The 72,089-nt window shown below is 43.8% G+C and overlaps 1 protein-coding gene across 2 annotated transcripts; it reads left to right on the forward strand.

The window, feature by feature from the left end:
* The first annotated feature begins 7,171 nt into the window (after positions 1-7,171).
* On the forward strand, positions 7,172-35,547 carry NUS1 (NUS1 dehydrodolichyl diphosphate synthase subunit). Of its 2 annotated transcripts, XR_005778328.1 has the most exons (6): positions 7,172-7,677; positions 13,006-13,122; positions 28,472-28,624; positions 29,531-29,630; positions 32,497-33,095; positions 34,938-35,547. XR_005778328.1 is itself a non-coding variant. In XM_040428919.1 (5 exons), the coding sequence occupies exons 1-5, from the start codon at positions 7,302-7,304 to the stop codon at positions 32,585-32,587; spliced, it is 837 nt and encodes a 278-aa protein (XP_040284853.1). In that variant the 5' UTR covers positions 7,172-7,301; the 3' UTR covers positions 32,588-34,400. The 2 variants fall into 2 exon arrangements, 1 of the variants encoding a protein (XP_040284853.1); XM_040428919.1 differs by lacking the exon at positions 34,938-35,547 and having other exon boundaries at positions 32,497-34,400.
* The last annotated feature ends 36,542 nt before the right edge of the window (positions 35,548-72,089 follow it).

Genomic DNA, 72,089 nt, shown 5'->3' on the forward strand with positions numbered 1-72,089 from the left:
TTGAAGAGCAGCATACAAATCCAAAGCGGTGCAATTCCTTGAAACAGCACACGGACCTGGTCCTATTAGATATCTGTAAAAAAGGCCAAGGCAGAACTCAAGTATCCGTGAAAAAAGGGTATTTTATTCACCCATGTGGTAACAGCAACGTTTCAGCTCACTCCATGGAGCCTTTGTCAAGCCATAATACATAGTGCAAAATCTCTTACAAAGTCTCATATTCCACTAACTTGTGACAAAAAATTCAATTTTACATGAACTCGCCATGCCCCTCACGAAATACCTTGGGGTGTCTTCTTTCCGAAATGGGGTCACATGTGGGGTATTTATACTGCCCTGGCATTTTAGGGGCCCTAAAGCGTGAGAAGAAGTCTGGAATATAAATGTCTAAAAAATTTTACGCATTTGGATTCCGTGAGGGGTATGGTGAGTTCATGTGAGATTTTATTTTTTGTCACAAGTTAGTGGAATATGAGACTTTGTAAGAAAAAACAAAAAACAAAAAACAAAAAAAAAAAACAATTTCCGCTAACTTGTGCCAAAAATAAAAAATCTTCTATGAACTCGCCATGCCCCTCAAAAGTGATCTTTTTATAGCGCCGCAGCGATTTGACAGTATTTTTGAAGTGATCAGAAAAAAATAAAATTCTGTCACTGTGGTGGGGCGGACTGAACGCAAGTGTGCGCACAAGATCAGGTCTGATCGGGCGAACACTGCGTTTTTTGTAGAGCCTATAGAACATGTCCTATTCTTGTCCGCAATTGCGGACAAGAAAAGGCATTTTCTATATAGTTCTGGCAATGTGCGGATCCGCAAAATGCGGAAAGCACATTGCCGGTGTCCGTGTTTTGCGGATCCGCGGTGTCCGTGTTTTGCGGATCCGCAAAACACATATGAACGTCTGAATGGAGCCTTACAGGGGGGTGATCAATGACAGGGGGGTGATCAGGGAGTCTATATGGGGTGATCACCCCCCTGTAAGGCTCCATTCAGACGTCCGTATGTGTTTTGCGGATCCGTGGATCCGCAAAACACATACGGACGTCTGAATGGAGCCTTACAGGGGGGTGATCAATGACAGGGGGGTGATCAGGGGGTCTATATGGGGTGATCACCCCCCTGTCATTGATCACCCCCCTGTAAGGCTCCATTCAGACGTCCGTATGTGTTTTGCGGATCCGCGGATCCGCAAAACACATACGGACGTCTGAATGGAGCCTTACCCGGGGGTGATCAATGACAGGGGGTGATCAGGGAGTCTAATATGGGGTGATCAGGGGTTAATAAGTGACGGGGGGGTGTAGTGGAGTGGTGCTTGGTGCTACTTACAGAGCTGCCTGTGTCCTCTGGTGGTCGATCCAAGCAAAAGGGACCACCAGAGGACCAGGTAGCAGGTATATTACACGCTGTTAACAAAACAGCGTCTAATATACCTTTTTGGGGTTAAAAAAATCGCATCTACAGCCTGCCAGCGAATGATCGCCGCTGGCAGGCTGTAGATGTACTCGTTTACCTCCCGATCCTGTGAACGCGCGCTCCTGTTTGCGCGCGTTCACAGGAAATCTCGCGTCTTGCGAGATGACGCGCCGATGCGTCCAGGAGGAACAGATCGACCGCCCACAGGACGCAATCCTGCGTTAGGCGGTCCTGAGGCGGTTAATATTGTTTTTGTAAAAATTGATGTATAATCATGTAATCACTTTGTAAAGTATGTATCAACTTTATTCTTTCTTGTACACTGCTCAAAAAAATAAAGGGAACACTTAAACAACACAATGTAACTCCAAGTCAATCACACTTCTGTGAAATCAAACTGTCCACTTAGGAAGCAACACTGAGTGACAATCAATTTCACATGCTGTTGTGCAAATGGGATAGACAACAGGTGGAAATTATAGGCAATTAGCAAGACACCCCCAATAAAGGAGTGGTTCTGCAGGTAGTGACCACAGACCACTTCTCAGTTCCTATGCTTCCTGGCTGATGTTTTGGTCACTTTTGAATGCTGGCGGTGCTTTCACTCTCGTGGTAGCATGAGACGGAGTCTACAACCCACACAAGTGGCTCAGGTAGTGCAGCTTATCCAGAATGGCACATCAATGCGAGCTGTGGCAAGAAGGTTTGCTTTGTCTGTCAGCGTAGTGTCCAGAGCATGGAGGCGCTACCAGGAGACAGGCCAGTACATCAGGAGACGTGGAGAAGGCCGTAGGAGGGCAACAACCCAGCAGCAGGACCACTACCTCCGCCTTTGTGCAAGGAGGAACAGGAGGAGCACTGCCAGAGCCCTGCAAAATGACCTCCAGCAGGGCACAAATGTGCATGTGTCTGCTCAAACGGACTCCATGAGGGTGATATGAGGGCCCGACGTCCACAGGTGGGGGTTGTGCTTACAGCCCAACACCGTGCAGGACGTTTGGCATTTGCCAGAGAACACCAAGATTGTCAAATTCGCCAGTGGCGCCCTGTGCTCTTCACAGATGAAAGCAGTTTCACACTGAGCACATGTGACAGATGTGACAGAGTCTGGAGACGCCGTGGAGAACGTTCTGCTGCCTGCAACATCATCCAGCATGACCGGTTTGGCATTGGGTCAGTAATGGTGTGGGGTGGCATTTCTTTGGAGGGCCGCACAGCCCTCCATGTGCTCGCCAGAGGTAGCCTGACTGCCATTAGGTACCGAGATGAGATCCTCAGACCCCTTGTGAGACCATATGCTGGTGCGGTTGGCCCTGGGTTCCTCCTAATGCAAGACAATGCTAGACCTCATGTGGCTGGAGTGTGTCAGCAGTTACTGCAAGACGAAGGCATTGATGCTATGGACTTCCCCAGACCTGAATCCAATTGAGCACATCTGGGACATCATGTCTCGCTCTATCCACCAACGTCACGTTGCACCACAGGCACCCTAGGCACTTTTAGTACTTGTGGTCACTGAGGAAGGAGTCCTGCTAACTCCGAAATGCAGCTGGTGTATACAAGTCTCCAAGCTAAGAAGAAAACCGCAGCATACCTTCTGCGCACCGCTTTGGGATTCGCAAAAATATCCAAATACCTACAGCAAAAAGAAACGAAAGTCCTGCCTTGTCTTGCTCAAAAAGACACAAAGGTACGCTGGATTTTAAAGCGGGTCCAACTACCTATTGACCCCGGCGTTAAAGCGGACTGTTTCCTGGCTTACAAACTGTTTTTAAAGCTGATCGGAGGTAAGACCGCATGTGCTGACAACACGTGGGACGCCACGCTAAGCACAGAAAGACAAATACTCCATTGCTGCTAAACAGTGAGTAACTTGTTGCAATCAATCACAGCAAGGCTGTAACTGTTAAACCAAAGTCAAAACAGTGAGAAACGATATACCACAAACCAAGAGGCTGTTATATTCAGTAATCCCTAAAATAGTGGAATCGTTTATATTGAATAAACCGCAGGTATACCGCAGACTATTAAAAGAAACCGCACTCACTATAGATATTTTTTTTTTGGTTGAAATCCAAAACTTTGAACTAGACATTGCATCTAGGACTGAAGTTTGTGATCCAATTACAAACCAATTCATTAGTGTGGTTTTATGTGACATTATTTTAACCAGTGTATTTTATGTTATTTTAGTGTGATTAATTAGGTACCTTGTTATATTAAATAAATTACTTTAATATATTGGCTAGTGTTTTGTGTGAATCCAGATGTAGGTGTGCCCCCTTATTCCTTTGTATGTTCTATATTCTGCATTTTTCACGCAGTGAATGGGGCTTCAGCGAAAAACGCATTGCATCCTCAAGCAAGTGCGGATGCAATGCGTTTTTCACTGATGTTTTTTTTTATCACGCGCTTGAAAAACTCATCAAAACGCATTGCACCTGCACGGAAAAAACTGAACGCAATTGCAGACAAAACTGGCTGAACTTGCTTGCAAAATGGTGCGAGTTTCACTGAATGCACCCTGAACGCATCCGGAACTAATCCGTCACGCTCGTGTGAAAGAGGCCTAATAGAAACTTCCCTTATCCACTGCCCCCTGCACTCTGCATCCAGGGCTAAGGCTAGGTCTGCGCGACATTTTGTCGCACCAATGTCGTACAACAATTTTGATAATGGTAGTCTATGGTGTCGCTCTGCGAGATGGATTTTTCTGTGACTGTCGCAGTCGCAGCATGTCGCAGTGCAAGACCATAGACTACCATTATAAAAATTGTCGCACGACAAATGTTGCAGTGTAGTTGTGCCCTATATATCTGCATATACTAGATTTGTGCTATGTAGCCTACTGCACATGTACCAGTATATCCTCCTGTATGCACAATGGCCAGCGAGACAGCTGACTAGGTAAGGTATACAGTCATTGATTAGTTGGCAAGGTGCCCCACCCCCACCCCCGGAAACATACTGCTATGCGTGCCGAATGCACTATATTTATAGGCAAGTGGCCATCCCTCTTAGGCCTCCTGCACACGAACGTATTTGTTCCGTTCCGTGCATTGGGGACTGCCGGGACGGATCAACTTGAATGGGTCGGCATCCGTCTGTTCCGCAAAAAGATAGAGCAAGTTCTATCTTTTTGCGGAACGGAAGTACAGAACAGAACCCCATGGAAGCACTCTGTAGTGTTCCGTTCCGTGCTTCCGTTCCACATCTCCGGATTTGCGGACCCATTCAAGTCAATGGTTCTGCATCCGTGATGCGGAATGCACGCGGAACGGTGCCCGTGTATTGCGGGTCCGCAATACGGCAACGGGACACCTACGGTCGTGTGCAGGAGGCCTTAATGGTTACGATGGTCTCACAAGAGGCAACCAGCTTGCTGATTACAAGTCTCTTTAGAAGCAACAGGCTTACTCTCTCTCTGGTGATGAGCTCTACTCTGTGACCCAGAAGCATGTGCTTCCCTGGTAGGAACTCCTCCACCTGGCTGAGATCGGGGAACGCATTCATTGCTGTAATAAGCCACAGCCTGTACTAGGCTTCTAGGCTTATTACTTCAGTATTAAAATTCAGGCCAGCAGGTGGCAGCACTGAATTGTAATTATTATTATTTATTATTAAAGCGCCATTCATTCCATAGCGCTGTACATATGAGAAGAGGTATACATACATACATAATACAGACAATTGCACTAATCATAAACAAGACGAGTTACAAACTGGTACAGAAGGAGAGAGGGCGCTGCCCGTGAGGGCTTACAATCTACATGGTATGGGAGAAGGACACAGTAGGTGCGGGTGAAGTTGGTCATGGCGGTATTGAGGCAGCAGGGTCACTGGTTGTAGGCTTGTCTGAAGAGGTGGGTTTTCAGGTTTCTTTTGGAGGATTCCACTGTAGGTGAGAGTCTGATATGTTGGGGTAGCGAGTTCCAGAGTATGGGGGATGCACGGGAGAAATCTTGGAGGCGATTGTGGGAAGAGGTGATAAGAGGAGAGGAGAGAAGGTCTTGTGAGGATCGGAGAGTGCGTGTGGGGATGTATCGGGAAAGTAGCTCAGAGATGTAGGGAGGGGACAGGTTATGGACGGCCTTGTATGTATTTGTTAGTACTTTGAAGTGAATTCGCTGGGCAATGGGGAGCCAGTGAAGGGATTGGCAGAGGGGAGAGGCAGAGGAGTAATAGGGTGAGGGGTGGATTAGTCGGGCAGCAGAGTTGAGGATAGATTGGAGGGGTGCGAGAGTGCTAGATGGAAGGCCACAGAGGAGAGTGTTGCAGTAGTCTAGGCGGGAGATGATGAGGGCATGTACAAGCATTTTCGCAGATTCAAAGTTAAGGAAAGCACGGATGCGGGAGATGTTTTTGAGTTGGAGGCGGCAGGTGGTGGAAAGAGCTTGGATGTGCGGTCGGAAGAAAAGGGCAGAATCCAAGGTCACTCCAAGGCAGCGGACTTGGTTGACCGGGGAGAGTGTGCAGCCATTGATTGTGATAGATAGGTCTGTTGGGGGGGGGGGGGGGGGGGGACTGAACAAGATGGGGGAAAGAGGATGAATTCTGTTTTATCCATGTTAAGTTTTAGAAAGCGAGAGGAGAAGAAGGATGATATAGAAGATAGACATTGTAATATATATCGATCTTTGTCTAGTGTAATTTATTAAATTCCATTACTTTATATAAATTGCAATCTAATGATTGCATGTTGGGGTCCACTTGGGGGCCAAAAATAAAGTAAAAAAAATAAAGTTTTTAAATATATATTAATTCAAATTACACTTTCCTCAAAATTAAAAGAAAAAAGAAACATTTTAGGCATCGTCACATCCAAAAAAGTCTAATGGTGTAATGGTTTACTCATCCCTTCTTCTCCCCCCAAAAATGTAATAAAAAGTGATCAAAAAGTTATACACACTCCAAAATTGTATCAATAAAAACTACAGATTGTCCCGCAAAAAATAAATCCTCACACAGCTCCATAGACATGTATGGCTACTTTCACACTAGCGTTTTTAATTCCGCTATTGAGATCTGTCATAGGATCTCAATAGCGGAAGAAAACACTTCATTTTTGACCCCATTTATTGTCAATGCGGACAAAGCTGAACTGAACTCAACAAAACGGAATGCACTAAAATGCATTCCATTCCGTTTGGTTGCGCTCCCATCGCGGACAGAATAATGCTGCAAGCAGCGGTTTTCTATCCGCGATGTGGTGCGGAGCAAGACGGATCCGTCCTGACACACAATGTAAGTAAAAGGGGACGGATCCGTTTTCTCTGACACAATAGAAAATGGATCCGTCCCCCATTGACTTTCAATGGTGTTCATGACGGACGCATGCGGTTGTATTATTGTAACAGAATCGTTTTTTCAGATACATGACGGATCTGCAAAAAACGCTAGTGTGAAAGTAGCCTACAAAAGTTATGGAGGTCAGATTAAATAAAAAAATAAATTACTTTTTTCTTTTTATTTAAGTTTTTATTTTTATTTTTAATTAAAACAGAAGAAAAACGATATAACTGTAGTATTGTAAGAATGAAGGGAACTGGTCCGTTTTACCGCATAGTGAACGCCATAAAATCAAAACTGTGGTGGAATTACATTTGCTATGTGAACAGAAAAATAAAAAAGTTATGTACTCACTTCCCCGCCCCAGCACTAGGTGTCGCTGTCAGCCCTGAGTTCACATCTCGTTCGTTCCATAGCCTTTTCTCAGATTCCGGCTCCAACCTGCGCTGGCCACGTCACGCTGCCTCTTTCCCCGGAAGTGACGACACCAAGCGGCTAGTCCAATCGTGCCTGAGCGTGTGTGAAGCCTTGGAGTTCCCTGTATGGCACTGGCATGGTAGCGGGGCTGAGGTGCCGGTGTCAGTGAGCGGCGGACATGTCCGTGCTGTACGTGCTGACCTGGCGCCTCCTGCACCTGCTGCTCGGCGTCCAGCGGGCACTGCTGGCATGGCTCCGACTGTGGCACTGGAGAGTGTGGCGTGCAGCCGGTGCCCTCCTCTTGCCCCCTGATATCGCCTACCAAGAGCGGGGGCCTCTGGTTGACTGTAAGTTCCCCCGGCGCGAGGCCCAGTGCCAGTGTGTGCGCTGTGACTGTGCCAACCTGCAGCGGGACCGGGCACAGCTCAGCAAGGTGCCCCTACACATCGGACTGCTGATCAGCGAGGAGCACGAGAGCTACACGGACGTGGCCAGCCTGGTGCTGTGGTGCATGGCACTGGGCATCTCCTATGTCAGCGTCTATGACCCGCAAGGTAACCATGGTGACGGGTGACTTCTACGTCATAACAACCCTTATCTGTAGTCATTCATTGGTGTGTGACCTCAGCTGCTCACGTGATCTGTAGGAATCCATGGGTTGGGGGGCACTACACCTAAATCTACAGCTTCCTCTTCAAATCCATTTCAGGATAGGAGTACCCTTCTGGATGTATGATGCCTGCGCTTTGCCAGATATGAAGCATATTACACGTGGATCTGCCATGGTGCAGGAGACCCCACATTCTCAGCAGTCACTTGTTGATAGACGCAGTTGAGGCATTGTTTTCTCAGAGTGCGTCTTGCGCTGTAGGGTCTCTGTAGTTGACGCTGCATGTTTTGTGGTTTGAGGGTGACATTATCTGGTTGTTTGACTTGTGACTAGTGTTGAGCGAACTTGTGTTTTAAGTTCGGCGTCTAAAGTTCGAGTTCAGGTTATCGAAGTATCCTGTGGTCCGTGGTAGCGGAATCCATAACGGGATACTTCGATAACCCGAACTTTAGACGCCGAACTTAAAACACAAGTTCGCTTAACACTACTTGTTACCACCACCTCTGAGCTGGTTCAGACCTCCGTTCAGTGCGTTTAGATTCCAGCTTTTGTTTTTTACTTGCCACCCAGGCTGTGGTACTCTTCTGCTCCCGGGCTGTCAACTTCTGCATGGATGGGGTCACGTGTGCCGCTGCAGCCAATGACTGGCGTCAGTAGTGATGTGACTTTAGAAGTGAAGTACTGCTGAGGCCAGCCATTGGTCAGGTGTAGAGACCCAGGTAGCCACAATGCTTGTATGGATAACTCCACAGGTACAGCTGGTTGTGGCAAATGTAAAGGGGTTGTCCTGCCTGTAGCTGAAAACCCCCAATGGTCCTAAACCTGTGCCCCATGAAAAGAAGAAAACAGGCTCACCTGTCTGCAATCCTGCCGTGCCCACTGACCTTCCAGTTACAGCAGTGATGTGACCACTGAGGACTCTTATTGGCTCCAGTGGTCACGGGACCAAGCCTACATTTAGTTTGAAGTGGAGTGTGTGTATATGTATGATATATATATATATTGAAGGGACATGTATCACACATCTTGGGGCAAGTGCTCACCTGTCTGTGCTCATCATTCACATGCAGTCACTGCTGAGGTCATTGACTAGCCGGCAGCTGTGACGGCAGGGACTGGAAGCAGTCAGTATGGCAGCTCAGATGTGGACCAGCAGGTGAGGTTCTTTTGCCTCGTTTGAACCCCTCCTTTCCCCCTGCCCATGGATTCTCTGTCCTGAAGAACACCACTAACTAAACACATGCCTAATAGGGGGTCCTAGCACCTTACCACAGTGCTCCTGCTGAGGTACATAGCCACAGGTTCCATTCATGGTCCTAGTTCCAGAGGCTGCAGGGAACAGCTGCTCAGTGGGGGTGCCTGCTGTCAGATATGAATGACCTGTCCTGAGGAGAAGTCATCAATATCAGGAGCCTGGAAAACCCCTTTAGGATGTAGCAGCACGTTGCTGTGATTGCAGCCCTGGCCTTATGGAGATTTCTTGTTATGCCTGGGACCTCCACAGATTATGGGTTACCCATGATAACGTTGGTAAAGTCTAGGAGCTGCTGAGCAGGAGATAACCTTTGACTAGTTCTTGGTAGACCCGCTCTCCAGTGTGATGACCAGGCAGTTCCATGGATTTTCAGCTGATGTGAACTCTGCCTTGTGCTGGGGTTGGTGGTGTTACACAATAGCAGACACCGTGATGAAGGGTTTGGCCATGTGCCAGGGTCACATCCTGTATTCTGAGCGCTGTGCCAACTGAGATTTTTCGGCCAAGAGCTGCTTCTGACTTCCTTGGAGCTTCCTTCAGGAAAGTACAGCTGCTGAGGTTCTCCACCTCTACATAGCTCTAAAGGGTTATTCCACGAAAAACATTTCCCCCCTATTCTAGTGACCAGTGGGGCCCTCAGCGATTATCTACAGGTGATAAATGTTTTTCTTAGCATAGCCCCTTTAAAGGGAACCTGTCACGTGGATTTTGGGTATAGAGCTGAGGACATGGGTTGCTAGATGGCCGCTAGCACATCCGCAGTACCCAGTCCCCATAGCTCTGTGTGCTTTTATTGTGTACAAAAACCGATTTGATACATATGCAAATTAACCTGAGATGAGTCAGAGCTTGAAAATATGACTCTTCTCTGGTCACATAAGTAAGATATGACTCTTTTATGCTAATTTGCATATGTATCAATCAGGTTTTTTTACGCAATAAAAGCACACAGAGCTATGGGGACTGGGTATTACAGATGTGCTAGCGGTGATCTAGCAACCCATGTCCTCAGTTCTATACACAAAATCCCGGTGACAGGTTCCCTTTAAAGAGGACCTTTCAACATCTGTGTAAGTAACTTCTGTCACTCCCCATGTGATAACGTTGCTGAAGCATCTTTACATATAACTCAAGTTGATCTGTTCCTCTGTTACTGCTACTAGAAGTTTATTTTTTTTATCTGCCACTGGCTATTACCAGCTGGGGCTGTGTCCCTGCACAGTCTGACACTATCCAATCAGTGCTGCCAGGGTGTGATTCTGCAGGGACACCACCCCAACTGGTAACTCCCAATTGCAGATGTCTCAAAGTTCTAGTAGCAATACCTGAGGAACAGAACAACATATGAAGAGATGCTCCAGAATTGTTATGGCGTGGGGAATAAAGTTATTTAGTAAAAAGAACATGTCAGGAGTGGTGATGGGTCAGCCTTAAAGGGTTTCTACCACCAGAAATACTGTTATGTAGCTGACTGACATTAGCGATGCGCTAATGTCAGCACTACATAACAGTGTGTTTCTAACATTAGTCCCTGCAGCAGTTTTTGTTAAAAAAGCACTTTTATAGATATGCTAATGAGCCTCTAGGTGCTATGTGGGCGTAAAATCAGCACCTGGAGGCTCCGTCTACTCACGCTTTATCCCGCCCAGGTCCAGTGTTGTGCCCGCCCAGCTCCTCTTGATTGATGCCACTGTTCCCTGCATCGTTGGCGAAATCCCGCGCCTGCGCTGTTCACTTCTGTCTTCGGCGCAGGCGCAGTGAGTGAATGCCGCTCTCCTGATGCCGGCTTCCTCACTGTGACGTAGTCGGCGCAGGCGCAGTGAGGAATCCGGCACCAGGAGCGCATCATTCACTCACTGCGCCCAAGACAGAAGTGAACGGCGCAGGTGCGGGATTTCGCCAACGATGCAGGGAACAGTGGCATCAATCAAGAGGAGCTGGGCGGGCAGAACACTGGACCTGGGCGGGATAAAGCGTGAGTGGACAGAGCCTCCAGGTGCTAATTTTACGCCCACATAGCACCTAGAGGATCATTAGCACATAATAAGTGTTTTTTTTTTAACAAAAACGGCTGCAGGGACTGTTAGAAACATACTGTTATGTAGTGCTGACATTAGCGCATCACTAATGTCAGTCAGCTACATAACAGTATTTCTGGTGGTAGAAGCCCTTTAAGCTGCTGATTACAAATTGACAATCCTTATCATATTGAGGCATGTTCTATCTTTTTGCAATGCGGAGGCTTGGATGGAAAGCCCACAGAAGCGCTTCGTAGTGCTTCCATCCGTGCCTTCGGTCCGGAAATGATAGGCGAAGTCCTATCTTTGGACGTATGTTGCGCATGACGGGCCCATTCAAGTCAAGTCATCTGCACCACAGAGTGCACACAGCACTTGGGGCTTTTTAAAGGGAACCTGTCATCAACTTTATGGTGACCTCACTGAGGGCAGCATAAAATAGTGACAGAAATGCTGATGTCAGCGGTGTGTCACTCATCAGCTAAAGTAAGTGGTTGGCGAGAACCAGCATCATAACCATTGCAGCCCAGGCCTGGAGAAGAGTCACATCTACCTGAGAAGAGTCATGGGTATTCCTAATCTCCTGCTCTCTCACCCACCTACTGATGATTGGCTGTTCTCTCCTAGAGAGAAAGGGAGAAAACTAGGTAGAAGACTGTCAGTCATCAGCAGGAATATATGAATAACCAGGACTCTTCTCAGGTGGCCGGGACTCTTTTCCAGGCCCAGTCTGCAATGATTGTGATGTTGGTTCTCGGCAACCACTTACTTTTAACTAATAAATGACAGACCACTGAAATCAACTCGCCTGTCTCTACTTTATGCTGCCGTTAGTATGGGTAGCATAACGTTGATGACTGGTTCCCTTTAATTTTCAAGCTGCCCCCTCTTCCCTGTGAGCTCTCAGAGCTGCACATTTATTCCGACTGACTGTTTAGACGCTGGTCTTACTAAAGCTCTATACCAGGCGGTGGATCCGCCGGAGTAATAGAGGCGCCAGCTTCCTAGCTGTCTTACATTTAGACCATTTTCTAGCAGCCCATCCCCTCCCCCCCTACACCACGCCCACAATTTTAGATATGGCGTAAGCGAGGAGAAGTCACAGATTGCAGCGCAATTGCGCAACTAACCTTTGCATCCTAATATGCACCTAAATTACGCCTAGTATTTCATCTTATTAAATGACCCCCATAGTTCTGGACTGCTAAGGTTATACTCGTGAGTCTTCTCCATTCTGTGTGTGAGCTCAGCAGTCCAGAATGTGCATTTCAGGGGAATGTCGAGGGGGCTTGGTGGGCAATTGAAAATGAAAAATGCAGATCTGCAGTGCTACTCATGTACTACTCCAAAATCATGGTGACAGATTCCTTTTAAACGTCATGGACAAGCCTCCTAATTGGCTGAAATAAAAAACTGTTATACTTGCCCCTTTTCTCCAGCGCTGGTCCCGTTCTCCTGCCCTGGCAGCAGTGATATTTGGGTATGTGGGACTTGACCACTGCAGCCAATCGCTGTCCTCAGTGGTCGGCTGCAGTGGTCACATGACATTGGAAGGAGGACTACACCAGCGCTGGAGAAAGGTGCGAGTATAACATTTTTATTTTAGCCCTTTATGAGGTTTGTCCAAGACTGGTGACCCCATTAATGTAGTTGTGGGTGTGATCATTCATGCTGGATGACACTTCAGACAGGATTTCAAGAATCTGCGTGGAGAAAAAAGTGACTGCTCTTAGTCCCAGAATCGGCACCACTTTTCTCTAGGTGTTGTCTGGTATGAGGTTGATAAAGATGAACCTCTAGCTGGTTTCTGCACTACCTCTGTACTGGTTTGTCCTTCACAAGTTACTTTCCTATGCCACCCCTTGTCATGTTAGGAGCTGACATTCTTCGCATTGACTTCAGCTTGTTCTGACTGAATTTCTCTCTGTTTAATAGCAAACAGTGATGTGAACATGTACACAGAGCGGCAGAATAATGACTTATTTATCTTCCTTCTAAGGGATCTTCAAGCAAAACAGCTCCCGACTTCTGGATGAAGTACTGAAGCAGCAGAAGGAGGAGCGCTCCCCGTATCCACTCAAATATGCGAATGGCAGCACCGACAGGACGGATAAAGGTGATCTACCTGGCCTTGCACAGTCTGAGATCTGATATACACAGTAGCTTTTGTACTCGGATTAGAGGTGTACATTTCTATGCGCTGATAGTCTAATATATAAAGCGGAGTGTATTTGCGTCCGCTAAAGGAATCTGCACCGTCGCACAGGTACATCAGGTGTCTGGGAAGGTTTTACACCAGGTCTGAGCTCTCTAGGACGTACCGTTCCTGAGATATTCACAAAAAATGCATTAGCCAATAGAAGCTTGCAGGTCTTTCTTTTCATATCCCAACTGCCATACGCACAGTCACATGACCCTTATGAGCCAATAGAAGCTTGCAGGCCCATTTTTCTTCACTGCTGTAGGTCGGCTTTAAAGGGGCAGGGCGCTGTGGATGACATTGTTAAGGGAGCGGAGTGCTGTGGAGGTCACAGTTAAGGGGATGGTCCACTATGGAGGTCACTGTTAAAGGGGCGGCCCGCTGTGGAGGTCACTGTTAAGGGGGCGTTGAAAGGTGGAGGTCACTGTTAAGGGGGGGCGTTGAAAGGTGGAGGTCACTGTTAAGGGGGGGCGTTGAAAGGTGGAGGTCACTGTTAAGGGGGGGCGTTGAAAGGTGGAGGTCACTGTTAAGGGGGGGCGTTGAAAGGTGGAGGTCACTGTTAAGGGGGGGCGTTGAAAGGTGGAGGTCACTGTTAAGGGGGGGCGTTGAAAGGTGGAGGTCACTGTTAAGGGGGGGCGTTGAAAGGTGGAGGTCACTGTTAAGGGGGGGCGTTGAAAGGTGGAGGTCACTGTTAAGGGGGGGCGTTGAAAGGTGGAGGTCACTGTTAAGGGGGGGCGTTGAAAGGTGGAGGTCACTGTTAAGGGGGGGCGTTGAAAGGTGGAGGTCACTGTTAAGGGGGGGCGTTGAAAGGTGGAGGTCACTGTTAAGGGGGGGCGTTGAAAGGTGGAGGTCACTGTTAAGGGGGGGCGTTGAAAGGTGGAGGTCACTGTTAAGGGGGGGCGTTGAAAGGTGGAGGTCACTGTTAAGGGGGGGCGTTGAAAGGTGGAGGTCACTGTTAAGGGGGGGCGTTGAAAGGTGGAGGTCACTGTTAAGGGGGGGCGTTGAAAGGTGGAGGTCACTGTTAAGGGGGGGCGTTGAAAGGTGGAGGTCACTGTTAAGGGGGGGCGTTGAAAGGTGGAGGTCACTGTTAAGGGGGGGCGTTGAAAGGTGGAGGTCACTGTTAAGGGGGGGCGTTGAAAGGTGGAGGTCACTGTTAAGGGGGGGCGTTGAAAGGTGGAGGTCACTGTTAAGGGGGGGCGTTGAAAGGTGGAGGTCACTGTTAAGGGGGGGCGTTGAAAGGTGGAGGTCACTGTTAAGGGGGGGCGTTGAAAGGTGGAGGTCACTGTTAAGGGGGGGCGTTGAAAGGTGGAGGTCACTGTTAAGGGGGGGCGTTGAAAGGTGGAGGTCACTGTTAAGGGGGGGCGTTGAAAGGTGGAGGTCACTGTTAAGGGGGGGCGTTGAAAGGTGGAGGTCACTGTTAAGGGGGGGCGTTGAAAGGTGGAGGTCACTGTTAAGGGGGGGCGTTGAAAGGTGGAGGTCACTGTTAAGGGGGGGCGTTGAAAGGTGGAGGTCACTGTTAAGGGGGGGCGTTGAAAGGTGGAGGTCACTGTTAAGGGGGGGCGTTGAAAGGTGGAGGTCACTGTTAAGGGGGGGCGTTGAAAGGTGGAGGTCACTGTTAAGGGGGGGCGTTGAAAGGTGGAGGTCACTGTTAAGGGGGGGCGTTGAAAGGTGGAGGTCACTGTTAAGGGGGAAATAGATGAAATATACCCATGCAAAGCCGTGTCCTTCTGCTAGTACTTTATAAGGGTCAGTCTGGGTCATGTGCAGATGTTAAACCTATAGAAAGTACTCAGCATATAGTAAATATTATATACCAAATGAAAGTGGTTGTCCAGCCTTGGAGCCAACAACACCTGGATTCTAAACCTGTGTCCATGGACATAACAAACCCCACTCACCAGTCCGTAGACCCGTCTAGGGTTGCACCAGGTATCAAACTATCGATACCCAATCGATACTTTTGTACTCGGATTGATACGATACCGGGATTTGCTATTTTCTAATACTCAGCGCCCACTATGTTCTCCTGAGCCGGCACACTGGAGAAGGAGGAAGGGGCTGTGAAGCTGGCGCTGCCACCAATGAAGATAATTAACATGATTAAAATACTGAGGTGCGGGGAGGCCACTGCGCCACCAATGCATACGATTAACCCTTAAATACAAATTTTAGGCTGTGGGTGTTAGCCGTGTCACAAATTTCACGGGGATCGCAGTGTCCTGTCATAGAGGGCCAGGTATAATGCGGCCGGCACCCGCAGCCTACTTTTGTATTTAAGGGTTAATCATATGCATTGGTGGCGCAGTGGCCTCCCCCTCAGTATTATAATCATGTTGATTATCTTCATTGGTGGCGCGGTGACCACAGGCGCAGCCCCCCCCTCCTCATTGTTATATTCATTGGTGGTGCAGTGGCAGTTCTGATTGGAGCCCCAGCAGTAAAATGGCGGGGCTCTCATTAGTTACCATGGCAGCCCAGACGCTACTGAAGCCTTCCATGGCTGCCATGGTAAGCTCCTTGGTGCTGTGTGCACAAGGCAGCAGGGAGAGTGTAAAGTCCTATTTACCCTACTAGAGCTCTAGTAGGGTGAATAGGACACTGGATTAAAATATACCAGGTTCTACACCCTTAAGGGGGCTAATAGTTATAAAAAATAAAATAAAAGTTTTAAAAAAAACACCAAAATATTAATATTTTTAATCATCCCTTTCCAAATTATAAATTTTTAAAAAAAATAGGATAGGACTGTTCTATTATGGGCTGGACGTTCCATAAAATATGGATTGCACACAGCTTTTTTGGTGTTTTTTTTTTTTTTGGCATGGTATCTAGTATCTCAATACTTTTTTATGGTATTAAAATTGAATTTTGGTATTGTGACAACCCTAGTCCCATCCCACCTCTGCTTCCAGTCCACGCAGGACCAGCGATCCTCTCAGCTGGGCATGCTCAGCAGCTGTGACTTGCCCATACACCACACGTGAACACTGCAGTCAGTAAGTGATCTTGTGCTGTATACCATTGAGGCCAGTGATTTGGCTGGAGTGGTCACATGCTGTATACCGAATCCGCTTTTCTTAGACCCCTTGCAGACGAGCTTGTCCGGATGCGTTGCGAATGCGTTCAGTGAAAAATGTGCGATTTTCGCAGGCAAAGTCATTCAGTTTTGCCTGCGATCGCGTTCAGTTTTTATCGCGTGGGTGCAATGCGATTTGATGCGTTTTGCACGCACGTGATAAAAAAACTGAATGTATACAAACAGCATATCTTAGCAACTATCCATCTAAAACTCATCGCATCCACACTTGCTGGCGAATGTGATGCAATTTTCACGCAGCTCCATTCACTTCTATGGGGCCAGCATTGCGTGAAAATCGCAGAATATAGAACATGCTGCGATTTTTCACGCAACGCACAAGTGATGTGTGAAAACCAACGCACATGTACACAGCCCCATTGAAATGAACGGGTCCGGGTGCAATCCACCCTCGCAGAAAACTCTCTCGTGTGAAAGGGGCTTTACAGCTCTTCTTTGTTCTGTTCCTCTTTTATTGCTACTAGAAGTTTATTAATAAAGGTACGACTGGGTATTATCAGTAGCAGACCATGCAAACACACGATTCTAGCTGGTAACACTCAGAGACATGTCTGGACAAATCATGTTTTATGTCAAACATATAAACTTTTTTTATTTTTATTTCTAACATTCCATGTCACTATATTTTAAAAAAATAATAATCATAAAATCTAGCCAGTGTGAAATGTTGATACTTCCTGTTATGTACAAATCACTTTTAATCAGTCATCTCATTATCATTACAGTGACATGTAACACATATAGATAACAGAGGATCCGCCCGTCACGCTAAGTAATGGTCACAACTTAAAAAAGGCCTCCTAACCTCTGCCTTAGACGTAATTGAACATCTCCTGTTTGTGTCTATGGTCCACGTGCCTGCTGTAAAATATCTAAATGCTGTTTATTACACTCCAGAAATACATCCAGGCCCCTCTTGAACTCTCTTAGTGAACTCACCATCACCTCCTCAGGCAGAGAGCTCCATAGTCTCACTGCTCTTACAGTAAAGAATCCTCTTCTATGTTTGTGTACAAACATTCTTTCCTCCAGACACAGAGGGTGTCCCCTTGTCACAGTCCTGGGGATAAATAGATGATGGGATAGATCTCTATACTGACCCCTGATACATTTATACATAGTAATTAGATCTCCCCTCAGTCGTCTTTTTTTCTAAAGTGAATAACCCTAATGTTGATGATCTTTCAGGGTACTGTAGTCCCGTCCCCCCTGTCCCCCATTTCAGTTATTACTTTAGTTGCCCTCCTCTGAACCCTCTCCAGCTCTGCTATGTCTGCCTTGTTCACAGGAGCCCAGAACTGTACACAGTACTCCATGTGTGGTCTGACTAGCGATTTGTGAAGTGGTATGACTACGTTCTCATTACACGCATCTATGCCCCTTTTGATGTAACCCATTATCTTATTGGCTTTGTCACCAGCTGCCTGACACTGGTTTCTACAGCTTAGTTTGCTGTTCACTAAAATTCCTAGGTCCTTTCCCATGTCAGTGTTACCGAATTTTTTGCCATTTAGTATGTACGGGTGACTTGCATTATTCCTTCCCATGTGCATAACTTTACATTTGTCAGTGTTAAACCTCATCTGCCACTTCTCTGCCCAAGCCTCCAATCTATCCAGATCCCTCTGTAGCAGTATACTGTCAATTACTTTACACAGTTTAGCGTCATCTGCAAACATTAATATTTTATTGTGCAAGCCTTCTACAAGATCATTAATAAATATATTAAGGAGAATAGGGCCCAATACTGACCCCTGAAGTACCCCACTAGTGACAGTGACCCAATCTGAGTGTGTACCGTTAGAAAACAGAGGGTGGTTATTATCACTGAGCCAGTTACTTACCCACATACAGACATTTTCTCCCAGTCCGAGCATTCTTATTTTATATACTAACCTTTTATGTGGTACAGTGTCAAATGCTTTGGAGAAGTCCAGATACACGACATCTATTGATTCGCCGCTGTCAAGTCTAGAACTTACCTCCTCATAGAAACTGATTAAATTAGTTTGACATGACCGATCCCTCATGAAGCCATGCTGATATGGTGTTGTTTGCTTATTTTCCTTGAGATACTCCACGATAGCATCTCCTAGAAAACCTTCTAACAGTTTACCCATGACAGATGTTAAACTTACCGGCCTATAGTTTCCAGGCTCTGTTTTTGGACCCTTTTTGAATATTGGAACCACATTTGCTATGCGCCAATCCTGTGGAACATTCCCTGTCAGTATGGAGTCCGCAAATATCAGAAATAAGGGTCTGGCTATGACATTACTTAATTCCCTTAGGATACGGGGGTGTATGCCATCCGGTCCTGGCGATTTGTCTATTTTTAACTTTTTAAGAGGCCGCTGTACTTCTTCCTGGGTCAGACAGGGCACTTTTAATGGGGAATTTACTAGGGGTGCACCGAAATTCCGGCAGCCGAAAATATCGGCCGAAAATGCACCTAATCCATTTCGGCCGATATTGTTACATATCGGCCGAAAATATGGGGTGTGGGATTTGTCACCCACCAAGTAGCTCACCATCTGCGGGCGGGCGCCGGGCGGGCGGTTTACTTTAAGCCACTGCATCTTTATTTTACCTTACAATCGTGACGCTCCAGTAACAACTCTGCAGGCAGAGCGGAGGGCGGCGTAACGTCACTTACTCACGTGATGCGCCTGCTCCGCCTCCTTCATTCATAAAGTGGGCGGAGCAGGTGCGTCACGTGAGTAAGTGACGTTACGCCGCCCTCCGCTCTGCCTGCAGAGTTGTTACTGGAGCCTCACGATTGTAAGGTAAAATAAAGATGCAGTGAGTGATGCTGTGAGCAGCAGGGCCGGGGCTGTTATGGGTAGGGGGATCGGTCTATGGCACTGCTATGGGGAGGGGGGATCTGTGCACTGTTATGCCCATAACAGTGCACATATCCCCCCCTCCATAACAGCGCCACCCACAGATCCCCCTCTCCATAACAGCGCCACCCACAGATCCCCCTCTCCATAACAGCGCCACCCACAGATCCCCCTCTCCATAACAGCGCCACCCACAGATCCCCCTCTCCATAACAGCGCCACCCACAGATTCCTCTCTCCATAACAGCGCCACCCACAGATCCCCCTCTCCATAACAGCGCCACCCACAGATCCCCCTCTCCATAACAGCGCCACCCACAGATCCCCCTCTCCATAACAGCGCCACCCACAGATCCCCCTCTCCATAACAGAGCCACCCACAGATCCCCCTCTCCATAACAGCGCCACCCACAGATCCCCCTCTCCATAACAGAGCCACCCACAGATCCCCCTCTCCATAACAGAGCCACCCACAGATCCCCCTCTCCATAACAGAGCCACCCACAGATCCCCCTCTCCATAACAGAGCCACCCACAGATCCCCCTCTCCATAACAGAGCCACCAACAGATCCCCCTCTCCATAACAGAGCCACCCACAGATCCCCCTCTCCATACCAGAGCCACCCACAGATCCCCCTCTCCATAACAGAGCCACCCACAGATCCCCCTCTCCATAACAGAGCCACCCACAGATCCCCCTCTCCATAACAGAGCCACCCACAGATCCCCCTCTCCATAACAGAGCCACCCACAGATCCCCCTCTCCATAACAGAGCCACCCACAGATCCCCCTCTCCATAACAGAGCCACCCACAGATCCCCCTCTCCATAACAGAGCCACCCACAGATCCCCCTCTCCATAACAGAGCCACCCACAGATCCCCCTCTCCATAACAGAGCCACCCACAGATCCCCCTCTCCATAACAGAGCCACCCACAGATCCCCAGAATTTTCATTTCGGTGCACCCCTAGAATTTACTTTTACATTCTGCATTTCATCTGACAGTTTATTTTCCTCAGTGAATACAGTGGAGAAATAAATATTTAATAGCTTTGCTTTCTCCTCGTCGCTCTCTGCGACTCCCCCCTCATTACTCTTTAAAGGGCCGACACCTTCAGATTTATACTTTTTACAATTTATATAATTGAAAAACATTTTAGGGTTAGTTTTGCTCTTTGGCAATTAATCTCTCGGTCTCTAGTTTGGCTGCTTTTATTTGTTTTTTACATATTCTATTTTTTCCCTTATAGTTTTTTCAGTCCCTTAAATCACTCTCCTGTTTTAGTGATTTAAATGCTTTCTTTTTGTCATTTATGCTTTCTTTACAGTTCTATTTATCCATTGTTTTTTTTCTTGTTCCTTAACCTTTTATTCCCATAAGGTATGTACCTCTCACAATTAAATTTTAGGATGCTTTTAAATTTAAAAATATCCCATTTTGTGGCTATTTTTTTTATTTTTGAGGACTTTGTCCCAGTTAGGCCTATGGCCTCTCTTAGTTGGCTAAATTTAGCTTTTTTGAAGTATGGTATTTTTGTTCCTCCCTGTAGAAACACTCTTTTGAATGATAATTGGAAGGTTATTACTTTATGGACACTTTCCCAACCTGCACATCTGTTGTTCTGTCAGGTCTATTGGTTAATACTAAGTCCAGTATGGCCGTCCTTCTAGTCAGGTCCTGAACCAGTTGGGAAAGGTAATTGTATTTGGTTATTGCCAAGAACCTGTTTCCTTTATGAGATATACAAGTTTCAGTTTCCCAGTCTATATCTGGGTAGTTGAAGTCCCCCATAATAACCACCTCATTATGATTTTCCGCCTTGTCTATCTCGTTTAGTAGTAGATTTTCTGTGGACTCTGGTATATTAGGTGGTTTATAATAAACTCCTATTAGTAATTTATTATTGTTTTTACCTCCATGTATTTCTACCCACAAAGACTCTACATGTTTATGTCCCTCACTTATATCTTCTCGGAGTGTGGGCTTTAGACAGGACTTTACATAAAGGCAGACCCCTCCCCCTCTCCGGTTTTGACGATCCTTTCTAAACAGACTGTAACCCTGTACATTAACCACCCAGTCATAGCTATCATCCAGCCATGTCTCAGTTATTCCCACTATGTCATAGTCCTCCTCACACATCACCAATTCCAGTTCCCCAGTTTTATTAGTCAGGCTTCTGGCATTAGTGTACATACAATTAAGAGGTTTATGTATATTTTTTTTACCCTACACCTTTCCTTCTGAACTGTTCTAGTCCCTCCATCCATTACTCCCCCAGTCCCTAGTTTAAACACTCCTCCAACCTTCTAGCCATCTTCTCCCCCCACAGCTGCCCCTTTCCCATTGAGGTGCAGCCCGTCCCTACGATAGAGCCTGTAGCCGATAGAGAAGTCGGCCCAGTTCTCCAGGAACCCAAACCCCTCTTTCCTACACCAGTTCTTGAGCCACTTGTTAACCTCCCTAATCTCCCGCTGCCTTTCTTGTGTGGCTCATGGTACAGGTAGTATTTCGGAAAACACTACCTTTTTGAGGTCCTTGCCCTACGCTTGTGATCTAAATCCCTAAAATCATTTTTAAGGACGCTCCACCTACCTCTATTATTGGTTCTGATATGGACCATGACCGCTGGATCTTCTCCAGCCCCTCCCAGTAATCTGTCAACCCGATCCACAATGTGTCGAACTCTAGCGCCAGGAAGACAACACACCGTTCGACAATCCCAGTCTTTGTGACAGATTGCCCTATCTGTACCCCTAATAATTGAGTCTCCGACTACCAACATCTGTCTGGCCTGCCCTGCTCTCCTGGTCCCCTGCTTACTGGAGCTGACATTCCCCTGACTGGCAGAAGAAGTGTCTGGCTGCAGCAGTGCTCTCCCTGAACTGACATCCCCTCATCTGCCAATCGTGCAAACTTGTTGGGGTGTGTCAGATCAGGGCTAGCCTCCCTGGCACTCTTCCCTCTACCCAGCTAGCTACCTCACTTTCCTGAGCCTCCTCACTACTACCCTCCCCCACATCTACCCCATAGAGTGCTTGCTCAGTGAGCAGCAAACTCTTTTCCAAATTGCAAACGCTTCTCAGTGTTGAAACTCGCCTGGTTAGATACTCTATGTGCGATTCCAAACAGGCAATTTGCTCACATTTTGAACAAAGATGAGCACCCTCAAACGGCTAATCCAGGACTGCATACATTAGACAAGATGTGCACTGGACTGCGCTGTCAATCATGGAACACCTACTAAATGGGGGTTACACAAGAAAAGAGAAAAATTACAATACAGTGCAGTGATAAGAAACTGATTTACTGTAGTCCCTGAATCTCAAGTCACGTAATCTAAAGTCACACACTGGAAAACAAACACGCGAATACTCGCAAACTCTCATTATTTGCCTGCTTGTATAAATGCGGATCTCAAACCAGACTGCTTTTTTTTTTTTTTTTTTCTCTCTTCCTCTGGATTGATAAGCATTTAGCTATAATGAGTGTTTATGAGCTGTCAGGATAAGGTCAACAAATCCAGCAAGCAGAGCAGCGGCTCTAAAACAAAAAGAATTGGTCTGCAGATACGATAAAAATGAAGTCTGTCACTTCAAGTCTGTCAGCTACTGTTGACATTTTTTAAATAAAGATCAGTTGGAAGAATTATTTATTTTTTTGGGTCCAAAATGTTTTTTGCAGCATTATCGATTGCTTTTCTATAGAACATAAAAACAACAAGAAAAAAAATGCATGTTTTAAAGGAGTTTTCCAATATTTTTCCTATAACCTATTCTCAGGATAGGTCATTGGTATGTGATTGGTGGGGATCAGCTGTTTGAGAACGCACTGGTAGTCTCAGTAGTGCCACGGCCTTCTCACAGCCTAGGTGCGGCTCAGCCCTATAGAAGTGATTAGGGCTGAGCTGCAAGACTAAGAACTGCCACTATACAATGTATGGCGCTGTGCTTAGTAAACACGGAGAAGGCCTCTAAGGGTCCATTCACACGTCCGTTGTTTCTTTCCTGATCTGTTCCGTTTTTTGCGGAACAGATCTGGACCCATTCATTTTCAATGGGTCCTGAAAAAAAAATCAGACATTGAGCTGTCCGATTTTTTTTTTCAGGACCCATTGAAAATGTATGGGTCCAGATCTGTTCCGCAAAAACGGAACAGATCAGGAAAGAAACAACGGACGTGTGAATGGACCCTAAGTGTATTACACTGTGTAATACTTACAGCCAATGCATCACAATACAGAAGTACTGTGATGCATTGTAAAGGGGCTCAGACCCCCAAAAGTTGAAGTCCCAGAGTGGGACCAAAAATGAAGTGGTAAAAAAAATAGTTTTACAAAAAAAATTATTTATAGTTTTAAGTTAAAAAAAAGAAAGCCTTTTCTCAAAAGAAAGTAAAAAAATAGGGAAAAAAAAAAAAAGTAGACATATTAGGTATCGCCACGTCCGTATCGACTGGCTCTATAAAAAAAAATATCACATGACCTAACCCCTCAGGTGAACACCGTCAAAATAAAAAACAACCTAAAAACTGCTAAAAAAAAATAATTTTTTGGTCACCTTAATCACTAAAAGTGCAACACCATGCGATCAAAAAGTCATGCGCACCCCAAAATCATACCAATCTAACCGTCACCTCATCCCGCAAAAAATGAGCCCCAACCTAAGACAATCTCCCCAACAAAAAAAAACTATGGCTCATTTTTTTTTTTTGCTTCAAAATGCTTTTATTGTGTAAAACTTAAATTTAAAAAAAAAGGAAACATATTAGTTATCGTCAGATCCGTAAGAACCTGCTGTATAAAAAATATCACATAACCTAACCCCTCAGATGAACACCGTAAAAAAGTGTCAAAACCATTTTTTTTGGTCACCTTGCATCACAAAAAGTGTAATACCAAGCGATCAAAAAGTCATATGCACCCTAAAATGGTACCAATCGAACCGTCATCTCATACCGAAAAAAATGAGCCCTTACATAAGACAGTCTCCCAAAATTTAGGAAAACTATGGCTTTCAGAACATGGAGACACCAAAAAATCTTTTTTTTTTTCCCCCAACAATGCTTTATTATGTAAAACTGAAACAAACAACCAAAAAAGTAGTCATATTTGGTATTGTCGCATCCGTAACAACCTGCTCTATAAAAATCTTGCCTCACAAAAAGTGTAATATAGAGCAACCAAAAATCATATGTACCCTAAATTAGTACCAACAAAACTGCTACCTTATCCCGAAGTTTCCAAAATGGGGATATATATATATATATAACACCGCGGCACATCCGTTTAGTGAAAAAAGTGGGACCCTTTATTCACCCATGCGACGTTTCGGTCCGCTTGCTGGGACCATTTTGCTTGAAAATGGTCCCAGCAAGCGGACCGAAACGTCGCATGGGTGAATAAAGGGTCCCACTTTTTTCACTAAACGGATGTGCCGCGGTGTCTTTCTTCATCTACATTACACACCTTGGTAAGGTGTTTTCACTGCTGGCACCCTAATATCTTATACTGAGGAGTGCTGCCTTGAACTTCTATATATATATATTGCGCCCTGTCGTGTGCCCGTACAGCAGTTTACGACCACATATGGGGTGTTTCTGTAAACTACAGAATCAGGGTAATGAATATTGTTTTGTTTGGCTATTAACCCTTTGTTACAGGAAAAAAATTGCTTAAAATGGAAAATCTGCCAAAAAAGTGAGATTCTGAAATTTCACCTCCATTTTTCCATTAAAGGGAACCTGTCACCTCCAAAAGTGATATAAAACTGCCAGCATTACCTTATAGCAGCCCTCAGTCTGTTATTGATCATGTGTGTGAGCCAGAAATTCGATAATCCATACTTGAGAAAAACGCTTTTTTAATCTCCATGAGTGCTCTGTTTCTGGTGAGCAAAGCCTGCCTCTTACCCGTCCCCTCTTGACTGATTTACATATTTTCGATTCCTTGGGATCGTGCAAGTCTAGCGCCTGCGCGGTGCGCCCCTTGTGACGGCACAAATCCAGTCTCGGTCAGCAGGGCATAATTATCTCACTGCGCATGTGCCTGCAAGAATCAGCGTGCGCGTGATCGCTGGCTTGAGTTCTCCTGCTCCTGCAGCCAGTGATAACGTTTGCGCTGTGAATATACCTCGCCGACGCGAGCGCACGCAGATTCTTGCCGGCGCATGCGCAGTGAGAAAATTATGCCCGGCTGACTGCGGGAGCCTGAGATGGGACGTGTAGTCACAAGGGGCGCACTGCACAGGCGCCAGACTTGCATGATCCCAAGGAATCGAAAATATGTAAATCAGTCAAGAGGGGATGGGTAAGAGGTGGGCTTTGCTTGATATGAAGCAAAGAGGCCGCTGCCCCCTTGACTTCAGTCTCACAGGAAACAGAGCGCTCATGGAGATTAAAAAAGCTTTTTTTCCTCAAGTATGGATTATGAAAATTTCTGGCTCACACACATGATCAATAACAGACTGGGGGCTGCTATAAGGTAATGCTGGCAGTTTTATATCACTTTTGGAGTTGACAGGTTCTTTTAATTCTTGTGGAACACCTAAAGTGGTAACAAAGTTTGTAAAATATGTTTTGAATACCTTGAGGGGTGTAGTTTCTAAAATGGGGTCATTTTTGGGTGGTTTCTATTATGTAAGCATCACAAAGTGACTTCAGACCTGAACTGGTCCTTAAAAATTGAATTTTAAAAAAAATTCAAGATTTGCTTCTAAACTTCTAAACCTTCTAACGTCCCAAAAAATAAAATGGCATTCACAAAATGATCCAAACATGAAGTAGACATATGGGGAATGTAAAGTAATAACTATTTTTGGAGTTATTACTATATATTATAAAAGTTAAGAAATTGAAATTTGCTAATTTTTCCATATTTTTGGTAAATTTGGTATTTTATTTAATTTTTTATAAATAAATAAAAATTTTGACTCAATTTTACCACTGTCATGAAGTACAATATGTGATGAGAAAACAGTCTCAGAATGGCTTGGATAAGTAAAAGCGTTTCAAAGTTATTACCACATAAATTGACACTGGTCAGATTTTCTAAAAATGTCCTGGGCAGGAAAGTGAAAACTGGACCGAGGTAGAAAGGGTCAAATACTATGAAGTAATTAAATTAAAATGCCTTTTTTTTTTTAAAACAGATGTTTAGTGTGTGTAAAGGAGGCCTGTGTTTTTAGTAGGCTACAACCCAAATGTGTAGGCTGCTGCGTGGTAACGTTGGCCTTGGTCAGAGGGTGACACTCATTGAGTACTAGGGCTGATGGCACTCATACCTGGTTCTTGAGATCCACATCTAACTGAAAAGTAGGAATGAACTTTGGCAGAAGCACAGGAGGAAATCGCTCCTAATTTCCCTTGAAGATGTTCCCTTCTGTAGGGATGAGCGAACTTAAGTTTGGTTTTCCGCTGAATTGCGTTATGGATTCTGTTACTATGGAACCTAACGCTATTCCATAACGGAATGCCTTTACAATCCATGTATGCCATATAGCGCCTGTAGCTGATGTCTGAGGAATGATGGATTGGCTGTAACACAGCTGTAGGGCGCCGATAGAGTATTGTATAAGGGCAATATTCTTTATTCTTGTCACATGCTGGCGTATGCTAGTGGATTGTGTGTTTTTACTTTTTGTAGAAATGACAGGAGAAAATATTTCCCTGTGGTGATTGTAGTCAGTTGCTGAGTAAGCAGACATCAGAGCTGTTGTGCATAACGCCTCAATCCCATGATCAACACTTTTTTTTTTTTTTTTTTTTTCTAGAACTCTACAGGCGCCGTTAGTAATTGTCAAAGCTCTTCAGTGTGAACTGGAAGAACTACAGATTTGCCATTTTGGGTGGAGGTTATCTGTCACGGACGTTCCTGTGGCAGGTACCAGGAGATCGGAGAGACTGGCAACTCGTGGGTTAAATTGACAGGTTCACTGTGAATCTTATGGTGTCTGTGTTTTGGTGAATGCCACACTCCTTGCTTCAGGTGTTGCTTGTTGGTAATTTACTTTTCCCATAAGTAGCAGCTTCTCACTCTTGGAGGTGCGGTTTATAGATTTTCTTCCTGCCCTCTAACTAGCTGGTTGGTTGTACTCTGTGGTGCTTCTGGAGTTGCCACTTTTCTACTTTTAGATAAGTCTTGTCTGTTCCTATTGTTTTGTGTTTGTTATATTCCCTGTTGTTGTATCTGGGCTTGAGACAGAGACTTCCCTTCGTCCATCTGGGGAGGAATGGGTTGTCTCTGGTCCTAACCTCATTCCAGGGCCTTATAGGGATATAAGGGCCTAGGTATACAGCATATGAATATTCCTACCTTCAAGGTCTATTCATATTGATAGGTAGTTAGGGCCTGTATTACGGTTGTTTAGGAGGTGACCTGTTTCTTCCCTAGTTTCCAGGCCCAGTTACTGTTCCCCTTCCCTCCTGTGTTTAGTGTGGAGTTTTTTCCCCACACACTGATCGTGACACAAGCCCTGCACCCCAGAATTCTGGGTTCTAAAAGTTGGGAAATAGGGAGTTTGTTGCTTTTTGAGTGTAAAGTTTGCAACAATTTTACACCACTCTAGTTTTGCTAAGTCAGCGTAAGTAGCCTGTTGAGCCAGATTACACCAGATTCTGAAAAAGTGTAGACTTCTCCAAAACTAACGAAAAATACCCTTGTGATTAATCTGCTCCTTTGTCTCTCACTGTTCGGTGTAGGCCCATGTAGGTGTCATCGCTGTAGGTTAGGCACTACTCGCCTCTTCCTGTAGCAGCTTAGGTGTGTGATTTACAGAATAGTGGACTCCTACATTAAGTATAAAGAAGATTAGTCACCTCAGAGTTCTTACGAACATCGATTTAGACGCCGGACTTGATAACCCTGTGCTGGCGCATGATGTGCCTAAGTTAGGTGGTGGGGCTTGCCTCTATGTAACTTCAGCGTATCCACCACCTAAATCCACTCCAGCTCCCCTGCTGGCGACTACGCCTAAAACAAGTGTAGAAAATGTTAAATAATATGTGCCGGCCAGTCTGACCCTTTGCCACACCCCCTTTATTTATAGACTTGGCATGAGCGGGGAAACATCCCCTTTGCGATCGAATCTGGGACAGATATACGCCACAATTACATATATCTAATAATAAATGACCCCCTTGCTTTTTAATCAGTTGGCCCCACTGAAAATGGCAATTTTCTATGGCCATCGCTGACAGAGCTATAAAAGTAAGCAGAACAGAATACCCATGCTTCTGGGAGAAAACGCCATGATTTTGTAACCCTATACAAAATGTGATAAGGCTCTTGACTAATGATATTACATATGTCTTATATATCTACAGCTTTTCTCCATTTGCCTGTGCTAAAGGTGCTGTCTCCAGAGGACGGGAAGCCAAACATGGTGAAAGCTGCACAGAATTTTTGTCAACTAGTAGCAGACGGACAGAAGACACCGGCAGACTTGGATGTAGATGCCTTCGACCACCTTTTAAGAAGTAATCCGTTCACCATAATCTTTTACTGTTTTCAGGTTATGGCTGTTTTGGCAATGTCACCAATCAACGAAAGCTGGACCGTTTTTGTAATTCTATTACCTGTAATTTTATATAGTGCCATCCTGTTGTTAAGTGCTTTGATGTGTTTTTTTTACATTGTTGGATTAGTTTGTAATCTACATAAGACATGTGGTAGAGCACCAATTTAGCTAACCAGCCACTGAATTGTAGAGTTATAGGCTCGTTCTCCATGTGAACCCCCTCCCCCTAATAAGATTAGCCGATTCACGCAGCACCTTTAGTGTGGATCGGTAGTCGGACATTCTAGTCAGTCATTCCTGTATCAGCCTCAATGTCCGACTCGTAGGGATGAATAGAAGCCTGACGTCTGGTGCACACTAAAGATACATGGGGCAATGGCAGCCATAACCAGAGATTATAATTCTAGGATACAGAAGCCGGTGAGGCCAGCCGTGGCTCTTCTATATTTCGTATATGCTTATATTTAATCAGGTTTCTTTAAAGAGAATATATTGAGGGGTTTTCCGAGTTATTTGAAAATTTGCCCATCTCAAGAATTGATAAAATAACAAAAGAGAATATACTCGCCAGTTTAATCTCACGCCGCCCCTGGTCTTTGTTCACGTGACTTCATCCATGTATACGATACATCAAGCTTGAAGTTTGGACTGGTGTGTGTATAACCTTTTACTATTTTATTACAAATTTTGAAATGGCTCCTTTAAGGACACATAGCCGAGTACGTAGACCCTGTGTGTTAGTACATGGAGCCCTCAGTAACAGATCTGCCACATGTGAATGTACCCTAAACATGGTGTAAGAATTAGGCTCAATTGTTAGGAACTCCTTAACCTTCTTATTTTTTCTTTATTTTTCTTCTTCCAGGTACACACAACTTTCCAGACCCTGATCTAATATTAAAATTTGGCTCTACCAGTAGCACATTAGGTTTTCTGCCATGGCATATAAGACTTTCAGAAATTATGTAAGTAAATAAATTCTCTCCTTTCAGCATATTTTACTATTGTTTTAAATTTAAAGGGGTTGTCCAAGATATTTAAAAACTCTAGTAATAATAATAAAAAAAAAAATTACATACTCCTTTCGGCCTCTTTTACACGAGCATTACGGATTATCTCAGGGTGCATTCAGTGAAACGCTGCAGCTGGTGTGGGGGTGACTTTACCAAAAATGGTGTAAAGGAAAACTGGCTTATTTGCCCGTAGCAACCAGTCGGATTCCACTTGTCATTTTTCTGAGGATCTGAAGTAAAGGTGGAATCAGATTGAGAGCTGTGCATAAATAAATGCAAATCAGAAAAATGATATTAATAAATGATCACTCGCATGAATCATAAGAAGTAGTGAATAGTGATCTGGATTAATTAAGACTTAACTTTTACTTTTGACACAATATAAAATAAAATGAGATATATCCCTCAAAATATACTAGAGGCTGAGTACACAATATAATTTTCCACAGTCCCACACTAAGGGGGGCTCTTTTGGAAACGAAGACAGCTGTGTCTACACTTGTACAATCAGTGTCGGCCACTAAGAGGTAACGAGAGCTGATATGCACTAGCACCTTAGGTGCACAAAAAAAAGGTAGCAGCAATCAATGTATACTGGCACCCTGTGTGCACAATTCAAGCAATAATGCAGAAAAGAGCATATAGCAGTGTATACATAATGCACAGCGACATGTAAAAAACCAGAAAACATAGTGATTAGGTGTAAAAGAAAAAAAGTGCAACAAACATGCACGGCGGCACCGTTGAAACCCAGTGTCCTACCCTACAGATGGTGGGTTCTCCAGACACCTCCGTTCCAATGTTTCTAGTCCTGTTTGTCTAACCACGGGGTATCCCACTAATTGGGCCCCCGTCCGGAACCTAACCCTGGAATTGCATTCCCTATTTAGCCCTGATAAGATCCCAACATGCACGTTTCTGAGGCAGAAACAATCCTCATCAGGGGAATATGTAGAATGGGCCAAAATATGATTCTCTTGCCGGAGACTATGTTCACCGCCAAGCAATTGCTGGGAGTAGTACTCACCAGCAAGTACAAGAACCACTAGGAGCAATGGCTCCCAGATGACGTAGAGTGCACAAATAGGTGCACAACATACAGGGAAAGAAAGAAGGGGACAGATAGAGCACCCCCTCCCTTCATTGCAGTACACAGTTTGCGGCCGCAGGCATTGATGTTACATCTTCCTGTGATTCCCCCCACATCGTACTGACTCTCTTCTGTCAAACCGGACCACCCTAACAAAAAACATCGGAACGGAGGTGTCTGGAGAACACCATCTCTAGGGTAGGACACTGGGTTTCAACGGTGCCGCCGTGCACCTTATGATATAGGTGTAGCTGTGCATGTCTGTTGCACGTTTTTTTCTTTTACACCTAATCACTGTATGTTTTCTGTTGGTTTTTCTACATGTCGCTGTGCATTATGTATACACTGCTATATGCTCTTTTCTGCATTATTGCTTGAATTGTGCACATAGGGTGCCAGTATACATTGATTGCTGCTACCTTTTTTTTTGTGCACCTAAGGTGCTAGTGCATATCAGCTTTTGTTACCTCTTAGTGGCCGACACTGTACAAGTGTAGACATAGCTGTCTTGGTTTCCAAAAGAGCCCCCCTTAGTGTGGGACTGTGGAAAATTGTATTGTGTACTCAGCCTCTAGTATATTTTGAGGGATATATCTCATTTTATTTTATATTGTATCAAAAGTAAAAGTTAAGTCTTAATTAATCCAGATCACTATTCACTACTTCGCATAAATAAATGCCCATAAGCCTCACCGAGAACTGGCCACAATGAGAGTGATGGTCATACTGAAAATGAGTACTTCATATTGCTGCTTAAGGTGGTTCTACAAGCTACTGATTCATGGAGTTTACTTAGTTTCTCACACACATGATTTTTCCATTTTGTCTTTTTTCTTGTGGATTAAATAATGAATCTTATTTTAAGATCTAAGGACCAGATGCCTTTTTTTTACGGACAGTGTCCACGTCTGTTTATGGTAAATCCAGTAGTCTGTGCCTGTCAGAGGAGCAGACTACAGGAATTGCTGTATCCAGCATATCCATACACCGCTGTTGCCCGCTGGATCCCTGTAATGGGATCTTTCAGGTTTCCAACATGAATTCTAGCTCTCTGCCGGAACAAAACGCTGCATGCAGAGGTACTTTTCTGGCACAGAGCTGACATTTATGCCGGAAAGCCAACAGATCCCATTATGGAGAAAGGGGATCCGGTGGTGTCTGGCTATGGTGGATACGATAATTCCAGTAGTCTGTTCTTCTACCAGATTTACCTAAGGCCTCTTTCACACAAGCATTACATATTATCTTAGGGTGCGTTCAGTGAAACTCGCCCCATTTCCCAAGCAAGTTCAGTCAGTTTTTTTTGTTTGCAATTGCGTTCTGTGCTTTTCACGCACGTGATAAAAAAACAAAAAAAACTTACAAACATCTCCTGGCAACCATCAGTGAAAAACGCACTGCATCCGGATTGCATCTAGGTGCAAAGCGTTTTTCACTGTGAAGCCCCTTTCACTTCGGTGGGGCCAGAACTGTGTGAAAAACGCAGAATATAGAACATGCTGCGATTCTCACGCAACGCAGAACTGATGCATGAAAAACGCTTATGCACACAGACCCACTGAAGTAAAGGGGTCAGGATTCAGTGTGGGTGCAATGCGTTCACCTCACGCATTGCACCCACGCAGAAAACTTGCCAAATGACTGTATGCCGTTGGTCCTGAAGGGTAGAATTATGGAATTACATGGCTACTGTCTAGCATTTATGCAATGTGCCTTCCTTTTTTTCAGTTGTCTACCATCCCATGTTAATATCCAATATGAAGACTTTTTCCATGCTCTCCGTTGCTACGCGGGCTGTGAGCAGCGGCTTGGGAAGTGACCTCTCTTTCTCTTGGGCCGGTTCAAGCTTCCTCTAAAAGGGACTCAATGCATCTGTTTACAAGCAATCTGTGATTCAGTCAGTCCATTTGCCATAGACCTGGTTATAATGGTGTCTCTATAGCGCAAAGTGTTCACAGCTCTTCTGGAAGAGGATCTGTAAAGATGACCGAGTCATGGACAGTGGTGCTGCTGCTGCGATGCTGTTTAGGAGTCTACTGTTCACCCTGCTCATCAACCTGACGTGCCAGTAGAATATCCAGTATGGGGTGCATTATTGGTGACCACCTGGGTCATCATCCGTCCAGCTGCTGTCGTGGTATGGACAGAATTGCGGATGCGCATTGTACAGGGGCTGCGTTTAGTTCACCTCCGTAATAACAGGATATTCTGTGTTCTGCAGCACCAAGTCTATCTCGTGTGAGAGATTTTCCTAACCTTCTCATCAAGTATATTCAAATAGAAAATTATACAAGCAAATCCCAGGTCAAATATATTAACTACTACAGGTACTGAGAACTTGAATAGGTCTTCTAAGAATTTGCACTGAAATTACATGTCAGCACACATTGTATTATTTAGTTGTTAATATATTCCAGATTTCTTTTTTTTTTTTAAGTAAGGGTTTTTAAAAAGAACTTACCGGCTTGATATATATGGATCATCTTACCCATGTATTCTAGAGCAAAACTCTTTATATTTATTTTGAGAATTAAAGGGAGTCCTTAAAAACCTTTTTTCAGGGTAAGCATACCACCATGTAGGGTGGGGCGCCCCCGAATCATGACCATACCATTCTTGTGAAAATCCAGTCCTGTAATCCTGGGAAATGCATGGTATTTCTATGCAAATTAGCTATCCAGTGCATCATGAACAGGGCTGACGCTGCCCAATCCTTAGGCAGGTGCACATTATGGAGCAGCCCTGCCCACGGTGCACTTTTAAACCGTATTTGCATAATAATCAAAATAAACATTTCCCAGGATTAGAGGACCAGAAGGTGAGGTGTGGTTATATTTTGTGGCACCTACCCTACATTGCGGTATGCTTATTTTGAATCTGAGTTTGGAGGTGACAAGCTCCTTTGTAATAATTAGTCCGATGCTGTTGTTCTGATACACGATCCTTAAAAAACCAAAACGGGAAAGGAGACAGAATATATCCTGCCATGGTGTCCAGTCTCCAGCCGTGGAGCATTACCAACCTGGGTAAGACTGAGACTTCCTTATGCCAATTGCAGGGCATGAGGGCTGGTTGCATGACTCTGTGGCGTTCTTTAAGTCCTGGTGTCATGCACTTCCCTTTCAGGCCCTGCACTTGGTATAACACAATTGTGACTAAGTGATAAAAAAAATCATCCTGCTGCGCCTCTTCTGCTGGCGCTTCATCTAAAAATATGCACTGCCAACACATGAACTGAATCTGGGAGACACATCCAGATCTGCATATGTTGCCTCCAGCCAGTGACTCTTTGCTGTACAATAGCCTGAACATATTCAAGCACTGCCTTGAACAGAGTAGGACCAAAGTATTTATTACCACACTAAGGTTATATTGGCAAACTATAGTTTTCACCAGTGACTTGGCTCTATCTTGTAATTCAGACATACTGCTGGTATTTATTAGGTTTCATTTATTTGGTGTTGGCTGCCATGTAATATGTTCCTCAAGCGCTATATTTAAGAGAGAACTCTTCCTGTAGTAGACCCCACTTGTTTCCGCAATCATTACGTTGTATCTTCCAGAGTTGGTTGTTCTGTTGCTATGGAGTATGCCAAGATGCAGTACCCTTTTTGAAAAATATCGTATGGTGACTAAGTGACGAAAAACTAAAGCTGTGCCACGTGAAGAATCTGTTTATATAAAAAAAAATACATTAAAATCTCTAAAATATCAGAAATGTTTTTTTCTTACATGCATGCTGTTGCTTGTACATCTTGATACCATTGTTATACATTCTCCTGAAGCCGATTTTAAGGGTTCTTCTCAATCTAAAAAACCTTGCTGGATCTTTTACTCTTGATAGTCCTTAACCCCAGCACTTGAGGGTTTACAAACTGAGTCCATTTTAAATGTACCTTGTCTTCTGAGGGAATTTAATAATATTCCTTACTCTATTGGATTTTACAACCGTCTTTTCTGTGTGTGCGCACATCTGGAGCAGGAGTAACCTTCAGGTAGAACAGGAGACCTCTTGAGGGCCAGACTGCTTTACTGTAGCCCCTCAAGCTTCAGACTTTCTTTTTCTGGCAGTATTCAGACATCAACCAACATATATGCTGCATTCTGTAGTATGTTCATGAGCTCTATTGTCAATGACGGGAAATGTAACTTAAAATTCCCTTCTGCAGGTTGAGGCCAGTTATGTTTGCAGCAGAATGCTTGAATGACTATGTAGAACACCTTCCAGCTGGTTAGAAGATGTATATATTCATGAAGGTCAACTTCAAAAACTTTGGATTCATCATGACTTTACACAGACTATTCACAACATGTGCGATCCACCATCATAAATCCTTATAAATAGTTCTGTGCATTAAAGAGTATTCCAGTTACTACACAGTCCCGACTGCTGGGACTCTGACCGCTCCTGAGAATGTGCCTTTCCAGTGTCCTGATGGAGCGGCAGGTCGAGTGAACACTGTAGCTCTATTCATTCTGTATGAGACTGCTGTAGATAATCAAGCACTATACTCTGTTGTAATCTCTGGCAGTTCCATACAGAAAGAATGGAGCGCCAGTGCACATGCTAGACTGACGCTTCATTAGGAAGGGGGAATGGGTCCTCCAGTCTTGGGATCTGTCAGAGTCCCATTAGGTGGACCACCACTGATCAGTTAGTTATCCCCTAGTCAGTGTGTGGGGGTAACTTGTAGCAACCAGAATGTACTGTGATTAAACCAAATGTTCATTTAATCAGGCAGAAAAAGCTTTTTTGACCCAACCAAGGTGTTGTTTTTTTTTTTTTTTTTTTTTTTTTTTTATATATAATTACTCTTACGACAAGAAGTTCAACATGTACCCACTTGTGCAAAGCACTGTCCATCTCTGGGGTTTAATCTGAATGTATGTGAAAGCTTTATCATCGGTTCCACAATTTTTCCATAAAGTCTGTACAAAACGAGTATTTTTGTGCTCTGTGTCGCTGTAATGTCTGGCTACATGTAAATATGTAAAGTTTTTTTTTTGTTTCAAAAACTCAACATTGAATTTTAATATTGAGAAATGAATCCATTGTATAAGAAGAGATTGGAAATAAAGTCTGAATTCTTCATAAGTTTATCAGCTGGTCAGACAGTCTTATGATTGCTCACATATAACATGACCTGCTTTAACCTAGCGCTAGTAAAGACACAATCATGCCTGTACCAGGTCATGGGTGGAAGGAGAGTGGAATCTTACACGACTTGTGAGGGTGTCATCATGGAGATGTTGGAGAAATCTATTCTCCCACCTGTCATTATCAGATCTCCAAAGAAAGGAGTAAAACGCCCCAAAAATGGGATTGGATCCCGCAATGATATTGGAAGGATGTTTATCCCTGTCATTTTAGCAAACATTACTAACCCCTGTGTGAATATTCTACTTATATAGATATGTATTTTTTTTTTTTTTAAATAAAAATTGCTGTATGATATTCTCGATATAATTTTTGAAGGCCCTCCACTTATAGTAGTCTGTCCATAGAGTTTAAAGAGTACCTGTACTTCAGCAAAACTTTTTATATGTCAGTGACATAGCCGAGGGATCTAAGTGCTGAAGCCCCTGCCAATTGCTAAAAAAAGGGGGGGGGGTTTTCTATGGATAGAAGTGTCCCTTTTAAAGGGAGTCTTTCACCAAATATGACTATTACAGACCACTCAGATCAGGTTCTCCATTACTTTCTCCATATTACTATGGTACCTTTCATATTGCAGTCCATTGCCGATTTGCTCCAAAAAATACTTTTATACCATATGGTAATTAGGTTCTGAAGGAGCCCAGGGGTGGCGTGCATGCGGCCGGTGCCCAGGCCCCTGGGCGCTTTTCTTACCAAACCCCCTCCTCTTTCACCCCCTCTCGCCTGCCCTTGTTTAATCTGATTACCTCCTCCTCTCTGTCTGAAATCCCGCGTCCTAGCCGCTCCACACTTTCCCGGCGTGTGTGCACTCTGCATTGGCCATTATGGGTAGAGCGACAGGGACTTTCAATGTCATGCGCCAGCCTGCGCAACCCGATCCAGCCGGCGGAGGCACGGGATTTCAGACTGAGAGGAAGAGGTAATCAGATTAAACAAAGGCAGGCCAGAGGGGTGAAAGAGGAGGAGTTTGATAAGCGAAGCTCCGAGGGGCCTGGCCACCAGCCGCATAAACGCCGCCCCTGGGCACCTTCAGAACCTAATTACCATATGGTATAAAAGTGTTTTTTGGAGCAAATCGGCGATGGACTGCAATATGAGAGGTACTATAGTACCAGGCTGATCCAACTTTGATGTAATGTCCTTAAAACAAGTCAAAATGAGGCTCAGTAGTGTGTGTGGCCTCCACGTGCCTCTATGACCTCCCTACAACGCCTGTGCATGCTCCTGATGAGGTGGCGGATGGTCTCCTGAGGGATCTCCTCCCAGACCTGGACTAAAGCATCTGCCAACTAATGGACAGTCTGTGGTGCAATGTGATGGTGGATAGAGCGAGACATGATGTCCCAGATGTGCTCAATTGGATTCAGGTCTGGGTAACTGGTGGGCCAGTCCATAGCATCAATGCCTTCGTCTTGCAGGAACTGCTGACACACTACAGCCACATGAGGTCTAGCATTGTCTTGCATTAGGAGGAACCCAGGGCCAACCGCACCAGCATATGGTCTCACAAGGGGTCTGAGGATCTCATCTCGGTACGTAATGGCAGTTAGGCTACCTCTAGCGGGCACATGGAGGGCTGTGCGGCCCTCCTAAGAAATGCCACCCCACACCATTACTGACCCAATGCCAAACCGGTCATGCTGGAGGATGTTGCAGGCAGCAGAACGTTCTCCACGGAGTCTCCAGACTGTCACGTCTGTCACATATGCTCAGTGTGAACCTGCTTTCATCTGTGAAGAGCACAGGCGCCAGTGGTGAATTTGCCAATCTTGGTGTTCTCTGGCAAATGCCAAACGTCCTGCACGGTGTTGGGCTGTAAGCACAACCCCCACCTGTGGACGTTGGGCCCTCATATCACCCTCATGGAGTCTGTTTCTGACCGTTTGAGCAGACACATGCACATTTGTGGCCTGCTGGAGGTCATTTTGCAGGGCTCTGGCAGTGCTCCTCCTGTTCCTCCTTGCACAAAGGCGGAGGTAGCGGTCCTGCTTCTGGGTTGTTGCCCTCCTACGGCCTCCTCCACATCTCCTGATGTACTGGCCTGTCTCCTGGTAGCGCCTCCATGCCCTGGACACTACGCTGACAGACACAGCAAACCTTGCCACAGCTCGCATTGATGTGCCATCCTGGATAAGCTGCACTACCTGAGCCACTTGTGTGGGTTGTAGACTCCGTCTCATGCTACCACTAGAGTGAAAGCATCGCCAGCATTCAAAAGTGACCAAAACATCAGCCAGGAAGCATAGGAACTGAGAAGGGGTCACCACCTGCAGAACCACTCCTTTATTGGGGGTGTCTTGCTAATTGCCTATAATTTCCACCTGTTGTCTATCCCATTTGCACAACAGCATTTGAAATTGATTGTCACTCAGTGTTGCTTCCTAAGTGGACAGTTTGATTTCACAGAAGTGTGATTGACTTGGAGTTACATTGTGTTGTTTAAGTGTTCCCTTTATTTTTTTGAGCAGTGTATATTCATAGTTTTCCCTGGGATCGTTCTCATACATATGGCACATCACTGATGATCACAGCACCGGACAGAAAAGCACTGTATGCTACGTTTTTCTGTTCCGGGCTACCACTGGACCTGTGCACATATATAAGTTGTATCCGATTCCTGGCCTAAAACATCTGGCTGGGCACAACTGTTATACAGTCGGGGCCAAAGGTTTTGAGAATTACATAAATATTGGAAATTGGAAAAGTTGCTGCTTAAGTTTTTATAATAGCAATTTGCATATACTCCAGAATGTTATGAAGAGTGATCAGATGAATTGCATAGTCCTTCTTTGCCATGAAAATTAACTTAATCCCAAAAAAAACCTTTCTACTGCATTTCATTGCTGTCATTAAAGGACCTGCTGAGATAATTTCAGTAATCGTCTTGTTAACTCAGGTGAGAATGTTGACGAGCACAAGGCTGGAGATCATTATGTCAGGCTGATTGGGTTAAAATAGCAGACTTGACATGTTAAAAGGAGGGTGATGCTTGAAATCATTGTTCTTCCATTGTTAACCATGGTGACCTGCAAAGAAACGCGTGCAGCCATCATTGCGTTGCATAAAAATGGCTTCACAGGCAAGTATATTGTGGCTACTAAGATTGCACCTCAATCAACAATTTATAGGATCATCAAGAACTTCAAGGAAAGAGGTTCAATTCTTGTTAAGAAGGCTTCAGGGCGTCCAAGAAAGTCCAGCAAGCGCCAGGATCATCTGCTAAAGAGGATTCAGCTGCGGGATCGGAGTGCCACCAGTGCAGAGCTTGCTCAGGAATGGCAGCAGGCAGGTGTGAGCGCATCTGCACGCACAGTGAGGCGAAGACTTTTGGAAGATGGCCTGGTGTCAAGAAGGGCAGCAAAGAAGCCACTTCTCTCCAAATAAAACATCAGGGACAGATTGCTCTTCTGCAGAAAGTATGGTGAATGGACTGCTGAGGACTGGGGCAAAGTCATATTCTCCAATGAAGCCACTTTCCGATTGTTTGGGGCATCTGGAAAAAGGCTTGTCCAGAGAAGAAAAGGTGAGCGCTACCATCAGTCCTGTGTCATGCCAACAGTAAAGCAACCTGAGACCATTCATGTGTGGGGTTGCTTCTCATCCAAGGGAGTGGGCTCACTCACAATTTTGCCCCAAAACACAGCCATGAATAAAGAATGGTACCAAAACACCCTCCAACAGCAACTTCTTCCAACAATCCAACAACAGTTTGGTGAAGAACAATGCATTTTCCAGCACGATGGAGCACCGTGCCATAAGGCAAAAGTGATAACTAAGTGGCTCGGGGACCAAAACGTTGACATTTTGGGTCCATGGCCTGGAAACTCCCCAGATCTTAATCCCATTGAGAACTTGTGGTCAATCCTCAAGAGGCGGGTGGACAAACAAAAACCCATTAATTCTGACAAACTCCAAGAAGTGATCATGAAAGAATGGGTTGCTATCAGTCAGGAATTGGCCCAGAAGTTGATTGAGAGCATGCCCAGTCGAATTGCAGAGGTCCTGAAAAAGAAGGACCAACACTGCAAATACTTTGCATAAATGTCATGTAATTGTCGATAAAAGCCTTTGAAACGTATGAAGTGCGTGTAATTATATTTCACTACATCACAGAAACAACTGAAACAAAGATCTAAAAGCAGTTTAGCAGCAAACTTTGTGAAAACTAATATTTTTGTCATTCTCAAAACTTTTGGCCACGACTGTATGTGCAGCGGGCCTAACTCCTTTTGGACATTAGCAGCAGACAGAGTCTTTCACTAGCCAAATATCAGTGACGAAGTATAAGTGTTCAAAGCTGGTCAGGCTTAAAAGGAACCACATAGAAACTTAAGTCTGGCCTGGCTGCTTCTTTCAAGGCAGGACCACTGCCACATACCATACACTATAAAATTAAAATTTAATAAATTTAATTCTAAATAAATATTATATATTGAAAATGACCTAAATACACATAAGAACGAGAAGAAATAGTGATTTGATTATTACATATGTGCTTCATGAGGCAAAACATACAAATATATATCATACAAATATACAAATCTAGCTTACAAATATAAAACAATGACAATTGTGTCTTGCAGTGCTGGGTTCCTAGGTTCAAATCCAGCCAAGGACAACATCTGCATGGAGTTTGTATGTTCTCCCTGTGTTTGGGTAGGTTTCCTCCCACACTCCAAAGACATACTGACAGGGAACTTAGATTGTGAGCTCCGCTGGGGACAGTGTGATGCTAATGTCTGTAAAGTGCTGCAGAATATGTAGGCGCTATATAGGTGAGCAAAAAATAATAATATATATATATATATATATTCCATTTATCACATATCCCATCATTTTGATGGGATATGCTATAGTTTTGAATATTTGCGGTAAGATTTCCAGTAGATGGCAGTATAAGCCAATTGCTACACATATGGATTCTATCAAACAAGATCAAGCTTTACAATTAAAAGGGTTATCCAGTTCTAAAAATGCCCCCACACCCGTATCACTCCGGCTCCCTGCACACCCGCCGCTGATCAGCACGACAGGGAGATGCAGCGGCGGCTGTGCAGGGATCTGGAGTGATACGGGTGCTGGGGAGCGGAGTAAGTATGATCTATAGGAGAGGCCCGGGCATTGTGTGTGTGTGGGGAGGGGGGGTCATTTTTAGAATTGGACTACCCCTTTAAGCATGACCCACATAGGCATTTCTTAAACGTTTATTGGATTCGGTTTATATATGTAACTAGAGAAAAATGTAATAGGAATAGCTCACTCCTATGCAAATAGGGACCAGGTGCTCTAGGCCAGAAAGACTGTATCACCCATACAGACAGGTATTAAAAATAAATAGATAAATTGGGCTGGCACTCTGTATGTGTGGTAAGATATGGAAAAATTGACTAAAATGCAATATAAAGTGATCACACAATTTAATTCACAAACTCAAAATATTATAAAATACACACAATTGGATAAAATGTGTAATAAAACACTAAAAATTTATACCAGCACTAACATGTGTTAATTCATTTAGTATTTAATGATATAAGGTTCATTCCATATATAGGAAACCAAAAATAGGATATTGTCCTTTCTCTCACAAATAACTGTATGGAGGGGGCAAAAACGCTTGATTCTGTGATTGTGCATCCTGTGCACAGTTTAAACACAGACGAAATGTATCTTAGGTAGCAGTTTACTTCAATGAATAAATGAAGTGCTATGTGCTCCGAGGTAAGAAAAAATGGGTCTTACCTTAACCCGGATAATAGTTTAAAGTCAGAGTAACTCACGCTTGCTTGACTTCTATGGTGAGCGTAGTCCCGCGTTTAGTGAAAATGAACGCCGGAGTGGCGCGGTCTATGGCGTGCTTCTGATTTGGTTTGTACCAGGTTGCCTGTATCGCAGAGTGCGCCGCGTCTCACGTGGTCTATGACGTACCTCTGGTCCGAGACTGTAGCGAGGTATCGTGAGAGCTGGCGTGCTTCTGATCTGTGGTTGATGACGAAATATCTCGAGAGCTGTGCTCGGCGGATCCCATATGAAGAAAATTTTCACTGGAGCGCTCCAGATTTTAAAGCAGATTATTCGCAGACTTTATGTCATCTGTATCATCTGAAAAGGCCTTGGTCACAGTGGGAGTATATCAGCTGGTTATGCCAGACGCGTTTCGGGGACCTCTTACCCCTTCCTCAGTGGCAGCTGATCTCCCAAAATTTAGACTGACTTTCTATAGACCACACAGAGAGACCCAAAAGGCGGTTTGGATTTCAAATTCAGTTTTTTTGTTCTATTTTCTATAGATACTGCTATATGCGGTTTTGATGCGTCATTTTGAATATTTTTGCGTTTTTGTTAAATCAAATATGATATTTGGTTAAAACTTACTGGTGAGGGATAGTAAATACTGCAACTATTTTAAAATAGTGACAATAAACATATTAACAACATAAGGTGTACATATGGACAAACAAAATACATCGGCAACTAAAGTTATCAAGTGTTGCATTCAATAAATAAATAGAACATTAAAACAATCAAATATATATAAAATGTATATATAAAATTATAAATAATTAAAACATGATGCTGATACATATAATATTACTCAATATACAGGTTAGTTTCAATATTCGGCTGTTCTGAAGAGTATTGCTCGGGTATATTTAATCTATTTCATTGAATGTTTGTGTGTGTCGTTAAAAGATATCAACACTATCCACAATAACAGTGACATCTACAGCACCCCGCCCCCTTAACAGTGACCTCCACAGCCCCCCACCCCTTAACACTGCCCCGTCCCTTAAAATTGGACCCCCACAGCAGCCCACCCCCTAACTTTGACCTTTATAGCAGCCTTCCCCTTTAACAGTGAGTTTCACAGCACACCACCCCCTTGACAGTGACCTCCACAGGGGCCCGCCCCCTTAACAGTGGCCTTTACAGAAATCTGCCCCTTAACACTGACCTCCATAGCGGACCATCCCCTTAATGGTGATCTCCACAGCAGCCTGCCCCTAGGGTGGCCAGAGGTCCAGTTTTTGGCCGGACATTCCGGCTTTCAGACTCCCTGTCCCCCGTCTGGTGCAGGGCCTGGACGGACACAAGGATGTCCTTTTGAACTGCTCACAGTCCCTCCCACCCCTGCAGCTGACAGAAGTTGATTTTTACCTTAATTTTTTCAATCCACGTCAGCTGAGTAGTGGGAGGGGCGTGACCTAACTGGATCAGGGGCGTGGCTTAGCGGTACCTGGGGGTGGAGTTTTAAATTTGTCTTTTGAGGGTGGACACATTGTGGCAGGGGACGTGTCTGGGCATCTTCCTGTAAGAGTGATGCCCCTCTGGACACCTTACTGGCTCATTTGCATACCAAATAAACTGGATTTTCAGAGGATAAAAACATCTATTGCTGGAACAAAGGCACATCTGGAAATAAGGTACTAAGTGCTATTAGGCCATGGCTTTACTTCAATAGCGATTATCCTGGTGACAGATTTCCTTTAAAGCTCACCTACAGCAGTGAAGAAAAATGGGTTGTTATGGAAACCTAGTGTAAAGCTGTGTGTATGTAGAGACTGGCCTGCGAGCTTCAATTGGCTGATAAGGGTCATGTGACCAAGTTTCTATTGGCTAATGCATTTTTTGGGAATATCTCAGGAACGGTACGTCCTAGAGAGCTGAGACCTAAAACCTTCCTGGACACCTGATGTACCGGTGCGGATTGCTTTAGTGGACATACATACATACACACACACCCGGACAGCACCCAGGAATTTAGGGGGAATCCGAAAGGCAAAAAATGGGGCATGTGTAGCGTGCTGTGCCAATTATTTTGCCCGCCCATTTTTCAAAGCCCCCTTTTGCCTGGCCATTTCTAAAAGCCCTGTAGGAGTGAAAGAAGCAGCGCGCGCTGCACATTTTTTAGCCCCGCCCATTATTAAAAGCCCATCCTACATATAATAAGCCACTCCCAACAAACACTGTACAGCTGAAATGCTATTGTTGAGCCCTGTCTCTACACATCATACGGAGAGGGGAGGCCTGTCCTGGCTGCTCTGCCTGCTTCACATTATACAATAAACAGCAGGCTACAGCCAGGAAGCTCCTCCGCTCTCCTCCCTCCCCAGACCCTGCTCAAGGCCTGTGGTTCCCCCAACCATCTGCCACCCGCCCGTGGCCTGCTGCCCACCTTGGCCGTCCTCACCCAGTTCTGAATCCTCCTTCTGCAAATGGCAGTGGGAGGAGCCGGAGCATCTCCTCTCCTATATAGCACCACATACCTCTTACATCCAGTGATGTCACCTTTGTTGTAGACATTCTTTTTCCTCATCTTCTCCATTTAGACCAGACCACCATGATGATTTTTCAGCCATCTCCTGTCTCTGCAGAGATTGACAAACAGACATTAGTTTCCCACATTTCCATCATCTTCACATCTTCTGAACACCCTTTCCACACAGATAGTGCCCCCTTCAAAAATTATTGGCACACAGTGCTCTAAAACATAACTGCGCCCAAACACTAATAGTATAAAGATAATGTCCCCCAAAAATGATTGTGCTAAGCTGATACTGTGCCAGGGTGCCCCTACCAAAGTAACAGTCCTCTACAAAATCCCACCAATAGAAATAATTCTCTGCCAGAGCACACTTAGTAGTAATAATGCCCCTATAGTGCTCCTCTCCCGCATAATGTGCCAGTAAAAAAATGCCCCTTCTTAGTGCCACCAGATGCCCCAATAGTGCTCCACTCCCCCATAGACCCGCTGGACCCCCCCTGTCGGTGCGCCACTGATGCACACATACATTATATATTAGATTCAGTTGGATATTTTAATAAAATAACTAGTTAACATGTCATATGGATGTTTTTTTGCTCTTGGTTCAGTGGTCAGTGCACATCAGATTGCATGGCAGATGTCTGGCATTTATTTTTATTTTTGCAGTTACCTTTTTACTGGGGGAAGGGGTGGTATCAATTGTTCATTCTGTTTGAAATCTGGTTAAAGGAGAATTTGATACTAATGGCCAATCCTGAGGATAGGTCATCGATATCAGATCAGCAAGCAGCTTTTTGAAGAGGGCCCTGCGCTCCATGAGCACTTAGGCCTCTTCCTAGCCCAGTGACATCAGCGCACATCGGGCTTGTGGCTTAGGAGCAGGTCAGTCCCATTCAAGTGAAAGGGGCTGAGATGCAATACCAGGCACAACCACTATACAACATACGACACTGTGCTTGGAAAGCTGTGAGGAAGCCACAGCCTCTTCAAACAGCTTACGGGGGTGGGGAGTTGCATATGTGGGATGGACATAGACAGCAGAGGGCCTTTGTGAACAAACAGCATACAGGCCATTGGCTCTCTAAAACCTCATCATAGAGACTAGTGTTGAGCGCGAATATTCGAATTTCGAATTTTTATCTCGAATATCGCAACTTCGAGATTTCGCGAATATTTTGAATATAGTTCGATATATTCGCGAAATCGAATATTCGTTTTTTTTTGTTTTTTTTTCATCTGAAAATATATGATTCCTCCCTGCTTCTTGCTTGTGGGTCAATGAGCCATTGGCCCACAAGCAACTGAATTGAAGCTGGAAGGAATCACGTTTTCAGATGGACCGGAATATTCGAAATAAAGAATATATTGCTGTATATTCAATTTTAGAATATTCGTTCTATTCTAATCTAAACCAATAATCTTGATTATAATATTCGAGTTCACGAATATTACAACAGAAAAATCGTAATGGTTAATACGTGTGCCCGAGCGCATGACAAAATCGTTATTTAATCAACTTCAGCATACAACACCCCGACAAGCGTCCCCGTCACCATGGGAACGCCTGTGGGTTCGAAAATACCATCGGATCTGAGTTTTCCCTGAGATCGTAAAACCTCAGATCCGATGGTATATTCTAACCCACAGGCGTTCCCATGGTGACGGGGACGCTTGTCGGGGAGCAGTATGCCAAAGTGGAATATTATTGCTCTAACTTCGTCTTTTAGAAAATTCTTAATATTGCTCTAACTTCGTCTTTCAGAATATTCGTAATATTGCTCTAACTTCGTATTTTAGAATATTACGAATATTCTAAAAGACGAAGTTAGAGCAATATTAAGAATAATCGTAAAATACACATAGATTGTAATTTAGCTAATATAGTGCTATAATCCTTTTTTTTTTTTGTCTAATTTTTTTTGCCTCTTCTGAACTTCAGTTTTGGAAAATATGTACACTATTAAAAAAAAGAATATAGCACTATATTAGCTAAATTGCAGTCTATATGTGTATTTTACGAATATTCTTAATATTGCTCTAACTTTGTCTTTTAGAATATTCGTAATATTCTAAAAGACGAAGTTAGAGCAATATTAAGAATATTCGTAAAATACACATATAGACTGCAATTTAGCTAATATAGTGCTATATTCTTTTTTTTTAATAGTGTACATATTTTCCAAAACTGAAGTGCAGAAGAGGCAAAAAAAATTAGGCAAAGAAAAAAAAATTATAGCACTATATTAGCTAAATTACAATGTATATGTGTATTTTACGAATATTCTTAATATTGCTCTAACTTAGTCTTTTAGAATATTACGAATATTCTAAAAGACGAAGTTAGAGCAATATTAAGAATATTCGTAAAATACACATATTAGCCTAGCCATAGTCATAGGAACGTTGCCTTATACAGAAATTATTATTATTTTTTTAAAATCGTACGATTAATTTAATTGCATATTATTCGCGATAAATAAAATAATTACAAATATTCGCGAAATATCGCAAAATCGAATATGGCACCTCCTGCTCATCACTAATAGAGGCCACCAGCTATTGTAAATCACTGTCACTACCTCAGCCCCTTACATACAATATAATAGACAGTAGGAAGAGGCTTTTAAGATGGCATGAATCAGGCAAAACATTAAAACCACTTACAGGTGAAGTGATTAAGACAGATTGTCTCGTTACAACGGCTCACAAGGTAGTTCAGTTCTTGAATTTAATGTGTTGGAAACGACTCTGAAAAAGGCCAAATTGTGATAAATTTCTAAATAACTAGGTCAGAGCATCTCCAAAATACGAGTATGTCATCGATGTCAGATAGGTCTCAGGCAGGGGCGGATTGGGAACTTAAAGTGGCCCTGGAAAAAACCTAAAAGTGGCCCCATGTTATGTTATTATTGACAGAAGACGGGCCAAAACAAGTAGGCAGGGCCAAGAGAAGTAGGCGGGGCCGGCAATACTATAGTGCAGTGCAGGATACTGCAGAACTAAATACCACAGGGCAGCACAAAATACTGCCACCCTCATCAGAGTATTCAACTGTATCACCATCATGAGGACAGTAATACACAGGGCCGGCGTCATAACCCGGCATCCCCGGGCAAGTGCCGGGGCCCAATGCTCCTGGGGGGGCCCACTGAGCTGCTATGAGCACTTCCATCAATACAGATGGGAGCTCTCACTGCTGTCCTTTCACATACGCAGTACCCCTCTGGTGGGCCCTCTGAGCTGCAGAGACTCAGGACACGCCCCCTCTACACAGGACACACGCTGCCTGAGGAGACTGGAGAGAGACCGCAGGGCTGGAGCTGGAGCAGAGAAGTGTGAACACAGTCTGTGAGTGAGTCTGCACTGTGACTGTCTCTTCTCTGTGGGACAGAAGGAAAGGGGGGGAATCTTCAATCTGCTGCTGCTTCATTCTATTTAGTTGTGTTACTGTTTTATTAAGCTGATTGTCTCCATGACACCTGCCCCCCCCATATCCTGTCCTATATCACCCTTATGGAGCCCCTGCTGTCTCCTTTCCTCCCTCATGTATCCAGAGCTCCTGTTTCACCCTCCTATCTCCTATTGCTGCCCTGCACAGACCTCCTGCCACTACTTGTATGAATCCCCCTCAGAGCCCCTTCAACCTACTTGCTGTGTCCACCCCTCCTGTCCATCCAGGGCCCCGGGCCCCTGTCTCACTCCTCTGCCTCTCATTATGGTGGCATCTGAACCGCATTCACCATAAGGACCTTCTAACATCACAGGGTCAAGTGACTGTGCCCCCCACCCCGTACTGTGCCCCTTTATACCCTGCATTGTGCCCTCCTACCACACCCTGTGCAGTGCCCCTAGTCATTCCCTGTACTGTGCCCTCTTATACCCTTTTATCCGGTCACTGTATGGCGGTGTTATCACTATATGGCGGTGTTATCACTATATGGCGGTGTTATCACTATATGGCGGTGTTATCACTATATGGCGGTGTTATTACTATATGGCGGTGTTATCACTATATGGCGGTGTTATCACTATATGGCGGTGTTATTACTATATGGCGGTGTTATCACTATATGGCGGTGGTATCCAATAACTGGATGGCCATAACTGTATCCCTTTCTGCCCACACCACTTTTTTTAGACCTGGCATGAGCGGGAAAAGATACAGATTGCGGTGTTAAGGACCTTTGCGCCACATCTGTGTCAGAAATACGCCTAATATAGACGTATTTCTATATAATAAATGACCCCCTAATCGTATGATTATTCGGGAGGTGGGGCTAATATCTTTATATTATATAGATTCTAGTGTATTATACTGTGCCCTGTATTTTCCAGTAGAAAATGATCCTTGGGAAGCACAGTCCTCATGCCTGACCGCCAGGACCAGGTAGCGCTCTGTCAGTACATGGCGTCCTCCCCTCTCCTCCACGCTGCTCCGCTGTGTACTGGGGCTTATTCTGACACTAGGGCTGGGTTCACATCACATTTTTGCCATCCATTTAATGCATACTGAAAATGTATGCATTGACAGATGCCTCAGACTGATGCCGTACAGTGGCGTCCGTTCACCATACAGTTCCATGGTAAAAAAACATATACATTAACGTATGCATTTTTTACTTGACTCTGCAGGATACAAAAACGTGGAGTGCTGCACATGTGTATACATCAAACCGATAGGAAAAACGTAATGTGAACACACATTGGGGGGGAGGGGGGCGTACTAAATTTCGCTGTGGGGCCCAGTCAGTTCTAGCTCCATCACTGCACATCTCCTTCTCTCCTCCAGGCCTGGCCCACTGCTGCAGCGGGCCGGAGGAGAGAAGGAGCGCAGGGAGCTGCGGTTAGTGAATGACAGGACCACCAGCTCCCCTGCAATGATAGGTATGTGAGGGGGTCATTCATCACACTGTGAGGGCCCCTTACACAGTATAATGACTCCCAGTGCCCCCCATTTAGTATAATGATCCCCATTGACCCTCCATTTAGCATAATGACCACCAGATCCCCCCATTAAATATAATAACCCCTTCCAAAAACGAAGTTTTATAATATGTAAATTCGGTCTCTACCAGCAAGTAGGGCGGCTACTTGCTGGTAGCTGCTGCAGAAAACCGCCCCCTCGTCGTGTTGATTGACAGGGCCAGCCGGGATCTCCTTCTCCGGCCGGCCCTGTCGGCATTTCAAAAATCGCGCGCCTGTGTTCATTCGGCGCAGGCGCTCTGAGATGAGGAGGCTCGTCTCCTCAGCATTCCCTCAGTGCGCCTGCGCCGATGACGTCTTCTATTTCGGTGATGTCATCGGCGCAGGCGCACTGAGGGAGTTCTGAGGAGACGAGCCTCCTCATCTCAGAGCACCTGCGCCGAATGAACACAGGCGCGCGATTTTTGAAATGCCGACAGGGCTGGCCGGAGGAGGAGATCCCGGCTGGCCCTGTCAATCAACACGACGAGGGGGCGGTTTTCTGCAGCAGCTACCAGCAAGTAGCCGCCCTACTTGCTGGTAGAGACCGAATTTACATATTATAAAACTTCGTTTTTGGAAGAAACTGCTGGATCAAAGTAAGTAACACCATTATATTTTAATATATCGCAATATAACTAATTTAACTAGCCCAAAAAAAAAAAACACTTTAGTGGGGTGACAGAAGCCCTTTAAGTAAATAACAGTACAGTTATTGAGGACCATGAGCATCCAAATACAAGTAATATTGTCGTCCTAACATCAACAAAATTTGAAGCGGAGAACCGCAATAATCTCCAATATAACAGAACAAAATATCTTACTTGTTAACCAGTAAATTTGTGATACTTCCATATTATAGGAACATAATAACATATAGGGATGAGCGCGAATATTCTAATAGCGAAATATTCGTACGAATATTACAACTTCGTAAATTCGCCCATATTTTGAATATATTAAAATATATTCGTTATAATGAATATTTTTTTTTTTCCATCTGAACCCATTAGTCAAATTAGTAATTTACTTTAATATCACTAAATTAGTGCTAGTAATTTACGATCACAAATTTTGTGATAGTAAAAATTACTACTATCACTGATGGGTTAGCTTGGTAGAATTGTCGAATATAGCGCTGTATATTCTCTATCTTCGTCTATTCGACCAAGCCAACCCAATAGCATACAGCCCTTATGCGACGCGATTCACTCGCATATTTAATTGCCGATTTATCGCATAACATAAACTATTTTACATAAAGAGGAAAATTATAAATCAGTAACGATTCTCATTACTGATTTATAATTTTCCTCTTCATGTAAGATAGTTTATGTTATGCGATAAATCGGCAATTAAATATGCGAGTGAATCGCGTCGCACAAGGGCTGTATGCTATTGGATTGGCTTGGTTGAATAGACGAAGATAGAGAATATACAGCGCTATATTCGACATTCAACAATTCTACCAAGGCAACAGTTACTGGTAGGAACCTAGACACTGTAACCTGGGAATGTGCCATAAATTTCCAGATAGAACAAGCCCTTTAATAACAGAGGACACAGCACCCTCTAAGCAGATCCTGGAATGTCACCTTCATTATGTTGTAGGGCTGGTAGGACATACGCACGTACACTACCAGTTCTGGCTGCTATGGCATGGCCACATGGGGAAGATTGCCCAACATGGAAATTTTACTGCAGATTTTGCTGACATTCCACAGTGGATTTCGGTGCGGATTTACCAAAGATCTAACTCTACGCATTGCAAACGGTGAAATATACAGTGGAAATCTGTAGCATAAATTAAACCAATCAGATTCCATCTTTTATTTTGGACAGCTCCTTTGGAAAATAAAATGAGGAATCTGGTTGGTTGCTATGGGCAACTAAGGCCCCTTTCACACGGGCGAGTATTCCGCGCGGATGCGATGCGTGAGTTGAACGCATTGCACCCGCACTGAATACCGACTCATTCATTTCTATGGGGCTGTTCACATGAGCGGTGATTTTCACGCATCACTTGTGCGTTGCGTGAAAATCGCAGCATGCTCTATATTCTGCGTTTTTCACGCAACGCAGGCCCCATAGAAGTGAATGGGGTTGCGTGAAAATCGCAAGCATCCGCAAGCAAGTGCGGATGCGGTGCGATTTTTACGCACGGTTGCTAGGAGACGATCGGGATGGAGACCCGATCATTATTATTTTCCCTTATAACATGGTTATAAGGGAAAATAATAGCATTCTGAATATAGAATGCATAGTAAAATAGCGCTGGAGGGGTTAAAAAAAAAATAATAATAATTTAACTCACCTTAATCCACTTGCTCGCGTAGCCCGGCATCTCCTTGTGTCTCCTTTGTTGAAGGACCTATGGTGAGCATTAAATACAGTTACAGGACCTTTGATGACGTCACTCTGGTCATCACATGGTACGTCACATGATCTTTTACCATGGTGTTTCACCATGGTAAAAGATCATGTGACGTACCATGTGATGACCGGAGTGACGTCATCAAAGGTCCTTTACCCAGGTCCTAAAGAAAGAATACAGAAGCAGATGCCGGCTGCGCTATCAAGTGGACTAAGGTGAGTTAAACATTTTTTTATTTTTTTTAACCCCTCCAGCGATGTTTTACTATGCATTCTGTATTCAGAATGCTATTATTTTCCCTTATAACCATGTTATAAGGGAAAACAATACAATCTACAGAACACCGATCCCAAGCCCGAACTTCTGTGAAGAAGTTCGGGTTTGGGTACCAAACATGTGCGATTTTTCTCACGCGAGTGCAAAACGCATTACAATGTTTTGCACTCGCGCGGAAAAATCTTGGGTGTTCCCGCAACGCACCCGCATATTTTCCCGCAACGCCCGTGTGAAAGAGGCCTAAGCCAGTTCTACGTTACACCAGTTTGATAAATGACCCCCTTAATTCTTCTCTGTACCAATCATGATTCCTATTCGTTTTGAATGTGTACTCTTTGTGTAAGCTTCCATGCTGATTTTTTTTAGATGAGGTATTGGTAATTTCAAAGACAATGTATAAGAAGCTGGTTATACTAAAATCTTGATAATGTGATAGTTTGGTAGATCGCTACTTATTGGCACCAAAAGAAAAGTCCACTGGAATCTGTGTAAATTCAGATGTAGCAAATGGACTTGAGGGCATGGATGTGCATATTACACCTCAAATCTGTCATTACACTCCCTAACTTACTATTGTTAGGGCAGCTTTTAAATGCCATAGTGATTAGGGGCCTTTCTAGTGACAAGTACATTGTAGAGCAGGGCTGGCCAACCTGCGGCTCTCCAGCTGTTGTCAAACTACAACTCCCACCATTCCCTGCTGTAGGCTAATAGCTGTAGGCAGACTGGGCATGCTGGGAGTTGTAGTTTTGCAACAGCTGGAGAGCCGCAGGTTGGCCAGCCCTGTTGTAGAGTCTCCAGTCAGTCAAGAAAGGGTTAATACTTGGGACCACTGTGGCTGACTTCATAGTTAAAGTGCTTTAGGTAGGTATCAATAATAAGCCCCTGTAGTAACTATGGCAATTGTGCTGCTGATGTCATAGATGCATAAGTCTATAACATAAAGAACCCATAGATGAAGGTTCCATAACAGAAGGACAAACGGCCATTTGCAGAGCAATGCTTGATGTGTCTGGAGACCTGGAGCTTCACCATCTGTAGAGAGAGGAAGGGGACGCCCGCCTAGCCAGCCAGATCAACCCTATCGCCTAGCTAGCCAGATCAGCCCAATCCACCTAGCCAGTCAGATCAGCCCTATCCGCCTAGCCTGCCAGATCATGCAAATTAGCCCTAGCCATCAATAGGTCGACAGATGCTGCAGCCAGATCTCCCTCACATCCAGCGCCAGCTGCTGAAAATTTATGTGTAAGGCCAGGAGTGGTCGAATTTGGCTATCTCCGTAAGAGGCTGGCACAGAGTGTTTAATATTGTGTAACTGCTTACTAATCTGTTTCTTTAACTCTTTAACATGTATGACTATTTGATGTCCTTTCTGTCATATCTTTAATGAATTTCTATCATGTCTCATTGAAAATGTACACCTTCTGATAAAATATCTTGTTCCATTTTGGCATTAACCTTCTAAGCCCAAGGGAAGGGCAACCCTCCAGCCATGGTTCCCTAGAGGTTTCCTCCATAGGGGGTTTTCCTCTCCTGAGTGCGGTGGGGGTGACTCTTCGTGAGTCGGGGTTGTGCCATGTTCAGTGCCCGATTCATAGCGATTGGCCTGAGAATAAATTTGAGGCACTGAATAAAAATATTCATTTGATGTTAAATAAATTCCCTCTATTTTAACCCCAAATTAAGTGTTTTGTGCACTTCTTTCATAATCTTTGGTTTGGGTGGTATTGCTTCGGAGTGAGCGTTCATTAAATATTGCATAGCGACAAAGCCAGATATCCAGTGGTGCGTTTTTAAACCTGTGCAGCAAGAGGATGGAGCAGAGATGACAAGCTTTTCAGAGATTACAAAATTATCAAAAAGAAACTCGTGTCATGATAAAGTTGATGTTCAGCGCCCTGGCTCATAGAAAAGGCACTAGGCGAGGAGAGAGGAGAGGGTAGGAGCGGTGACTGAGGCAGTGAGGGTGGCTGTGGTCCTCAAGCTGCCTGACACTGTTAGCCTGTGGCTTAATTTTCCAGCTAAGTGCATAATCTTCAACCCTGGTAGTTGAACGGACATGGCCGCTCATTGTGTCCTGACCACAGTTCCATGGCCCCGGGTACCGACCTGCTATTCTCTTGTTGCGTGGACCTCAGGTACTGGCGGTGTGAAAGGATGCTAGCTCCAACTCAATAGAGGTCAGTCATGCCGAGAGGACTGCTTCATCTTCCTCCCTGGGGCTTAAAGGGTTTGTGTAGGTGCTATACATTGATGAGCTATTCACAGAATAGGTCTTCAATATCTGAGCGGTGGGGGTCCGACACCAGGCACCCCGACCGATCAGCTGTTTGAAGAGGAGACAGTGCTCCACTGCCCGTGGTCTCGGAAGTGAAGTGTAATCACAAGTACTCGCTCTATTCACTTGAATGCCACCACTGCAAAGGAGTCGCCGCTGAGTGTAATGAAGAGGAAGCAGCTCTCGCATGGAGCGTCCCCTCTTCAAACCGCTGATCAGCTGGGTTCTCAGACCCCCCCCCCATCAGATATTGATGACCTGTCCTGAGGATAGGTCATTAATATATTCCTTCTGCACAAACCCTGTAATCTTCTCCTGGAAATGTAATGGGACCCTAGCAGTCGCTGAGCCCACCCCAGAGTTCCTTGTCTCCGGGAACCAGTGGTGTTTTTCCCCCCAGTGACCCCGAACGGGTGGGGATTGGAGAATGGAGGTGGACGGTGCTTGGGAACCGTCTCCTCATAGCAGGGCACATGTTGATTTTTAAAGCAAGCTCAAAGAGGTAAGGTTCTAATTTGCCATCGGAGGAGGAAATCTGAAATTGCACCCTTATGGAGCATCAGCAGACGCTGTGTCTAGGGCAGAGTTTTGCAGCCTCGGGTTCCAAACGGAGGTTTTACCAATGCCTGGATCTTGGCTCCTAGAGTTTGCGGAAGGAAAAAGCAGGCGGTAGACTGCCGATCCATCCCAGCAGGGGCAATACATCCTGGGCCAGAGGTTTAAAACTGTGTTTAAAGGGGTCTTGCAAACATTTAGTAAGCTTATCATGTCAATTAATTTGAAGACCATTGGCCGAGATACCCAACTTTCTGCCTGGCCCTCGGTAGTAGGCTTAGTTACCCCAAAGCGGGCTTCATATTCCTCCCAGAAGCTCAATCTTCCTTCCTGGGGCTTCATCTCCACCCCGGGAAGTTCACCAGTAATGACAGTAAAATCTGTCATTCTGCACAATCCACCTTTTTCCCATCCCCATGCCACATTTACGTCAGCCAGTTGTTCTCACCCAGGTGCTTTTGCTCTACAGGCACATCAGATATACCAAGTGGACTGACATGCAGGCTTTCTCCAACTGCACCCAATCATTCCAAAGAGAACCAGGATCTTTTTCATCAGCCTATCAGCGTATTCAAACTGGCCAGGTGTAGCACTTATTATCCTATTATTCATTTATGCCTTTAATAATGCCTGAGGCCATTATTATACACATTACATCCCAATTCTGTAGACACACTCACCAACTTCCGATTGCTAGTCAATCTTTTAAATGCCTAATTGATAAGGGCCTGTCTATTGACGTGTTCATATTAGAGGCTTTTGTAGACCCACAAAAACCCACACATGTTTGAATTTGTAAGGGCAAGAAGAGTTTCCTGTGAAGAGTCTGCATTTGAAAAGAAATGTGAACACATCATGATCAGATTGAGCAACCGCGGGTATAATGTCAATCATTTAAGTGGGGCCAATCACCTAGCCAGTCAGATCAGCCCTATCCGCCTAGCCTGCCAGATCATGCAAATTAGCCCTAGCCATCAATGGGTCGACAGATGCTGCAGCCAGATCTCCCTCACATCCAGCGCCAGCTGCTGAAAATTTATGTGTAAGGCCAGGAGTGGTCGAATTTGGCTATCTCCGTAAGAGGCTGGCACAGAGTGTTTAATATTGTGTAACTGCTTACTAATCTGTTTCTTTAACTCTTTAACATGTATGACTATTTGATGTCCTTTCTGTCATATCTTTAATGAATTTCTATCATGTCTCATTGAAAATGTACACCTTCTGATAAAATATCTTGTTCCATTTTGGCATTAACCTTCTAAGCCCAAGGGAAGGGCAACCCTCCAGCCATGGTTCCCTAGAGGTTTCCTCCACAGGGGGTTTTCCTCTCCTGAGTGCGGTGGGGGTGACTCTTCGTGAGTCGGGGTTGTGCCATGTTCAGTGCCCGATTCATAGCGATTGGCCTGAGAATAAATTTGAGGCACTGAATAAAAATAGTAATTTGATGTTAAATAAATTCCCTCTATTTTAACCCCAAATTAAGTGTTTTGTGCACTTCTTTCATAATCTTTGGTTTGGGTGGTATTGCTTCGGAGTGAGCGTTCATTAAATATTTCATAGCGACAAAGCCAGATATCCAGTGGTGCGTTTTTAAACCTGTGCAGCAAGAGGATGGAGCAGAGATGACAAGCTTTTCAGAGATTACAAAATTATCAAAAAGAAACTCGTGTCATGATAAAGTTGATGTTCAGCGCCCTGGCTCATAGAAAAGGCACTAGGCGAGGAGAGAGGAGAGGGTAGGAGCGGTGACTGAGGCAGTGAGGGTGGCTGTGGTCCTCAAGCTGCCTGACACTGTTAGCCTGTGGCTTAATTTTCCAGTTAAGTGCATAATCTTCAATCCTGGTAGTTGAACGGACATGGCCGCTCATTGTGTCCTGACCACAGTTCCATGGCCCCGGGTACCGACCTGCTATTCTCTTGTTGCGTGGACCTCAGGTACTGGCGGTGTGAAAGGATGCTAGCTCCAACTCAATAGAGGTCAGTCATGCCGAGAGGACTGCTTCATCTTCCTCCCTGGGGCTTAAAGGGTTTGTGTAGGTGCTATACATTGATGAGCTATTCACAGAATAGGTCTTAAATATCTGAGCGGTGGGGGTCCGACACCAGGCACCCCGACCGATCAGCTGTTTGAAGAGGAGACAGTGCTCCACTGCCCGTGGTCTCGGAAGTGAAGTGTAATCACAAGTACTCGCTCTATTCACTTGAATGCCACCACTGCAAAGGAGTCGCCGCTGAGTGTAATGAAGAGGAAGTAGCTCTCGCATGGAGCGTCCCCTCTTCAAACCGCTGATCAGCTGGGTTCTCAGACCCCCCCATCAGATATTGATGACCTGTCCTGAGGATAGGTCATTAATATATTCCTTCTGCACAAACCCTGTAATCTTCTCCTGGAAATGTAATGGGACCCTAGCAGTCGCTGAGCCCACCCCAGAGTTCCTTGTCTCCGGGAACCAGTGGTGTTTTTCCCCCCAGTGACCCCGAACGGGTGGGGATTGGAGAATGGAGGTGGACGGTGCTTGGGAACCGTCTCCTCATAGCAGGGCGCATGTTGATTTTTAAAGCAAGCTCAAAGAGGTAAGGTTCTAATTTGCCATCGGAGGAGGAAATCTGAAATTGCACCCTTATGGAGCATCAGCAGACGCTGTGTCTAGGGCAGAGTTTTGCAGCCTCGGGTTCCAAACGAAGGTTTTACCAATGCCTGGATCTTGGCTCCTAGAGTTTGCGGAAGGAAAAAGCAGGCGGTAGACTGCCGATCCATCCCAGCAGGTGTCATACATCCTGGGCCAGAGGTTTAAAACTGTGTTTAAAGGGGTCTTGCAAACATTTAGTAAGCTTATCATGTCAATTAATTTGAAGACCATTGGCCAAGATACCCAACCCTCTGCCTGGCCCTCGGTAGTGGGCTTAGTTACCCCACAGCGGGCTTCATATTCCTCCCAGAAGCTCAATCTTCCTTCCTGGGGCTTCATCTCCACCCTGGGAAGTTCACCAGTAATGACAGTAAAATCTGTCATTCTGCACAATCCACCTTTTTCCCATCCCCATGCCACATTTACATCAGCCAGTTGTTCTCACCCAGGTGCTTTTGCTCTACAGGCACATCAGATATACCAAGTGGACTGACATGCAGGCTTTCTCCAACTGCACCCAATCATTCCAAAGAGAACCAGGATCTTTTTCATCAGCCTATCAGCGTATTCAAACTGGCCAGGTGTAGCACTTATTATCCTATTATTCATTTATGCCTTTAATAATGCCTGAGGCCATTATTATACACATTACATCCCAATTCTGTAGACATTCTCACCAACTTCCGATTGCTAGTCAATCTTTTAAATGCCTAATTGATAAGGGCCTGTCTAGTGACGTGTTCATATTAGAGGCTTTTGTAGACCCACAAAAACCCACACATGTTTGAATTTGTAAGGGCAAGAAGAGTTTCCTGTGAAGAGTCTGCATTTGATAAGAAATGTGAACACATCATGATCAGATTGAGCAACCGCGGGTATAATGTCAATCATTTAAGTGGGGCCAAAGAAAGGGCTGCTGCTTGAAGAACCCGTGTACACAACAAGAAGATCATCTAAAGATAGATGTGCCTCTACATGTGACAAATTTACCATTAGTACACATTTCAGCCATATCTGAAACATTCCCCCCCCCCCCTACAGCATTTAAATGGGTTGTCTCACAGAAAATATTCTACAGTTTTCAAACCAGCCCCTGGGTCTGAATACTTTTGTATTTATATGTAATAAAAATTTTTGCATAGCCACAGAGTTATTCAATAAAATTTATCTGTGTAGCGCTACCTGCTGTTTGTTTTTTTTCTTATTTCTTTGACCTGCTCACTGAGATGGCCGCACATGCTCAGTTTCATCCTTCAACTCGCTACTGAGCTGTGATAGGGAGCATGGACACGCCCCATTAGCTGCAGCAGAAAAGACACTCCCTTTGAGCTGCCAGCTTGATATAAATCTAGCAGAGCATTGAATGGGGAGATTTCAGGATCCATGTGAGGTACAGGGCTGGTTCTAGCTTTGTTAGAAAGATGTTGTCATGTACTATATGATGTGTGATTTAGATTAGTCATGGGATAACCCCTTTAAGAATAAAACAGGGTCAGTGTCTACCTGCTTTCACCTCAGAGGATCACACAAATGTGTTTACAGTCACTCCAATAACTGTAGAATGGTAGAACATGTCCTATTCTTGTCCGTTTTGTGGGCAAGGATTGGACATTTCTACAGAAGTTAAAAAAGTAAATGGTGGCATGCACTCGGCTGGGATCTGTCTTTTGCGGATCCGCCATTTACAGACAATAAAACACTTACGACCGTGTACATGAGACCTAATATGTATATTTACTCATATTCCTATGTAGTCCTACAGCCTGTCCACATCATGCTGTGAGTAGAGACTTTATTTCTAGACCGCCATACATTTCCTTGGGATTGAGTGATTTGCTTGTGTGAAGATTGGTGCTTATCTTATTAAACAATACCACAAGGGCCCAGTTGACCCAACATCTGGTATTAGCATTATTGAATTGGATCAAACAATAGATGTTCCTATCACCACACAGCCTCCCAGATTCAGCGGAGCCGAAAGTCATCCTTTATTAAATACAGAAGGATCAGAACAATATGGGATACAACTCACACAATAAGATATATAATACACGCTACAAGATAGGCCGTCTATCTATTGCAGGTCCGATTCTACCTAACTGGTCAGAAAATTACATACTGGATGAATAAACTCAACCCGAATTCAAAGTCCTCCAACTGTCCTGAAAATTCTTAGATGACACTTAACCAGTTTTGTTTTAAAATGAAAGTCATAGCTTACTTCAGTGTAAGTGGTCATAGGGGAAAACAGCAGGACACTTTTATTTGAGCTCCTTATCAGATAGAGAAATTAACATAAGACATGGTTATCCATTTCAAAATCATTTATTGAAACAAAATCCCTGCAGAGAAAAATTATGATCCAGAAGAAGACAAAAACCTAGACACATTTGGCCAGTTTGTGTCACAGGGAAAAAAATCCTCTTGACCCTGAGAAAAGGCCATCGGTCGGAAGACCCTGGATCAGAGCCATTAATAATTCCACCTGGTTGGGGTCTACTTACCTGTATATCTCACTTACCTATTGTGAAAGATGGAAATACACTGCTAAAAAAAATAAAGGGAACACTTAAACAACACAATGTAACCCCAAGTCAATCACACTTCTGTGAAATCAAACTGTCCACTTATGAAGCAACACTGAGTGACAATCAATTTCACATGCTGTTGTGCAAATGGCATAGACAACAGGTGGAAATTATAGGCAATTAGCAAGAGCCCCAATAAAGGAGTGGTTCTGCAGGTGGTGACCACAGGCCACTTCTCAGTTCCTATGCTTCCTGGCTGATGTTTTGGTCACTTTTGAATGCTGGCGGTGCTTTCACTCTAGTGGTAGCATGAGACGGAGTCTACAACCCACACAAGTGGCTCAGGTTGTGCAGCTTATCCAGGATGGCACATCAATGCGAGCTGTGGCAAGAAAGTTTTCTGTGTCTGTCAGCGTAGTGTCCAGAGCATGGAGGCGCTACCAGGAGACAGGCCAGTACATTAGGAGACGTGGAGGAGGCCTGTAACAGTCAGAGACAGATCTGGGAGACAGATCTATGAGAGGAGCACAGTTCATGAAGGCAGTCACAGTAGCAAGTAGCACGCTGTGGGAATAACAGTGTGCAATATTAGTGAAGGGCGTTGCCGTAACAAAGGAAGCAATGAGAGACATAGCTACATGTGTATAGTGCCATCTAGTGGACAAAGTCATTAATCAGACACACTGTTGCCATTACAAATACAAGGCAGGCAGGCTTTGCTGATAATTTTAATTGTAGAGTTCGTAATAAGTCAATTTTAAGGACAAGTAATAAATGTTATATTTTAATATTATTATTAACACGTGTAAGCTCAGGGACACCTATGGTCCTAGTGGCCAAATGTAAATATAAGAATTCAAAGTCCCAACACGTGTTAGGGAGATATGTAAATCAATTTAGATTTAATAGTGGGGGTAAACCCCAATCAATGACTCCCCAGTGATAAGAATCTCAGTAGGAGTGTAATAGGGTAGACGAAGAGGGAATATGGCCAGCTTCTTGTCCAATCAGCCTGCTACAGCGGATTACCTGTCAGAGGCGAGTAGAGTGTTCTCCACGCAAAACCTACCTGTGAATGCCCTAGACATTAACTTTGCATTTAAGGAATTAAATAAAACATATAAACAATATATACGATCAATCTGGGAAATAACCAGTTTGGAAACCTATTTACAACAGAATATCGTATATAGGGGGATTAGGATTAATATCAGACCAAACTCCCATCAGGACGATTCAGAGTTCCTGAAAGGGTGGGAAGATCTACTGACTGATTGTTCTCTGCGCATGCAGACATACCTTTTTGAGTATGAAAAACAATCACTAAGTAAAATAGCAACACAACTAGAAAAGGAGATTACTGATATACAAACCTTTCGGTCCCATACGGAATTTACAAATCTAGAGACCAAACTCCAAAAAAATATAGAATATCTGCAAAGCGAGGTCAAGGAAAGGAAACATCGGAAGTATAATAAGGATAAAAAGGACTTTGAAACGGGGAAAATCTATAACAGAAATAGTCAGACCAACTATCGCAGCAATTACAATCGAGGCGAATATACTGACATTTCTGAGTCAGACATATCTGAACCTGAGAGTTACACCTCTACATACAAAAGAGGTTATCGACCTAGATATAAACGAAGAGGTAACAGTAGGTCTAACTATAAACAGACCAACAACAGAGGGTACTCGCAAGATACGCAAAAATGCCCCAATACAGTACCAACAAATATAGGTGAAGCCATGGGAGCAGGTGGAGGACAGTCAGCTGGAGTACAGTCATCATCCTATTTATCATCTACTCAACCTATAGGCAGCAACCCAGCTGGAACTACCGCCCAAGCAGGAATCACCACTCAAACACTAATGCCTAATTTTTTAGTCCCCGGAATACAGCTGAGGGACAGAGACAAGTGGGGATATCGTCAGGGGACATAGCTGCTGAATTACCTAATGAGGAAATGCGAATTATTAACCTTACAAATCTGATACTTACACCAGAACATGAAGCGCTGTTAAGTAAAGGCCTTTCGTTCACACCTTTACCCTATTTCGACTGTTTCAGTTGGGTCAAGGACGTGAATTTATTTGCGAGAAAGCTGGCCCTACATAAAGAAGACAAAAATCTAGAAAGGGACCCAACTAAACAAAGTAGGAAAGAACTAGAAGCACTACAAATCTTAGAAGATTTGCAGAGAGAACATCGAGGTGAGATGGTACCACCGAGGGCACCTCACAGTACGCTAACTCCACAATCTAGATACACTCCACCCTTTACGAAATATGGGAAAATAGAATCATTTGTGGACTTAGTTACAAAGGACCTTCAAAAAATAAAAACCAGCAAAACATCTCTGGGGTCCAACCTTACCCCACAAGAGAAAGGAGCTTTGGACAGTCTGATTAAAAATGAGGATCTAGAGATAAAGCCGTCCGATAAAGGAGGAAACATAGTGCTCCTTGAAAAAGAGTACTATGTAAATATGGTGATGACCCTCCTAGAGGACACTGATACATATTGCCCACTAGGAGAAAATCCCACAGAGAAATTCAAGTTAGACCTTAAAACTATCTTAGATAAAGCAAAAGAGAGAGACCTTATTACTAAAGAAGAGCTGAAGGTCTTATATAATCCTGTCGGTGGGTAATAATTCAATTATGAATTATTAATTATGGTCATAAAAAAAAATAATCATAAAAAAATAAAATTTATAAAATTTGTCATAAATTCTTAAAATCATGACCTGGTGAATTGTAGACAACCTAATTGATACAATTCACATCTGAGTCCGACTATTTTCTCAGATAAATAAGTTCTTTTTGACGTGAGATGATGTTAATGATAAAATGTAGTTCTACATTATACAATAATACACAGGTATTATAAAAATATGCAGATTTATTGGTTACAAGGTTATAAACATATATAAGTAATTAAACACAATGATACATGCAAATGAATATATATAGCGTTAATATAAAGCATTACAAGCTTAACAATACATGTGAGTGGAAATAACTTGTCACATTATAACCAAGCTATTATTAGGTTAGGATACCAAAATATGAACATAAGTTATATACATTACTTCTGTTCAGAGAAAACCTCATGATATCAGGATGGGCATGTCTAATCCTAGACATCATTATAGAATGCTACATACATTCTGCCCCCCCTAACCAACTAGACATCACATGACTTCAAGATGGGCAAATCCATTCAAGGATATAACTTAGAAGAGATAACTGTATCCTTCCGCCCCATCCTGGACTATTTTCACATATATAACTTTGGTAAGACTATTAAGACAAATAACAGGGATCTAGGATTTTGCTAGACCATATCTTAAATGGGAAGGATTTGAAAAAGTCCTTCCTGTGGGAATCCATCACTTAGCTTGGCGAAGAATGCTCTATCAATATATATATATATATATATATAAGCAATTATTTAATGCTTTGCTAGATTATGAGTCTAGATTCTTCTGCAGGTAGAATGAAGCCTCACAATATCCTAAGACTACATCTCAATATGGAGATGATCAATTCATTTAATTATTTATTTATTCGCCAATCTAGATGGTATAATTTCCCCCACACTATCAAATTAGTCTTAATAAAATGAAATATCATTTTCTGTGTCTCTTACCAAGTCCTAGTAGGAATCTCACTTCTGCTCCTAGGAAAGCTGGGTGGTCCATCATAGCACATCTCACCATGGCTTTCATCTTGATAGACCTCAACTTCTCTTCTCCTCTCTCTTTCTTTTCTCCTTTCTTTCTCTTCACCTTCTGTGTATGGCTTATGATCCCAAACTTATCAGTTAGACACACCTTCCTGGTTTGGAACTTTCCAATCATTGTTGGATGGGCGTGACCATTGATAAAAATGTGACACCATAACCTTACCCAGAATGCACTTTTGCTACTGTTGTAATGTCACCTACTGGTACCTAGGTGGCACTGCTGTATAAGCTATCTGCATCATAGTATAAAGGGTTAACTTATGTAAGTCTGAATATACATTTTGACCTTAGAAGCTTTAATTCAAAGCCATATGGATTAATTCTGACACGTGTAGCAATTAGAGACAGACCTCTAGGCGTCTCTTTTGAATGTTTCTCACACTTAATTTATGGATCGTAAATGGCTTGTTTTCTCACAGAGATATCAGTACCTCCTCTGTCATACCAAAGATGTGATTAATTGTTACAAAATACACATCCTCACAGACACTCTTCTAATGAGAAATATATACAATATACTGGATACATGTTGTCTTCGTACATATAACAATATAATATAAACAAATATATATATGTCCTACTGATTGTCATATGCTAAGGACTAAGGCTCATTAAATGAATATATGAATTATATATTTTGCTTCATTAATAAATGCCTAATTGTATAGGTAATTATCACCAGCTGCACAGTGCTTATCTTTATCGCCCGTCATAAATTTAAAAGTAAACAAGGAGGCATCTTCTCAGACTGGTACATTCATGGGAAGGATAACACTGAAGAGTATAAACCTTTGTGTGACCTTAATTTGGCCTACTCAAGACATACAAAATTGCAACTATAGTCGAGCATGGCTCTTAAAGGAAATGAACATCCATTTTGACAATAATGAATTGGATATCAATGCATTTACCTATGAAAAGGCACAACAATCCTCATCCAACCATGGCCACCTTTTATGCAATACCTAAGGTACATAAGAGACGGGACCCAATTCCAGGGAGGCCAATAGTATCAGGCAACCAAAGCTTATGTGAGGGCATCAGCAGCTATGTGGACCAGGCCATATCTCCATTTGTATCTAGCCTATCCTCTTACCTCAAAGATACTAAGGATACGCTGACGAAACTCCAGGACATTCAGGTCAATGAGAGCACACGAATAGCGAGTCTGGATGTAGAGGCTCTCTATACCAGCATTAAACACCATCTGGGCCTAGAAGCAATTAGATATTATTTAAACAAAAAAGGGATCCAATTTCAAGAGCACAACGAATTTGTCTTATCACTACTTCAGTTTCTACTGACACATAATTATTTCACATTTAATGGTAAGTTTTATTTACAGATCACTGGGACAGCTATGGGGACAATCTGTGCACCTAGCTTTGCCAATTTATTTTTAGGGTGGTGGGAAGAACAGGTAGTATTCACAGAAGCAAACCAACACTTCACAGATCACATACTTTATTGGGATCGTTATATATTGACGACATTTTAATTTTGTGGGATAGCACTAGCACATTATTTCTAGATTTTGTTAAAGAACTTAATGATAACCTACTAGGCCTAAAATTTACTGCGGAAATAGATCATAGAACTATCAACTTCCTGGACCTTACCATTACCCTTGAGAATGATGGCAGCATAAAAACCACTATATATAGGAAGCCCACTTCCACGAACAGCCTCCTACATTGGAAAAGTCATCATCCAACCAGCCTTAAAAAAGGAATTCCAATTGGGCAGTACCTTCGAGCGAAACAAAACTGCTCGACAACCGAAGGTTTTGAAGCTGAATGTGGGCTCCTATATGAGAAATTCCTAGTAAGAGGATACCCAAAGAAAACCCTGCATTATGCATATAATCGAGCTAGAAAAAGTAGCAGAATGGGTTTACTTGCGAGCACCGGACAATCCAGAACCCAAAATGAGAAGATTATAAAGTGTATTAGAAACTATGATGGACAACATGACAAGATACGGAAGATCCTGACACGGTATTGGCATATACTGCTCTCGGATTATGAATTAAAAGAGATCATCACCCCAAGGCCAGCTATTACATACAGAAGGGGGCAGAATATAAAAGAGAAATGAGTGCATAGCCACTTTGTTCAGAATAAGAAACAAAACAAACCCACCTGGCTTTACACGAGTGGATCATATCCGTGCGGGGACTGTAGTTTCTACAGGATGATGTCACCAAAAAGGGAATTCATTAATCCTAGTGACAATAAGAAATATCAGATTAAGGAATACATCAATTGTAAATCCATGGGAGTAGTGTATGCCATACAGTGTGAGTGTCCAAAAATCTATGTGGGTAAAACCACGCAAGAACTCAGAAGACGGATATCCAAACACCTCAGAATAATAAATACCACCAGTGACACACCCCTTGCAAGACATGTACACCAAATACATAATGGGAATGTTCAGAATTTGAAGGTGTGGGGCATACAAAAACTCAGACCAGGTCCAAGGTTGGGGAATTTAGACAAGAAGCTACAACAGGAGGAAACCCGATGGATATATCGCCTGAAAAGTCTAGCCCCATTAGGATTAAATGAGGGATATACATTTGCCTCATTCCTCTGATAGAGATTCTAGTAATAAGATTAATAAAGATACAAGATACGAACAGAACTATATTACAAGCATTAGGAGGGCAGCAAAGCACAAACCAGAAATAGACAGATAGGATTAGAAATAAGAGATCGGGCAAGATCTGGAGTATGACCAATGTGGATATATAGCTTTGCCAGAAACCACACAACCTGAGTGATACAGTATCGTGAAATTTTCTGTTCAAATAAATGCCTATTAAGAAACAGAAAATTACTAGCGAGAGAAAATAAACAAGAAAAGTATTAAAATCAATAGCCAATAGCTCAAGAGGATTGCATCCCGAGTATGAAATTATCCAAACCACACAAGGGTATAATAATATCAACACTAGATTATTACACTAAGGACATCACAATATTATAAAATTATTCACTTCAACTGTAACATTAAAAAGAAAGGGATATAAGGTTAATAAGCACTATTAATTATGAATACTAAAAAAATCTAAGAATTAAATTAAAATAAAAAATAAAAAATTATTGAGGAAAATTAAAAATAAATATAGGAAAAAAAATAAAAAAAATATATAAAAACAAAAATTCATAAAAAATATGAAAAATAATTTAGAACTAGTAACATAATAGAAATAATAATAAAATAATAAAAGAAGCATATAAGAATATGAAAACACAATTAAAGGGTGTCTAGAACACATTAAATATATATTAATTACCTTATGGATTGTGGTGGCTTTGCAGGGGAACAGGAACATCAGCAAGGCATCTGAATATATGAAATAAAAGAGTTAGTAATCATATACAGAGTCATGGACCCATTAGATGTATAGAAGTAAGATGGATAAATAGGACATATTGTCTAAGACCACCCCTAAAGTATAGTTCAGGACCTTATAAATCAAACTAGCGAGTAAGTTAGAAAGATAATAATATCAACCAGAATATGCTAATAAAATCCAGTGATAACACATATCTGGTCCCTGAATTCATGAATATGTGAATATTGAAACAATAAATCAATAATCGGGATGAACCCAAATATAAATGGTTACATACCATTAGATTAATAAATTGTATAAAGAAAAGGTTATCTCTTAGATGCAAAATGAATAATAGGGAGGTACTGATAAATATAAGTGGTCCTGATATATGACATAGAAACGACAGGACATCAAGAAAGAACTAAGTCCTGACGCATGAGCAGTGTCAACCTGTGAAACTCGCTCCATCAGTGTGAGCAGACGCAATACAACCCGAGACTACAAACAAGCCAAGTCAGCTGACATGCGCAGAGACATGAATCGTCAGGAGTCGCACCGCCCATACGTCATTAGAAACAGCAAGGTGCGCAGGAATATGACCGGTAAGAAACTAACTAAGAAATATTCAGACATGCGCAGTGACCGCACATATGAGCTAAATGGCACCAAGTACTAGCGCTTCTCGAACGGCGCAGGTCAAAGCGTACTGGTTAGTTAGGGAAAAAAAAAAGGGAGGAGCTGGTAATCGGCAGCATCATACTAGAGGCATATAGATTGGTCGATACAACAGGCCCACAGTAACAGAGATACACATTGGACAACTGCAGCATCATGCATGTAGGGAGGTTTTATAAGCTTGGCTCCGCCCCCAACACTCAGTCCAATGCCCAAACCCCTGATGACGCCTGGTTGGCGAAACATGTCGGGGGGCAGCTAGTGATATTAGTGTTTTAGCCAGCAGTAGCCTAGCCTGCAACTACGTCTGGGAGACAGATCTATGAGAGGAGCACAGTTCATGAAGGCAGTCACAGTAGCAAGTAGCACGCTGTGGGAATAACAGTGTGCAATATTAGTGAAGGGCGTTGCCGTAACAAAGGAAGCAATGAGAGACATAGCTACATGTGTATAGTGCCATCTAGTGGACAAAGTCAATAATCAGACACACTGTTGCCATTACAAATACAAGGCAGGCAGGCTTTGCTGATAATTTTAATTGGAGAGTTCGTAATAAGTCAATTTTAAGGACAAGTAATAAATGTTATATTTTAATATTATTATTAACAAGTGTAAGCTCAGGGACACCTATGGTCCTAGTGGCCAAATGTAAATATAAGCTTATCCAGGATGGCACATCAATGCGAGTTGTGGCAAGAAGGTTTGCTGTGTCTGTCAGCGTAGTGTCCAGAGCATGGAGGCGCTACCAGGAGACAGGCCAGTACATCAGGAGACGTGGAGGAGGCCGTAGGAGGGAAACAAACCAGCAGCAGGACCGCTACCTCCGCCTTTGTGCAAGGAGGAACAGGAGGAGCACTGCCAGAGCCCTGCAAAATGACCTCCAGCAGGCCACAAATGTGCATGTGTCTGCTCAAATGGTCAGAAACAGACTCCATGAGGGTGATATGAGGGCCCGACGTCCATACAGTCATGTGAAAAAATTAGGACACCCTTTGAAAGCATGTGGTTTTTTGTAACATTTTTAATAAATGGTTATTTCATCTCCGTTTCAACAATACAGAGAGATTAAAGTAATCCAACTAAACAAAGAAAACTGAAGAAAAGTCTTTTCAAGATCTTCTGTAAATGTCATTCTACAAAAATGCCTATTCTAACTGAGGAAAAAGATAGGACACCCTCACATGTATTCCCTCTTAAATTGGCTCAGATCTCACACAGGTATATCACACCAGGTGCACATAATTAGTAGATCGTTACTCTGCATGTTGAATGAGGCTTGCCCTATTTAAACCTCAGACATTTAGTTTGGTGTGCTCCTGACTGTTGAAGTGAGAGTGAGCACCATGGTGAGAGCAAAAGAGCTGTCAGAGGACTTCAGAAAAAAGATTGTAGCAGCCTATGAGTCTGGGAAGGGATTTAAAAAGATCTCAAAAGATTTTGAAATCAGCCATTCCACTGTCCGGAAGATAGTCTACAAGTGGAGGGCTTTCAAAACAACTGCCAACATGCCCAGGACTGGTCGCCCCAGCAAGTTCACCCCAAGAGCAGACCGCAAGATGCTAAAAGAGGTATCCAAAAACCCTAAAGTATCATCTCGAGAACTACAGCAGGCTCTGGCTACTGTTGATGTAGAAGTACATGCCTCTACAATCAGAAAGAGACTGTACAAGTTTAACTTGCATGGGAGGTGTGCAAGGAGGAAACCTTTGCTTTCCAAGAGAAACATCGAGGCCAGACTGACATTTGCCAGCGATAAAGTTGACAAAGACCAGGACTTCTGGGATAATGTTCTTTGGACAGATGAGTCCAAAATTGAATTATTTGGACACAACAGCAGAGGACATGTTTGGCGTAAACCAAACACAGCATTCCAAGAAAAGAACCTCATACCAACTGTGAAGCATGGAGGTAGAAGTGTCATGGTTTGGGGCTGCTTTGCTGCAGCAGGACCTGGTCAGCTCACCATCATAGAATCCACGATGAATTCTACTGTGTATCAGAAGGTGCTTGAAGAACATGTGAGACCATCAGTTAGAAAATTAAAGCTGAAGCGGAACTGGACCATGCAACATGACAATGACCCAAAACATACTAGTAAATCAACCAAAGATTGGCTGAAAAAGAAGAAATGGAGAGTCCTGGAATGGCCAAGTCAAAGTCCAGATTTGAATCCCATTGAGATGCTGTGGGGTGACTTGAAAAGGGCTGTACGTGCAAGAAACCCCTCAAACATCTCACAGCTGAAAAAGTTCTGCATTGAGGAGTGGGGTAAAATTTCCTCAGACCGATGTCGAAGACTGGTAGATGGCTACAAGAACCGTCTCACTGCAGTTATTTCAGCCAAAGGAGGTAACACTCGCTATTAGGGGCAAGGGTGTCCTATCTTTTTCCTCAGTTAGAATAGGCATTTTTGTAGAATGACATTTACAGAAGATCTTGAAAAGACTTTTCTTCAGTTTTCTTTGTTTAGTCGGATTACTTTAATCTCTCTGTATTGTTGAAACGGAGATGAAATAACCATTTATTAAAAATGTTACAAAAAACCACATGCTTTCAAAGGGTGTCCTAATTTTTTCACAAGACTGTAGGTGGGGGTTGTGCTTACAGTCCAACACCGTGCAGGACGTTTGGCATTTGCCAGAGAACACCAAGATTGGCAAATTTGCCACTGGCACCCTGTGCTCTTCACAGATGAAAGCAGGTTCACACTGAGCACATGTGACAGACGTGACAGAGTCTGGAGACGCCGTGGAGAACGTTCTGCTGCCTGCAACATCCTCCAGCATGACCGGTTTGGCATTGGGTCAGTAATGGTGTGGGGTGGCATTTCTTAGGAGGGCCGCACAGCCCTCCATGTGCTCGCCAGAGGTAGCCTGACTGCCATTAGGTACCGAGATGAGATCCTCAGACCCCTTGTGAGACCATATGCTGGTGTGGTTGGCCCTGGGTTCCTCCTAATTCAAGACAATGCTAGGCCTCATGTGGCTGGAGTGTGTCAGCAGTTCCTGCAAGACGAAGGCATTGATGCTATGGACTGGCCCGCCCGTTCCCCAGACCTGAATCCAATTGAGCACATCTGGGACATCATGTCTCGCTCTATCCACCAATGTCACGTTGCACCACAGACTGTCCAGGAGTTGGCAGATGCTTTAGTCCAGGTCTGGGAGGAGATCCCTCAGGAGACCGTCCGCCACCTCATCAGGAGCATGCACAGGCGTTGTAGGGAGGTCATACAGGCACGTGGAGGCCACACACACTACTGAGCCTCATTTTGACTTGTTTTAAGGACATTACATCAAAGTTGGATCAGCCTGTAGTGTGTTTTTCCACTTTAATTTTGAGTGTGACTCCAAATCCAGACCTCCATGGGTTGAAAAATGTGATTTCCATTATTTTTTTTTGTGTGATTTTGTTATCAGCACATTCAACTATGTAAAGAACAAAGTATTTCAGAAGAATATTTAATTAACTCAGATCTAGGATGTGTTATTTTTGTGTTCCCTTTATTTTTTTGAGCAGTGTATATTGAAATGTGCCCATCTGACGTCCATGTTGGATGCGCACACGGAGACGAATGATCTCTGTTGACTCTTGGTTTCTCCATCTGGGACGCTGGTCTGGGGCTTGTATCCTAAAAGCCTCTTGCCTTAACTATCAGCCGGGCGTCCACCGGCATGCCACACAGATAGGAAGACTGTTCTAACCGTCTCAGTGTGGTTGGTGATTGAACCTGCTTGGTCGCTGCATCATAAATTTTGGTGATGCTATGACTGCAGTGTGTTTAATCCATAAAGTCGAGTTCCTATAGAAGCACAGAAAAGCATAGTAAATATGTGGTTGGAAACCAACTGTTTTAGATTGACAGACAAAACCTGCCCTGCGGGGTAAAATATCTGCCCATTAACATCATATCCATATATAAAATGTCACATCCGAAAAGAGCGGAGCTCGCCTACTTGGCTATTTTCTTAAGCCCCACTAAAGTGAAAGGAGAGAGCAGCACAACGTCGGCCACTTCCCCCTTTCCTGGCTGTGTGTGACAGGGTCCCATTCTTGAGACAGCAGCAGGTGTCAGAGGTAGGAACCTAGACACTGTAACCTGAGAATGTGCCATAAATTTCCAGATAGAACAAGCCCTTTAATAACAGAGGACACAGCACCCTCTAAGCAGATCCTGGAATGTCACCTTCATTATGTTGTAGGGCTGGTAGGACATATGCACGTACACTACCAGTTCTGGCTGCTATGGCATGGCCACATAGGGAAGATTGCCCAACATGGAAATTTTACTGCAGATTTTGCTGACATTCTACAGTGGATTTTGGTGCGGATTTACCAAAGATCTAACTCTACGCATTGCAAACGGTGAAATATACAGTGTGTAACGGCACAGTGGAAATCTGTAGCATAAATTAAACCAATCAGATTCCATCTTTTATTTTGGACAGCTCCTTTGGAAAATGAAAGGTGGAATATGATTGGTTGCTATGGGCAACTAAGCCAGTTCTACTTTATACCAGTT

The sequence above is a fragment of the Bufo bufo genome, chromosome 4, assembly GCF_905171765.1.
Source record: "Bufo bufo chromosome 4, aBufBuf1.1, whole genome shotgun sequence".
Taxonomy (NCBI): domain Eukaryota; kingdom Metazoa; phylum Chordata; class Amphibia; order Anura; family Bufonidae; genus Bufo; species Bufo bufo.

Bases quoted from the DNA above. Each gene is read 5' to 3' on its own strand.
- NUS1 (XM_040428919.1), top strand. From the start codon at position 7,302: ATGTCCGTGCTGTACGTGCTGACCTGGCGCCTCCTGCACCTGCTGCTC. The intron at 13,123-28,471 runs GTGATCTACCTG...ATATATCTACAG, and splicing joins CACCGACAGGACGGATAAAG to CTTTTCTCCATTTGCCTGTG. The intron at 28,625-29,530 runs GTAATCCGTTCA...TTCTTCTTCCAG, and splicing joins CTTCGACCACCTTTTAAGAA to GTACACACAACTTTCCAGAC.